General features: G+C 36.5%; 1 protein-coding gene and 3 long non-coding RNA genes across 8 annotated transcripts; 2 read left to right on the top strand and 2 right to left on the bottom strand.

Moving 5' to 3' along the window:
• Positions 1-20365: 20365 nt before the first annotated feature.
• Positions 20366-21418, bottom strand: LOC145002312 (uncharacterized). Its single transcript, XM_078961608.1, has 4 exons — positions 21175-21418; positions 21026-21111; positions 20836-20932; positions 20366-20664 (listed from the first exon to the last, which is right to left on the bottom strand). The coding sequence occupies exons 1-4, from the start codon at positions 21416-21418 to the stop codon at positions 20366-20368; spliced, it is 726 nt and encodes a 241-aa protein (XP_078817734.1).
• A 12900-nt stretch (positions 21419-34318) lies between these two features.
• On the bottom strand, positions 34319-37031 carry LOC145001613 (uncharacterized). 2 transcript variants are annotated; one of them, XR_013661658.1, is made up of 9 exons: positions 36749-37031; positions 36492-36610; positions 36281-36343; positions 35946-36029; positions 35195-35269; positions 35024-35080; positions 34853-34920; positions 34688-34753; positions 34319-34593 (listed from the first exon to the last, which is right to left on the bottom strand). It is a non-coding gene; the product is annotated as an uncharacterized LOC145001613 (long non-coding RNA). The 2 variants fall into 2 exon arrangements; XR_013661657.1 differs by having other exon boundaries at positions 34319-34547.
• Positions 37032-53912: 16881 nt separating this feature from the next.
• LOC145000987 (uncharacterized) lies at positions 53913-55301 on the top strand. Of its 4 annotated transcripts, none has more exons than XR_013661442.1 (4): positions 53913-54461; positions 54571-54625; positions 54878-54934; positions 55009-55301. It is a non-coding gene; the product is annotated as an uncharacterized LOC145000987 (long non-coding RNA). The 4 variants fall into 4 exon arrangements; XR_013661441.1 differs by having other exon boundaries at positions 53915-54283; positions 54405-54461; positions 54878-55301; XR_013661440.1 differs by having other exon boundaries at positions 53914-54461; positions 54574-54625; positions 54878-55301.
• Positions 55302-56869: 1568 nt separating this feature from the next.
• Positions 56870-58227, top strand: LOC145000988 (uncharacterized). The gene is made up of 4 exons (XR_013661443.1): positions 56870-56993; positions 57692-57745; positions 57881-57971; positions 58074-58227. It is a non-coding gene; the product is annotated as an uncharacterized LOC145000988 (long non-coding RNA).
• Positions 58228-72089: the final 13862 nt, after the last annotated feature.

Genomic DNA, 72089 nt, shown 5'->3' with positions numbered 1-72089 from the left:
ATAATTTGATATGCTTTATGCTATAGCTTGATTGGATCTATGGTCTATTGCCGACCGGATCTAGAAACCTTATGTGTTTAGGATTCTAAGCGTTTAACTACGATATTGGAACTAGCATATAAACGTTTCGGAGTAATAAGGATGATTTAAGACGTCAATCCTAAATTAAGATCTAGATTCACCTTATTCGGTGTATAAATCAAAATGGCAAGAACCCGCAGTGGAACTGGGAATGCAAATGAGAATAGGAATCAACCCACGGTGATTCAACAAATACATGTTGTAGTAGAAGATGTACCCGAGCCAATCACCATGGCTGGAGTACAAGCCATGATTCAGACTATGTTGGCTAAACAAAGGGAAGAAATGAGGCGGATGTTGAATAGGGAAGAACCTACTATGCCCATTGAGCAACCCGAGCTGATTCCCGAGCAATCGGAGGAACGGAACTACAGCCGCCAAGTGAGTCAAGTGGGGACTCGAGGTGAACGAAGGGATGGCCCGGAGAGGAGAAACGACAAGGATGGGTGAATGTACAAGAATTTATTGGGTGCGAAACCACCAAGTCTCTCAGGAATCCCAAAGCCTGTTGATATTATGGATTAGATCTCCGAGATGGAGATGGTGTTTGAGAGCTGCGACTGTAGCGAGAAACAGAAGACCGTCTTCGCTGTAAGACAACTAAAAACTGGAGTCTTGAGCTGGTGGAAGCTATTGGCAGACACGATGCCACGAGGAGAAGCCTTAAGGATGTCATGGGAAGAGTTTTTAGAACAGTTGAAAATGCAGTACTGCTCGGAGATAGATCTGATAGACCTAAACAACGATTTTCATAACCTGAAGAAAGGGAAGATGAGTATTGATGAGTACGCCACCGCATTCACCGAGAGAATGAAGCTATTTCCCTACTTGGTTCCTACTGAACTCTCCAAGATTGATAGATTTGCTAACGGACTACCCACTGAATTTGGCTCAATGGTCAAAATGGAAACTACCTTGAAAACAGTTGTTAGGGCAGCTAAGAACGTAGAGACCCATATAAGAGAAAAAGGTCTAGAAAAAGATAAGGCAGGAGAGAAGTGGAAGTTTGAAGGATCTTCAAGGTCCAAAAGGAGAGCAAATTATCAAAGCTTGAAGGAGGAGAAGGAGATGAAGCAAGGTGGTGTGATAAATGCAAGAAGAAACACTTTGGAAAATGCGGCGAGGAGGTGACATGTTTCAAGTGTGGAAAGTATGGACATTACACCAATGAGTGTACATCCAACGAGAGGTTGTGTTATGAATGTAAAGAAGGGGGATATCTTTCAAAGAATTGCCCAAAGAAGAATGAAGCAGCAAGGCCAAACACACAACCAAGGCCAAGGGTATTCCACATGATCCTCGACAAAGCAGAAAACCATGTGAGGAATCAAGGATGAGGAATTCATATCCGAAGATCAAGTTATGCAGTAGCCATAGTATCATATGATGTAGCCTATTAGAGGCATAGTCTAGGGTGAACTTGAACACCTATGTAATAATTTCGAGAAATAATAAAACCTTCGTTTTGCTATCTGGTGTGTTAAACTGTTATGTGATTTTCTTGTATGGTGACTTGGGTACTGCGAGACAATACTTGGGACGAGTATGAGTAGGTGTGAAAGTTAGTAGATGCATATACTACCGGAAGCACAGGACTCACACTTGGATTAGGGAAAGTCACAAGGTTACCAAAAATCTATTAATTGATTTCGTTTTATTCAAGTGTGTTGCTACCATTGTTTCGGTAATGACTAAGAAGATTGTTGATATTCCGACCCCAGCGGTCATATCAAATTGAGTCCGACTACGATGAGTATGTTACGTAGTTCAGAGAAGCAAGTTTGATGTAGCGTCCGACTTAAACCAAACGGTTGAAATCAAAGCGATCAATAGAAGTATCGCGCTCGTTGTTAAAGAAGTTGGTAGTTAGAAATGATACATGTTAAAATTTGATTATATCACATTAGATCATGAAGGAAGGCATATTCCATTCCGGAATTTGACTCTAAGAGACCTGAGTCTAAGCGTTGTTACATACGATAATAGGTCATTAGAATATGACACATCGGCCAATTATAGCAATCAAATTAACTTATCCCAAGAAGAAGAAGGAGTCTCTGGTAAAGAATGAGCTTGTGACACGAAGGTCATGATTGAAAGTCTAACGAGCAGGTGCAAGACCGAGCACCGCCTCCAGTCAAGGAGTCTAAGAGTTAGATACTTGTTCAAAGCAACATAGAAGTTACAGTTATTACCTAGGATGAAGAGATAATGTATGGAGTCATTATACAATCCTATTTCGTTGATAATTCTGGGACGTAATCATCCTAAGGGGGAGATAATTGTAACGCCCGTAGATCCGGGCTAGTCAAATTAGAGGCAATAAGGGTCGAAAATGACTTTTCGACAAAATATTAATTAGAAAAAATAATCTTAACCAAGTTGTATTATATGTTACAAGGTTTTTGTACATATAAAGAACGCCGAAATCCGAGTTATAACGAAGAAGTTATTACCTGTTGAAGTTTCGCGACGGAACCGACACGATACTGGGAAGTGTAAATAGTGAATTTACGATAGAGCAAGATTTAGCCTTAGCGATCTAAACAAAAGTCATAGAATATGTTAAACTAAGAACATTGATAAAAAGAACGCCCAAATCTGACTTCGAATGAATAAGTTATGATTTTTCGAAGTTTCGGATTAGCAGTGTACAGTCCGAAATTCGAATGTTAGATCAAGTAGTTTTTAGCCGATACAACCTAAACGAGAATCGAAGATCTCGTTAATAGTAGCGTAACGAGAGAAAAATGGGCAAAAACGGACATCGGATGAAGAAGTTATGAGGATTTAATGAACCAATCCTGTCCCGGCCTGTTAATAATATAAAATTTAAAATCGACGGGGTCTAAACGAAAGTTATAGAGTACGTTCCCACCTTCGCGTGATGGGGTCTAAATGAAAGTTGTAGAGTACGTTCCCACCTTCGCATGGATATAAAGAATGTCAAAAACGGAGGTCGTATGCGAAAGTTACGAATTTTTGAAGTTGTAACTCGAATTTGCGAAGCTGGTGCAATGGGTGATGACGTGGCTCGATTAGGGCCGTAGCTTGCAGATCACAGTCTGGTCTTCGGATTCGGATACGTAGCCCTCGCATACGCCCCGCATACGCAGCTCGGAACACCCAGCGTTCTCCTCTCTTGTGTGGTCCGAAGAATGCCCACGTCGCCCCACCGGGAGCGAGACACATGCTCCTACGCGCAGCGTAATGCTATTGTACGCCCAGCGTACCTCCAAAGGCTCGTGCCTATAAATAGGTTGCGAGGGTTGCCGAGCAAAACACACCAATTTCTTTCTCTCTCTAAAATTCTTTCTCTCTCTAGGGGTTTTAACCCTCCCCTAAGCCTAGGTGATCCCCTAGCACCCTAAGGAAGCCCCGAGGCTCCCGGAGTCCCGAGAAAAAGTGTATTTTGGTTTCGAAATGCTGCTCCAAATAAGTTCCGGTTTTCGATAAAATTCGTTGTAAGTGTGCTACGCTTACGCAATTTTCAATATAGCTTTCAAATAATTATAGGAATGTTATTAGGTCCTTAAAATAATTATTTGGGCTATTATTATGAGTTATATTGAGTGTTATTAACGCTTATATAATAATAATAATAGTCAGACTAATTAATTTGTCGCGGTTATCGTTAGACAAAACCCTAGTGGTATTGGTACTAAGTTTTATCGAAGGAAATTGTTTTGAGAGTATCGAAGCGCTATTCAAGTACTAAGTCATCACCTTTCAAGTGAGTGCATAGTTACTTTCATCTTACACATAGATATGAAGTATTTTAATATAAATTACGTGCTATGTGTGCATATTGTCTGAATACTTGTTGCCTATGCTGGGTGAAAGATTTTTATACATGTTTTAAATGATTTAAACTGTATATGTATTTTATATCTACAAAACGTGTTGGGTAAAACATGGGTAGATGAAATAGTTGTTGTGTGATAACACGATGGAATACATCAATGTTGCAGTGATCCAGTCATCTAGTGGAGTATAGATGATGACCATGGAAGATACTAGACAGTTCAGTGGAACGCTAGCAGGCTCGTAACCTGTAGGTGTTTTTGAACTAGGTGCTTATTAGATATTTTTGAACTAAGTGTGTTCACTAGGTTTAAACTGAGTGTGTTCACTAGGTATTTTGAACTAAGTGTGTTCACTAGTTACTTTTGAACTAAGTGTTTAGCAGATGTTTTGGACTACATGTTCACCACTTATAATCTATAAGCCTTAACGATGGACATCGTGCCGATTCCTTAGGATGATCCTAAGGAATAAATAAACGAGGAATAGCTGATTCTTAGGGCAGATCCTTAAGACTAAAGAAGATAATGCGGATGGGTAAGTGGGTTGATTGTTTGATTGTTTAAACATAATAATTATATTATTGTGGGTTGAAAACCCTGTGTACTCACCAGGTTTCCCAACCTGACCCACTCAGTTTAGTTTATTTATATCACAGGTGTTGATATGAAGTCACATTACACTGAGAGATTAAATAGATGTAGATCACTAGTGTAAATAAATGTAAGTTCTATTTATGCTTATGTTTCTGTGTTGACAATGACATCCCAAACGTTTTAAAATGAATAAAATAAGTTTCTTCAAAAATGTTTTAATAACGTATTTATCGTGTTTTTCTGGGAACAAATTCCGCAACATTTTTATTAAAAGAAGAACTCTGATTTTTTTTTTATAAAGCATAAACAAAATCGGTCATTTCTGGCTGTGAAAATGGGGATGTCAATCACATTTATCTATTATATGTTTCTAAAACTATCTAATCTAAACTAATATCACCCTTAAGTCCAATGCTCCTAGCGTGCTGCAAGTGCTTAACCCTACTCAGTCCCTTCGCAAGCGGATCTGCTGGGTTATCTTCTGATGATATCCTCTTGACCACGAGTTGTCCTTCTTCTACTCGATGTCTAATAAAGTGATATTTTCTATCGATATGCCGAGAGCTACCATGATCCCTCGATCCATTGGTCAAGGCAACCGCTCCTTCATTATCACAGAAAATTTCCATAGGCTCCTTTATGGCGGGCACAACTCCAAGGTCACCAATGAAGTTCTTTAACCATATCGCCTCCTTTGACGCTTCGCTCACTGTAATATACTCCGATTCGCACGTTGAATCAGCTACAGTTTCCTGCTTGGAACATTTCCAAGTTACTGCTCCACCATTTAGGGTAAAAACCCAGCGCGACTGCGAACGGTAGTTGTCTCTGTCGGTCTGAAAACTGGCGTCACTATATGCTCGCACCTTTAAGTCATTACTCCCTCCAAGGACTAGAAACCATTCCTTGGTTCTCTGAAGGTACTTAAGAATATTCTTAACTGCACTCCAATGAGCTCTACCAGGGTTCCCTTGATATCTACTGACCATGTTCAAAGCAAGGGCCACATCAGGGCGAGTACAAGTCATAGCGTACATGATTGAGCCAACTGCGGAAGCGTAAGGTACTTGGCTCATCACAGCTATCTCGACTTCAGTACTCGAACTTTGAGTCTTACGCAACTTGGCATTACTTTGTATCGGTAGTTCTCCCTTCTTCGAGTTTTCCATACTAAAACATTTTATTACTTTATCCAAGTAAGTATTCTAACTAAGTCCTATTAGTCTCTTACTTCGTTCTCTCACTATCCTTATTCCCAAAATATAGGAAGCCTCTCTGAGGTCCTTCATAGAGAAACACTTCCCGAGCCAGGAGTTAACCTCCTGCCAAGTCGGGATGCCGTTTCCCATGAGCAGTATGTCATCGACATACAAAACGAGAAAGCTAACTATACTCCCACTGGCTTTGACATATACACGCGATTTATCTTCTCTTCGTACAAATGCAAACTCTTTGACTTTCTCATCAAAGCAAAGATTCCATCTGCGAGATGCTTGCTTAAGTCCATAAATGGACTTCTCAAGCTTGCACACTCTATTGGAATGCTTCATATCGACAAAACCTTCTGGCTGAGCCATGTAAACATCCTCCACCAACTTCCCATTAAGGAAAGCGGTCTTGACATCCATTTGTCAAATGTCATAATCATGAAATGCAGCAATGGCTAGCATCAACCTAATATATTTTATCTTGGCAACTGGTGAGAAGGTCTCATCATAGTCAACTCCGGGAGTTTGAGTAAAGCCCTTCGCCACCAATCGCGCCTTATACGTGTGCACATTCTCATCCACGTTGGTCTTCTTCTTGAAGATCCATTCGCACCCAACCGTCTTACGTCTGGGCACATTATCAACCAAGTTCCAAACTTGGTTGTCATACATGAACTGAATCTCGCTGTCCATTTCCTCTTTCCATTTAGCATACTTCGGGCCTGCTATGGTTTCCTTATAACTGTTAGGTTCATCTAGATTTACTAATGTACTGTCACTAATATATGTGTCCCCTTCGGTAGTAAAATGAAAACCATACAACTGGGGTTGAATTCTAACTCTTTCGGAATGTCTAAGAGGTAAGGATTGGTCAATCAGTTCAACCGAAGTTTCCTCCTCGGGTTGAGCGCCAGTGGTCGAGGTTCCTTCATCACTCGATTCTTGAATCTCATCAAGATCGATTTGCCTCCCACTGTCTCATTGGCTTATGAGTTCTCGATCTCGAAAAACTCCTCTCCTCGCAACGAAAACGACATTGTCACTCGGTCTATAGAAGAGATTGTTGGATTAATGTCTAAGTCCATAACTATAATTGGTAAGACTTGACCCGACCCGACATGGTCCATTTGGGTTGCATGGCATCATGCACTTGGATAGACTATAATGAGAGAAATAAGACACTTATGGTTATTAATATATTATAAGTTCTAGTATATTAATAATAAGAATAATGATATTATTTAATTAGTATTGATCAAGAATTAATCTAGGATTAATTAAGTGATCAAAAGAAGACTAATTAAATATATGGGTTGATTGTGTAAATCATCCATACTTGTATAGTGGGCTAATGCTCCATGGATAATCAAGTTGGGCTAAAACCCATAGGATGGTCCATGGATGCTCCATGGTGTATTTGAACCCATGGATCCAAGGAAATGGAAATTCATGACAATTAGGGTTTACCCTAATTGTAACACTATATAAACATCTTATTCTTGATCAAAATCGGCCACTAGTGAGAGAAAGAAAAGGGCTAGCCGATTTCATGAAGTGTAGAATTCTCTCTAAGTTATTCCAAGTGCTTATGGTGTTGTGTGAACCATTTGAGGTGTCACACTTGGGGCACTAGGCACTCAAGCTTCATGAAGACATTCTACATCAAAGAGGTATGTATTCTATCTTGTTATATTGATAGTTTTGTATGCTAGATTAGGATAATACCTTGGATGTTCATATTTTCATGTATAATAGAGAAAACATAGATCCAAGGTATTTAGGGTTGCATGTACACTTAGGAGTGTTAGAATGCTCATAACCCAATAGTGGTATCAGAGACTGGTTTTTTTCTTGTTATACTTGGATAGAAGCTGAAAAATCGAGTTTTGTTGCTGTCTACCCAGCAGACTCGCCGAGTCCATGAAGGCACTCGACGAGTCCATGGCAAAAAGCATCCAACTCGCCGAGTTGGTTAGTGCACTCGACGAGTTGGACCCCCAGACAGCATAAATTCGATCCTTTTGGCTGGAATTGGACTAGGAACATTACCCTAAGAGGTTTTTGAACTTATAAACTTGTTTTTGATGTGGTAATGTTCATGCTAATCCAATTTTAAAGATAATTGTCAATAGATTCATGTTTTGTATTAGTTTAAAGGTTAGACTAATTACATGAAAAAGTTTGATTTGAATTATCTTGTTCTTATGAGTTGCTTAGATTAATAGAAAAGTTGAATGAAATAGTTGTTTTCAATCCAAATTAATCTAAGAGTTGATTATAAAATGTGTTTGTGTAACTTGTCCTCAAGTTACATGAAGAGTCACATTAAAGACTCGTAAAACTCATAAAATTGGCAAAGGTTACAAAAATGAAGAGTCTAGTTCTAATTAATTGGAGTTATGACTTCATAATTTGTCCTCAAGTTATGGAGGACCAAGAGTCTCTTCATTAAATAAAAAAAAGTGTAACCTTAATTAATTCCATAAGTTATAAAATAAAGAAAAGTTAATTCTTTTATTAGTTTAAAGTCTTCCATAACTTGTCCTCAAGTTATGGAACTTGAAGAGTTTTTGGATTAAAACTACTTTAAACACATAAGTTATGGAATTAATTAGTTTTGAATAGTTTCAAAACTTGCCCTCAAGTTTTGGAATTTGTAAAGTTTTCTCTTATGAATACTTTAATTCCAAGTTAGCCCTTAGAATTTTAAAAGTTAAAATTCAACCCTTATACTTTATAATATTATAAGTTAATAATATATATATATGTATAAGAGTAAAGTCGGTCTTACCGCTAGTACGCCTCATTCACGAAGCCGGTCTATAAGGTGGGTATAAGGTTGTTGCCTATAAAATGGCAACTTAATGGGTGTCCACTCTCACCCACCGCTTGCTTGACTGGTGGAGGGTCTTTAGCCGAACGGGTTTGACAGGACTATAATTCTCCCTTCATTAAAAGTATTAATGATAAATACTAAGTAACTAAACTCTTAATAATTCCCGATCTTAGTTACTTAGGAAAATGTGAATAAGGTGCTAATCCATGAAATTACACTTTACACTTTGTCTAAGTCGTTAGTGGAGCGTGTGTGGTTAACCGGCACACTAACTTGGACTTAACAAGGTAGGTAAAGGGTGACTTAATATTTATCATAGTATCGATGGAGCGTGTGTGGTTAACCGACACATCGATTGAGGGGTAATTTATTACGGGTACCAAGTAATTTGCATGGTTACTTCACACCTTGTTTTGTGATCCTCGGCATCCCAGTCACAAAACCTGAAGGGCACACTCGAGATTGAAACATGCCATTGAACAGTTCAATGAATCTCAAAAGATCTAGGAGTTTCAAAAACCAATTAAAACCTAATAATACATTTCGTTTATCTTGGTGGAAATTGGTGAATCGTCATTCACCTACCATCAAATTGTTTTATAGCTTGGATTACGGCATACCTCTTCTAAGTTATAAAATAGTTTGTTGGGTCCTAGCCTTAATATTTCATATTGGGTGTCATATTAAGGACTATAAATCAACTATCTTGAATATCTCCCATAACATGTCTGATTTAGACATTTATGATCTTCCCAAATCTCTTGAAACAAGCTCTCCTAAATGAAGATGATGTCCCTTGGAAATCATACTTCTTTCACCTCCTTCGATTATTCTCCCTAACCCACAAGTTCTTGAAAAGTTTAAGGTCACTCAAGCCCTATTGGCAAGGCAAGGTCTAGGTGTGATCACATCTTGGAGATGTAGTCACATATTGACATGTCAGGAGAGTTGGGTGTCAAAGTCTTGAGAAAGTTGTAGGTTTAACTACTTTCTAAGTCACATAGTGAGTTCTTTTGGAACACCTATGAAACAGACTATGACAAGACCTTTAATGATCTTATCTATTTGCTAAGATCAACTTCCTAAAACTTTATTGACATTGGATATCTAGTAAAGCTCTCTCTTCCCAGTGGAAAGGGATCGGCCATAGTCAACTCGGTTGACCAAATGGTAAAGAGAAAAGCTAAGTCTGTGATAGTCTCGTGTACCATTATCAAAGGGTCCATATGTTTATATTGCCAAAGGAAGGGGCATTGATTGCAAAGCTGCCAAGTTTACCTAAGGATGTTAAAGTCAATAAGTTTGACTCCACTTCAGGTAAAGTCCACTATCTAACTCTGCTAAGTTTCTATTCTGAGATTCTTATTACATGATATGACTGGGTCACGTGTTGATGTTTTAAGAATCAAAGAAAAGTGAAGGAACTTAAAGAAAGAATATGCTGAATCTGATCGCATAGATGGATTTCAATCGCGTAGTTTGAAGATCGGATTCTTGAGCTACTTCTTAGGAGTTATGAAGTATTGCTTAGGAATAGATAACAACAAGTTTTCATATGGATTGTAAGGATAAGTTTTTCCGCATAGTTTTAAAATAAAAGAAAATTTTTATTTTAGTTATTTTAAAATATCCTTACAATGGCATTTGAGGAAAAATTATTGCTTATATGATTCCATTAATAGCAAGAGTGGAAATATGAAATTGATTCCTTCATTTGTGGTAATGTCTAAATTTACCAAATAAGGAAAGATTCTCATCACCCAAGTTTCATTTGGACCGGAACTTGGAATCATGCAAGTGGTATAGCATGATGAATGAGAAATTTCAAGTATTGGAAAATTAAGACTAACTACTTGTTCACATGGATGTGTGAGTCAAGTAATGGAGTAAGGGATCGAGTACATAGTCATGTGCACTGATTAAGTCCACCACAAAAGATATAAGGCTATTCGTCATAGTTTACTAAAGCTCAGTAAATATGATTATACTTACAAGCTTAAGTGTAACTCTGAGACATTGGAAAAGGTTCCAATGCATGGCAGAGCGAATAAGAAAAATCAAATTAGGCAGAAGGATAAAAGTTTCTCAAATCTAAAAAGATGGGAGAGTACTTTAGTATCAGTTTTGTGATCATCTTAATGATTAAGAAACCATTTCAAAAATTAGTTCTCTAAGGAAGTCTTAGTGCATTCTTATGACTAAGAAGAAGGGATCTTGAATTGTTGAAATGGTTAAATCAAGAAGATGAGTCATACTTCGTTCCAATACAAGTCTTAGAGTCATACTCCAAGATTGTAATTTGAGTGACATGTCTTTAAGAAGGTTTAAAACACTTATCAAATGTAAGAGTAAAAGTTTTCTACTCTTGTACATTTGAAATTGGTAAGTTGTGATGTTTTGGATAAAACAAAGACCAACTAACGCCAATTGTGTGAAGTGTTTGTCTTGGTTAGAATCCACACTATCTCTTGGATGTTTGACAAGGGAGTCTTATAGGTCAAGAGGACAGTGGGAGTCTTAAAGGTCTTGAAAGTCTCAAGAACTAATCAAGAATGAAACCTGAAGTTCCTCACTAGCACACAACTTGAGGTTTATAACCTATCGTGTTGACATATTCTGTGCCCATTCCAGTTAAAGTTGGCTTTGCATATGAGTTCTTCGAGTTCTCAATGTGTTGCACAACAACTTGGAAGCAATGGCAGGCCCTTGAGCTGCCAAGTGGCAAGAAGTTAAGATTGAGTTCAGTCCATATGAGTTCGGATTTGTCATTATCCTTGTCTTGTGACTATGGTTTTGACAATTCACATGGATAAGAACACATACACCATTAAATCTAAGTGTCATAAGGTTTCTCTCCGATTCATGAAAATGATGGTGAGGAAACACTTTCACTAAGTAGATTTTAGTTAGATAGCAATTGTGATATTTGCATTCTCAAAGTCGTTAGTGGAGCGTGTATGGTTTACCGGCACACTAACCTGGACTTGTGAGAAGTGGCAAAAAGGTCTAACCATTATGATTACGGCATCCCTCTTCATAATTGTTTAGACACACAAGTGTGCTATCTAAGGGAAGGTGTATGATTTTGATAAAGTTCTATCAAAACAATCCAGTATCAGAAATCTGAACTTTGGTAAGGAAGTCAATAAAGTATTGATTTCTAGAAGTCCAGCTGATTTCTGAGTACATGTCAAAGCTAGTGGGAGCATAAGTGTTATGCTAATGATCATCATGTTAGTGGGAGCATGATAATTATGATAAAGATTGCAAGTTAGCAATGTTAATTATAGAAAACAAAAGGTTTCAATTGGGAAAAAGTTGTTTTGCTATAATTAAGGGAGAGGAAATTATACTTCATCTCAAATCTATAAGCTTAGATCGTGAGGTTTTAATCATTTAGTCAAGGAAATATATATGAATTTCATGTTGGAACATAAGGAAATTCTGTATATGGGTCCATTATTTGCGTTCTTAAATTCGATTATGATTACGGCATCCCTTTTCATAATCTAATTATGAGAACTTGGCAAATAGAAATGGAAATGTTATAGCAAAAGACTGGTTTAGTCTTTATGTGAGACATCATGAATCGTGTCCCATATGCTTTGGATATAGGTTCGATTACATGTGCTATATTCATCCTTTCTAAAAGTTTCCAAATGCCTGGGGCATTAAGAAGGGAAAAGGTTTAGAACTGGATATGACTAAAAGGATTAAACAATTGTCGAGGACAATCTAAGGTTTACCAAAGATTGGTTTCTCAAGGACAGTTGGAAGTATAGTGATAATTCTGGAAGGACCATATTGACCTAATCTGTAAGGAGGCAACTCTTGTTCAGAAGTGATAGTCAAAATGGAATCTGGAAATGTTTCAAAGTTAGAATTTTCAATCTGTGTAAGATTAAGGAAACTTAATGCAAGAAGCATGTTTCCAAGGAGTTGATCTCCTTTGGAATACTCTGTAATGATTGTTGCCAAGTCTTTGTGAATTTGTGCATAATCGTTACAAGAGGATCAATGCATATAAGTTTAGAATCTAACAGATTTCAGTAAATGACATGAATTTGGAATTCTTGTATTTGCAGTAAGGATTTGGGAGTGTGAAAAGAGAATCATTGAAGTTATGTTCAATTGATCTAGTTCACAAAGTAAAGATCATAGACAAACATAGTATGCATACTTGGTGTATGACATGACTAGTGTTTAGAAAACATAGTGTACATGCTTAGAGCATGGTACAACTATTGTTTTAAATTCAAGAATAAAGTTGATAGTTGAAACAGTATACAATGAATAATGTCTAATCATATGGTGATAAATAAAAGGTGTTTTATTTATGTTCATAGGTTTTGATACCATATTGGATTCATTTATATTGTGTTTCACTTTGCATGTTTTGACTTCCCGAATAAACTAGGTTATTCTTCCAGAATGACTAAGTTATTCAAACCATCCACAGTCGGTCATATGTTGGAAGTAGATATGAATTAAGACTGTCATGGGTTGGCTTGTAGAGGTCTAAGGTGTTGGACTGATTTGATGATGACAAATGGAAGTGCTCGGCCGGGCCAGGACTGATTTGATTTGTTCAATTAGTCATTCGTCATAAATCAGAAATCGAGAAACAACAAATGGACAGAGAGAATGATTATAATCCATGTCTCAGTCCATATGATATCTAGAATGGAGGAATATATGATCCCTTATCTAATGGACAAGTCATTGACAAAGGTCAGAGTTCATCTACAAGGTCAAGAGTTCGACAGAAGCTTTTGAGAGCTACGATTGCCAGTTGGTTCCTGAAGTCATATGCAATAATAGTTTTAGACTTATCCAAGTGGGAGACTGTTGGATTAATGTCTAAGTCCATAACTATAATTGGTAAGACTTGACCCGACCCGGCATGGTCCATTTGGGTTGCATGGCATCATGCACTTGGATAGACTATAATGAGAGAAATAAGACACTTATGGTTATTAATATATTATAAGTTCTAGTATATTAATAATAAGAATAATGATATTATTTAATTAGTATTGATCAAGAATTAATCTAGGATTAATTAAGTGATCAAAAGAAGACTAATTAAATATATGGGTTGATTGTGTAAATCATCCATACTTGTATAGTGGGCTAATGCTCCATGGATAATCAAGTTGGGCTAAAACCCATAGGATGGTCCATGGATGCTCCATGGTGTATTTGAACCCATGGATCCAAGGAAATGGAAAGTCATGACAATTAGGGTTTACCCTAATTGTAACACTATATAAACATCTTATTCTTGATCAAAATCGGCCACTAGTGAGAGAAAGAAAAGGGCTAGCCGATTTCATGAAGTGTAGAATTCTCTCTAAGTTATTCCAAGTGCTTATGGTGTTGTGTGAACCATTTGAGGTGTCACACTTGGGGTACTAGGCACTCAAGCTTCATGAATACATTCTACATCAAAGAGGTATGTATTTTATCTTGTTATATTGATAGTTTTGTATGCTAGATTAGGATAATACCTTGGATGTTCATATTTGCATGTATAATAGAGAAAACATAGATCCAAGGTATTTAGGGTTGCATGTACACTTAGGAGTGTTAGAATGCTCATAACCCAACAGAGACATCCAAAGGATTTCTGCGGGTATCCGATGAAAATACATTGCTCACTATGAGGTTCGAGTTTGTCGTGAGTCTCTCATCTTACGAAAACCTCACATCCCCAAACCTTAATATGTGCCAACGAGGGAGCTTTCCCTGTCCACATCTCGTGAGGTGTTTTGGCAACCTTCTTTGTAGGGACTCGGTTAAGGATATGGGCGGCAGTCTCTAAGGCATACCCCCATAATGAGATAGGTAGTGAAGCACGACTCATCATAGAACGGACCATGTCTAACAAGGTTCGATTACGCCTTTCTGCCACACCATTCAATTGTGGTGTCCTAGGTGGCATCAATTGCGAAACTATTCCGCATTCCTTGAGATAGTCGTGGAATTCATGACTTAGGTACTCTCCTCCTCGATCGGATCGAAGCATCTTGATTTTCTGCCCAATTGATTCTCCACTTCATGCTTGAATTCTTTGAACTTTTCAAACGTATCTGATTTGTGCTTAATTAAGTAAATATACCCATATCTACTATAATCATCGGTGAAAGTCACGTAGAAGCGGTTCCCATCCTTTGTGGAGGATCTAAATGTCCCACATACATCGGTATGTATGAGATCCAATAAACCCCTCACCCCTCTCACAAGTGCCAGTGAAGGGTGACTTGGTCATCTTTCCAAGTAAACAAGATTCGCATGTGTCATCTTCCCTAAGGTCGAATGACTCCAGCACTCCATCCTTTTGGAGTTGGGATATACGCTTCTTATTGACATGTCCAAGAAGACAATGCCATAAAGATGCTTTATCCATACTATTGGAAGAATCCATACACAACACATCATTTCCTATGTTATCTATAACCATAACAGTTTCATAAATTCCATTACAAGGCATTGATTCAAAATATAAAACACCATTTAGATAAGCATAAATCGAACCATTCTCATTATTAAACGAATATCTAAATCCTTGTCTAAATAAACCATGAAAAGAAATGATGTTTCTTGCCATATCTGGCGAGTAGCAACAATTATTTAAATCTAAATTCAATCCATTACCAAGCACCAAAAAATACACTCCAATCTTGGTAACAAGCGACGATCTTCTGTTCCCCATGATTAGATTATTCTTCCAAGCTCCACATCCCTATTTCTTCCTAGTCCCTGCAAATCAGAACAAATTTGGTAACCACACCCTGTATCAAGAACCCAAGAAATAGCATGAGATGAGTCATCAGATTTAATTGTGTATATACCTGCAAAAGATGGTTTGATCTTCCTATCCTTGATGGCTTTCAGATATTCCGGGCAACTTCTCTTCCAATGCCCTATTTTGTGGCAATGATGGCATTCTGCCTCCTTTGGGTTAGGGTTGGGCTTAGCAAGATCAACCTTGGTCCCACTAGAAGAGGAACCATCTTGGACTTTCCCTTGCGGTGGTTCTTTGACGGAGCCTTCCTCTTCTTTCCCCTTCCCTGCCCAATAGCCAAAACAGGAGTAGCGGGTGGATTAGGAGTTGGTGCAACAGACTTATCCTTGAGGTTGCTCTCAGCAGTCCTTAGGAGCCCTTGGAGTTTGCTTAGGGTGACCTCTTCCTTGTTCATGTGGTAGGTCATCCTAAATTGGTTGTATCATGAGGGCAAGGAGTGAAGAACAATGTCGATAGCCTAATCTTCCCCAAAGTTGACATTCAACTTGCGAAGACGATCAACATACCTTTGCATCTTTTGTAAGTGCACGGTTAGAGACTCTCCACTTCCCATTTTAACAATGATCATATTCGTTATGATCTCATAGCGCTCTTGCCTCGCGATTTGGTGATATCTCTCCATCAAGTCTAGATGCATCTCATAAGTATACATGTCCTCATAGGACTTTTGGAATTCGGAGTTCATTATGGCTATCATGATGCAATGGACTTTTGTTGCATCACGTTCATGTGTCTCAAAGACAGCCGTTTCTTCGGGAGTAGCAGTTTCTGGATTGATCTTCTCGAGCTTCTCATCGAGCATACTCCTTTTCCTCGTAATGTGCGATCGTGCGAATGTATCTTATCCATTCACTAAAGTTTGATCCATCAAAAGTCACTTTTTGACAAAGACTCATTAACGTGAATGAGTTAGCAACAGCGTTGCTTGCGTTCGACATCTACAAATAGAAAGGACAAAGTTTGATTAGTATTGAATCCCTAATTACACACCCAAAATGAAAAATTAGGGCTAGGACCCAACAACATTATTTACATATTAGAAAAGGGATGTCGTAATCCAACATGCAAACAATTTGGAGGTAAGTGAATGACGATTCACTAATTCTTCGCCATGAAAAACATAACCTTAAGTTTTAAATGCATTGAGAATTCCTAGATTTTCTTGGAGATTCATTGAACTTTTCAATGGCATGTTTAAATCTCGATATGCCCCTCTCGTTTGTGACTGGGATACCGAGGATCACAAAGTGGGTGTGAATAACCATGCTAATCTACACGGTGCCTTCATTGTTACAATCACCTATTCGATGTGCCAGTAAACCACACACGCTTCATTGAACTATGATAAACAATGAATCACCCTTTGCCACCTTTGCTTAGAACCAATTAGTGTGCCGATAAACCACACACGGTCCACTAACTTCTTAGCAAGGGTGCAAAGTGTAATTTCATGGGATTACATCAATTCACTTTTGCCTAAAGTAACTAGGATTGGGAAATTGGAAAAACATGTAGTTACTTTATATTTTAACATTGTACTTTTAATGAGAAGAGAGAGTTTCCCTATCCTACCCGTTCGGCTAACGACCCTCCACCAGTCAAGCAAGCGGTGGGTGTGAGTGTACACCCATTAAGCGCCATTTTATAGGCAACAACCTTATACCCACCTTATAGACCGGCTTCGTGAATGAGGCCTACTAACGGTAAGACTAGCATTTTAGTTATACTTATATATATTCATTAAGCTTTAATAATATAATAGTATAGGGTTGAATTTTAAACTTGTAAAACTCTAGGGGTTGAAATTTAGATTATTTCTAAATTAAACTTTTAATCACAAAATTTAAATCTCAAAACTTCAGGACAAAATTTGAACTTTTCAAAAATAGAGAGATCAAATAACAAATAATTCAAATAACTAATTTCATAATTATCTATATTTAAGCTAGTACAATTTTAGTCATTAGATAATTACCAAATAATTTTAAATAGTCAATATTTATCATATAAATAACCAATATTCAAAAGATTTGAAATTATCTATTGTTATGTCAACAATAATCATAAAACTAAGTCAAAATTCATATTTTAACATAACAAAACGATTTAGGTATCAAATCCAAGACAAAACAGAAACAAAATCCCGAAATATCCTCTGCGTGACTTGACGCTTGGACTCGCCGAGTCAGCTTTGGACTCGTTGAGTAGGGCCAACTTGCCGAGTCCAGACACTGACTCGCCGAGTTGGGTCGGACAGAGGTCAACAAAAATGACTTTCAGCAAGCAAAGCAGTTTAGCATCATATTCAATTGAAACCAATCAAGGCTCTGATACCACTTATGGGTTTGAGCCAAAAGAACTTTCCTATGTGCACATGCAAACCCTAATGCTTGGATCTAGGTTTCTCTAATTGAACATGCTTTGTATCCAAGACTTTGAATCATAGATCTAGTGTAAACAATCAATTCATAACATATGAAATCAAACCTAGAAGAATACCTTGAGTTACTTGCTTGAAAACTTATTTTCTTTAGAGCTTAGAGTCACAATTGTCACTCCTCTAATGACTTACAAACACCTACTAGCAAGAAGATGATTTGAGAGAGGGAAAGAGGTGAGAAATCAGCTCTAGGGTTTCCTCATACATAGAGTGGCCGATTTCTCCAACCCTAAGGGTCTATTTATACTATGAGTTCTTAGGGTTTTACCTTAAACCCTAATTGGATAACTTAGCCTCAAAGCAGTCCAAAGATCCTTCTAGATAATGCCTTGGATGATTTTTAGGATATCTGTATCCTTAAAATCATCCCTTCCATATCCATAAGGATTCATAGCCTAAAACACGACTATCACAAATTTGACAGTTTATGCCCCTTTATTCTATTAATCTCTTTAAGTCACCAAATTAATTCCTAGTTAATTTATGACTTATATCAATCAAATAATATTATTATTCCTTTAACATATTATTCTTATAATACATTAATAATAATATCTCTTCTCTCTATATAAATCACCTTATCAAGTTGCTATGGTGAAGGCAACCCAAAAGGACCATGCACAATCGGGTCAAGTACTTACCAAATATAGTTACAGCCTTAGACACTAATCCAACAATGAGGCCATCAAGTGAGTATTCAGATGCTTAAATAGGATGCAAAACCCCGAGTTTAGGGTTTCATACTGGCAGCCCTACTCGTCGAGTTGAGGCTCTCAACTCATCGAGTAGGCGACTTAAAATCCCGCGTCCATTTAAGTTTCTACTTGACAAGTTTGGGGCTCCCAACTCATCGAGTAGCTCTACAAAAGTGAATAAGTTATTACTAAATGCATACCAGGAACCAGGCGTTACAGGTTGGGTTGAGTTGGCTGGGATGACTCAGTTGACCTAGTTGGTTTGACCAGTTGACTTTGACAAAGTTTGACCTTGAGGGTATTTTTGGTATTTTGATGGAAATTGGTCATTAGTGGGAATAAGTGTCAGTTAGATACCTAAGATTCGGATTCGGGACCTCATCAACTTTTGTACAGTTTGTGAGGCAAGTTTTCCTCACTGTACTTTCAGGTCGAAGGCACCAAGGTCGGCCCATTGGATTGTTATCCTAGTTTATCATATGTTGGTATGTTGTAGTGATCTGTTAGATCTGTATCCTGGTATATATGATGATGTTACGCTTAGTGATCTATAAGATTTGTTTGATTATCTGTTGACTAGTTATATGTATGCTTATATGTTATGTATATGTCGACATGGTTTATGTGTGGTTGGGTTGAGGCAGAATAGTGTAGACTGAAGGACAAGAGACCTACGGCATCCCAGATAGACTGCAGGCCCGAGAGGTGTACCAATCAGACCGAATGCCCAGAGAATGTTCCAAATAGGTTGAAGGACCGGTGAGGCGTACCGGTCATGCTGAAGGTTCTGTGAGTGTAGCCGATAGATTGTAGGCCGGTAGGGCATTCTATTCAGGCTGAAGGCTCTGTATTCATGCTATTTTTTATTATGATTGTGTCTTGTGTTGGTACTTTGGGGAACTTACTAAACGTTGGCTTACAGTTTTGGGCTATAATTCAGGTACTTTGGATGATCGCGGGAAGGCGAAGGCGTGACCGTACACATCCTTATGTTTTTGACTTATGATTTTGGGAGACTCTAATGTTGAACATGTTTTAAAAACTATAACTATAAACAATTTGTGAAATTGGTTGGTTTTAAAAAGTTTAAATTTATCATGATTTTTATGGGTGTTACAAATCATATCTCTTCTATACGACATTTGTTGTCTACTGTCTTTATATCGACACATAGGTATTGATGAGATCTTCAACTCTTGTTTAGGTTGTTTTTCCTAACAATCGATCGATTTGAATTTTGGTTTTTGTGCTAACACAGGTATGCTAAAACTTTTGAAAATCATAACTTCCTCTTTTGAAATTAGATGTGGATGTTCCCTATTTGCTCAAGTTCACTTTTACGAATACTACGACTTTTATTTAGATTATCTTCGCTAAATAATTTTCTTCTGAAAACACCTAATTTTTGTTGTGAAGAATAATTATCCTATTATTAATTTAATCATCTAACTCTATCTTGCGGGCGTTAGATCCAGTGACGGAGCTTGAACATATAATTTGGAGGGTCGAAAGTAAAAAAAATCTAAAATTAACGTTACTACACATAAAAAATCTGCATTTAAACACCAAAATACCTAAAGTTACTTTTCTTACACAAAAAACCAATTCTTTAGCAACTAAACACAGACAATAATTAAAAAAATAATTACAAATCAGCCCGATGACCTTTAATGTCTTTAAAATCATCAATTACCGACTTTGAATCAGTGTTTTTGGCAATTTCCCTTTCTATGTAAACCACCAAATTGTTTGCGAGAAAGTCATCTGACATCTTATTGCGAAGACAGTTCTTGAATATTTTCATTGCAGAAAATCCCCTCTCTGTTGTCGCGGTAGAAGCTAGAAGTGTTAAGCTTAACCAAACCACTCTATCAAGCAAATAATATGTTTCGTGTTTCTAAGTTTCCACAAGTCCCTTGCATAGGTCAGCAATAGTAGATACACCATTTAGCCTAGGATTCTTTGTCATATCAATATTAAAAATCTCCAATTGATATCGTAATTGAATTCTCTCTTGCTCCGTAAAATCTCCAAGATAATACTTCTCAACAAGAAGACAAATCTGATCAATGTTAATCATTTTAGGGTGTTCTTTTGAAACTAAAGTAGAACTAAGATGTAAAAACTCCATCGCTTGATCTTTGAATCTACTATTCAATTCATGTAACTGTTTGTCCAATGTGGATGTAAACAAATCTACTCAATAAAAATGTTCAAAAGTAACATGATTATCTATTTTTCGAGGCCGGTATCGAGTAGAAGTATATGGAGCATTCATATCTGGAATATCTATTTGATGTTTCTCACAAAAAAATTGTACCTATGCAAGTAAAGAATCCTATCTGTTGTTTCTGAAATCATGTATACCTTCCATTGTTGGTGAAACTAACTCCACGGCATTAAGAATATCTTGGGATTTCTTTTGTAGAACTTGAGAAAGTATATTAGTTTTTCCCATTAGTTCCTTCATCAAGTGAAGAATAAACACAAACTCAAATGATTTCAGGTAACTATAAGCTGCATCAGCATCTCCTCGTTAAGAATAAGTAGCAGATACGTCATCAATTATTCCTTGGAACACAACACGAGTACAATCAAACATGTTAAGCAAACTACAAACGGAACGAAGATGAGAACCCCAACCTGTATCACCAGCTCTTGTTAATCTCCCAACTTGATTTAATCCTTTTCCTTAATTAATTTCACCAAGTTCCAATAAATGCTCAATCTCAATTTCCTTTGCCTTTTGTAACTCATCATGATGCTTACTAGAAGCACAAACCACATTAATTGTAAAAATTAAGTTTGAAAAAAATTGGTGCACAGGAATAATTTCTCTTGAAGCAGCCACCTGTGCTAGTTGTAATCTGTGAGCAAAGCAGTGAACATAATACGCATAAGGACAATCCTTAAGAACAAATGCTTGTAATCCATTCCATTTCCCTCTCATATTACTAGCACCATCATACCCTTGGCTATGGATTTTACTAACATCAAACTAATAGTGTAAAAGTTGTCCCCACATGTTTGTTTTCAAGGTTAATGATAAGGTATCCTTGACATGAATCAAATCCAAGAATCTTTCCCGTATGATCCCTTCTACATCAACAAATCACAAAACTATAGCCATTTGCTCTTTTTTAGACTCATCCGTGACTCATCAACCATGACACAAAAGTATGAATCCCTCACTTCACTACGAATATGTTTTCGAACTTTATTTGCAATAATACTAAGAATTTCTTTTTGAATTTCTCCAGAAGTATACGTTGAATTATAGGGAGATTTCTCTAATATAACATTTGCAACTTCATCATTATAAGATGCTAGAAGTTTTAGTAGTTAGAGAAAATTACCATGGTTTTTGGAATTAGGACTTTCATCATTTCCTCGTAAAGCACAAGCTTGGAATGTCAACCAACGAACTGTGTCAATCGAAGCTTTTAATCGTAAACGATTCTTCAATATTTGCTCTTCATTTTGCTTCACTATGATATTTTCAATATATGCTTCTTGGTTCATCAAGTTTACAGTGAATGTAATTGCATTTCTATGTTGTGAACAACCAATGTGCTTCAAGAATGCACAAATTTTCTCGTCATTAACTTTTTTCCAATTGTCAAGTCCTTTAACAGTAAATTCATCATAACCATGACATACACTGGGTTTATCGTTAAATATATAACAAGTAAAACAATAAGTTGAGTGTGTTGTAGGAGAATATTCTAACCAATTAGGGAAAATGCTGAACCAAGAATATTTGAATCTACGAGGCTGTTTCTTTGAACCTTTAGCATTATATTCTGTAAGACATATTTGGAAAGGTCCTAAACTCATATAAGCTTTTCTTACTTATTCTCTTAAATTAACTAGATAATCCCACATTTGTTTTCATTTAACAGGATCTCTTTCTAGTTGCTTAAGATCCACCTTGTTAGGATTTGATTATGTGGCTTAAGAAATGTCATTCTCTTGTTGATTTACATGTTGTGGTTGTGGTTCACTTGTTGAATCTTTTTGACGTTTACTCTCATGATTTTCATTAAGTGTTTCTTCATCATCACCCATTCTTTTGAAAAAAGAATGAATGGTTTTCATCTTGCCCATAATTGTATCTATAAAAAAAATACAAAATGTATGAACAATTCATTCACAATCAGCCACCAACGTAAATTTCTACAAAAGAAAACATATAACATTGTTTGAAATCCTAATTACTTGATTCTCAAATTCCAAAAACAAGAAAATGGAGGAACAATTCATATTAATCAACATTCTCAACTCATTTAGACAAACAACAAACAACTGGACTATTGGAGGAAAACAGTGAACATTCAACAATGTGTGAAATCATTTAAGTGTGTGAAATTCCTAGAACAAGCAATTAAAAAATTAAAGTATACATAGTGAATCAAACAAATCATAGTTATGTATGAACTCTTCTTATTTTTTTTTCATTTTGCAATCCAAAATACATACCATAGAATGATTCAAGCAATTAACTGAATTAAGAAAATGGAGAAAAGAGGGAATTTCGAAATACAAAATTACATACTTATTTTTTTGATTGTTCTTCCGTGAACAAGAATACAAGAAAGAACAACAAAAGAGATTAAGAGAAGACAGAAGAGTAGAAGACTAAAGGTCTGCTGACTGCTGCCGCCTACGCCCTGCTTTGCTGCTGCTGCTGCGTTTGCTGGTGGAGGCAAGGGGTCGGAGCCGGAGGGTCAAGGGTGACCTGCGGTGGCAGTGTTGAAAGTAGATGATGGTGATTGTGGTGTGAGGCTCCTCAGTCTGGAGACCACCAGGGACCAATGAAGAATAGAAGATGAGGATTGGGGATTTGGGGTTCCGTTCAATTCACCAAGTTCCCGTTCACGTATTGGGCAGGAGGGGCCACAACCTAATTTTCACTTACCTAGGCCTACATCTCAAAAATTTGAACTTATTCGACTACTTCTAACCCAAAATTCATGGGGGGGGGGGGGAGACCCCTCTTGGCCGTATTAATGATTTGTCCCTGGTTAGATCATAGCCTTTTGCCAACTCCACTTCATCTGGACAATTTTTGTTGACATGCCTAGATTATCCATACTTCCTATTTTCATACATCAAAACCATTCCTTTGGACAAAGTATGGTTGCTAATCTTGAGTCTTTTCTCCATAGATAGGAGTTTTCTAGTAACATCTACATACTTTAGGTTTTTTTTTCCCATACATCATAATGGGCTTCATATATTCATATGAAGATGGAAAATATAATATAAGCCTTGGTGCTTTATCCAGATCTTCAACCTTCACTTTGATAGCCTACAATTTCGACATGATATTATTAAGAACACTTAGATGATTTAAGATTTTTGAATCTCCATTCATATGAAAATTATGCAATTGTTCCTTAAGATATAAATGATTCGAGATTCCTTTGCCTTGATATAATTGCTTAAGTTTCTCACAAAGATCATTTTTCGTTGATATCTCATGCAGATTTCCAAGAACATTTTTTTCCATTATCAAATCCAAATCTTCTCATTCTTCATTATTGGGTTTACTAGTTTTCTTGAATCACTGTTGGAAAGAGGGAGTGGTTTCCCGTTAAATGCGTTGTGTAACCTAGATTGAGTCAACACATCCTTGACTTGAACTTTCCATAAAAAGGGTTGATTATTCCATCATATTTCTCTATATTGAACCTCATGGAATTGTATTTTGACTTCATATTTGTATCCCCAAACAGTCTTGTATACTATAAAAGTATGATCCAACCTTATAAGTATTATACCCAACAAAGGGTTCCCATGAAAGAGATGTAGGTCACAATGGACACGCTTAAGTACTAAGTCATTCCTATCCAAAACCTTTCCCGATGTTACGTACTCCCAACTCGTATATAATTTTATAATACACAAAACAGGTAATCGAATCCTCATTTTTGATATGGAAGATCATACAAACCTGCAACCATAGAGCATAAGACAAACCTTCAGAGTATCGGGATGCTTTCCAATACGAGCAGTAGAAATTTGTTTACGATGTTCAAGTTCAGACAAAGCTGCAACCACAATACATACTACGAACATCTAAAATCGGGACCTCTTCAAAACTCAGAACTCTGATACCACTTGTTGGAAAAAAAAAATGGGCTCAAGGTCAATATCCCCAACAATCCACCCAATAATAATTGTGATAACTCAAATTAAATAAAGGTATTAAAAAATTTGACTATATTATTAAAATGAGATAATGGGTGATTAATTAGGTGTTATTAGGTTTAATTGGGAGCAAATGAAGAGATTAAAACACCAAAAATGTCATCTATAATGATTAATTAAATTGAGTCTTTTGAGTAGATTATAACCGAAGCAAGCTTAGGCATTATATAAAGATCGGAAATCCTATGAAATCCCCACTAGAATTTTGAAAATCGGTGAAGAAACTACAGAAAAATTGGAGGAAGAAGTTAAGAAATATTTTTAGAGATTTGTAGCAATTAAGGTATGTCCTTCTAAATTTCGTTCGAAATAGGTTGACTAAATAGCTTTAGATTGTGTGTTTCATGGTTGGTTTGATCGTATGTCTCCGTGGTTAGTCAGGAAATGGTTAAATTTGATTTTTTTAAAATGATATATTTTGGTATAAAAAGATGCATTTAACCTAGAATAATATGATTTTTTATATATTGAAATTGAACGTCGTTGGAAAATGGTGAAAATTGTAACGCCCGTAGATCCGAGCTAATTAATTTAGAGATAATAGGGGTCAAAAACGACTTTTCGACAAAATATTATTAAGAATAAATAATCTTAACCAAGTTTTAGTATATGTTACAAGGTTTCCGTACATATAAAGAACGTCGAAATCCGAGTTATAACGAAGAAGTTATGACCCGTCGAAGTTTCGCGACGACACCGACACGACATCGGGAAGCGTAAATAGTGAATTTATGATAGAGCGAGATTTAGCCTTAGCGATCTAAACAAAAGTCGTAGAATACGGTGAACCAAGAGCGTCCATAAAAAGAACGCCCAAATCTGACTTCGTATGAAGAAGTTATGTTTTTTCGAAGTTTCGAATTAGTAGTGTACAACCCGAAATTCGAATAATAGATCGAGCAGTTTTTAGCCGACACGACCTAAACGAGGATTGAATATCTCGTTAAGAGTAGCGTAATGAGAGAAAGATGGGTGAAAACGGACGTCGGATGAAGAAGTTATGAATTTTTAACGGACCTATCATGTCCCTGCCTGTTAATAATATAACTTTTAAAATAAAGTCAAAATTAGCCGATGGAGTCTAAACGAAAGTTGTAGAGTACGTTCCCACCTACGCGTGGATATAAAGAACGTCGAAAACGAAGCTCGTATGCGAAGTTACGATTTTTAGAATTCGGAGGGGGAAATTTCGAAACTGATGCGAACTCGATGACGTGGTGCGATCTTGACCGTCCATCGCTGATCAGGGCATCGCTTCGGATTCGAACACGTCACTCCTCACATTACGCCCAACATCCGAAATGGAGTACGCCCAACGTTCTTCGGCCTTGTGCGGTCCGAAAAGAAGCCGCGTCGTTCCACCGAGGTCTCGCCACCTGACAACTCTATGTGAATTATGCCCCGCGTAAGGGCCTCGGTATTCCCAGCGTACTCTGAGGCTGAGGCCTATAAAAGGGAGGCGAAGCCTCTTGAATTTTTCACACCTTCCACCACAACTTTCTCTCTCTACTATCTCTCACTACCCCCTTAACCCTCTCCTAAGCCTAGGTAAACCCCCTAGCACCCGAAGGAAGCCCCGAGGCTCCCGGAGTCTCAAGAAAAGGGTCTTTCGGTTTCGAAACGCTGCTTTGAGCAAAGCCTGGTTTTCTTTAAAATTCGCTGTAAGTGAGCCACGCTTACGCAATTTTTAATATAGCTTTCAAATAATTATAGTAATGTTATTAGGTCCTTAAAATAATTATTCTGGCTATTAATATGAGTTATATTGAGTGTTATTTAACTCTTATATAATAATAATAATAGCTAGACTATTAATTTGTCGTGGTTGTCGTTAGACTAAACTCTAGTGGTAATGATACTAGGTTTTGTCCGAGGGAAATTGTTTTAACAGTAACGAAGTGCTGTCCGAGTACCGAGTCATCACCTTTCAAGTGAGTGCATGGTCCCATTCATCTTACACATAGATATGAAGTATTTTAATATAAATTACGTGCTACGTGTGCATATTGTCTGTATACTTGCTGTCTATGCTGGTGAAAGATTTTTATACATGTTTTAAATGATGTAAATTGTATAAAGTATTTTATATCTAAAAAGTATGTTAAGTAAAACATGGGTAGATGAATGATGAGGGATAAAAGCTGAAATAGAGGAACATTAGTAGTACGGACCTAGTGCCCTATAGGTATACATTGGCAGCAGTGGACCTAGTACCCTATAGATGAGCACTGGTAGCTGCGCCACTACCCGTAGATGATTTAGATCTACGATAAACGTCCTAGCAGCTACGCTCTAAGGACAGTATCGGCAGCTGTGCCTAATAGGGAGCCTTATGACCATGACAGTAGCATTTAAAGGTCAATACCTGCAGAAGCGCATCATAGAAAATGTCCCAACTCTGGCAGTGGTGCCTAAGTGATAGAACTAGCAGTTGTGCTTGATAGTTGTGTCATTGAAAAAATAGACTTCGTACATACGCCTTAGGATAATACTTAGGAATGAATGAATGAGAAATAACTAATCCTTAGGGTAAATCCTTAAGAAGATAATGGGAATGAGTAATTGGGTTGATTGTTTGATGTTTAAATATAATAATTATATTATTGTGGGTTGAAAACCTTATGTACTCACCAGGTTTCCCAACCTGACCCACTCCAGCTTATTTGTATCACAGATTTCGATACGAAGCTACTTTACACTGAGAGATTTAAAAGAGATGTAGATCACTAGTGTAAATGAATGTAAGTTCGGTTTATGCTTATGTTCCTGTATTGACGATGACATTCCAATGTTTTAAAATAAATAAAAAAAATACATTTCTTCGGAAATACTTTGATAACGTAATTATCATGTTTTTATGGGGACAAATTCCGTAACATTTTTATTAAAAAAAAGTACTCTGATTTTTATAAAGCATAAACAAAAAAATCGATCTTTTCTGACCGTGAAAATTGGGGATGTCACAATAATGAGAAGTGATTGTGCAAAAAAAAAAAAAAAAAAAAAAAAAAGACGACTTTTAAATTCTTAAAAATAGCAGAAAAAAAAAAGATTGCATTTTTCAGGTTAGGAAGATAGTCGATTCAATTATGGGGCAACCAACATTTAATTGTGGGTACCTAAATTGTCTTGAAATTGCTTACAAATTACAAAATTGACCCTTACAAAATGAACGTTTCCTTATTCTTAGATCTTAAACAATACAAAAGACAAACCTATAAATTACAAGAATGGTCCGTGGAGGTTTGGAGGTTTTTGTACAAGTAGTAGGAATGTTCGTATGTTCTGTTATTTCCAAATGAAATTAAAGTTAGGTGAATAGGCATTCAGATTTAAATGCATGTTAATTTTCTTTAATTACACTTAAGCACATGAACTTTCCGTTTGTTAAAAACTTTTGGCCACTTTATTTAATAATTAATGATTGGTGTTTATTTTTGAATTTTTTTTACATTTATGAGTAGTTAAACTAAATGCCACGAACACGTCAGATATTTTTAGGATTGTAGCTTTAGAAAAACTTATTCGTCAAATGTAGGGTACAAATAGCGTGACAAGATTCAGTTAAGACCTAACGACGAGTTTTCGAAGGTGAGTTTTTCTCGTGTTCTATGGTTGCTTGCACAGAAACGTTTATTGTACGTTTATTATGTGGTTTTTATTTTTAATTTGACAGTAAGTTTTATGATAGATATGGTTGTGTGCAAATGTTGTTTTAGAATTGTTGTCTACTATGTGTGTGTGTGTGTGTTTAAGTGACATGTTTAGTCGGAACGGGTAGGGTGTTTAATCGCCGTGAACATGACGGATGTGTGTGATCGGCGGGGATGGGAATTGAGATTTATACTCATTTCCTTGGATATTTAAGATACTTGAGTACAATGGATGATGAGTTGTCTCAAGGAGAAGCGAAATGAATCTTTGGTTCTTTCTTTAGATAATTAATCGTTCTCCTAAATTATGTTATCAGGTGATATGTTTGTTGTATGATTTATTGAAACTATATTATAAAACCTTTTGTGTTTTAGTGATGGACATGTATGTGCAATACGAACTCACTAGGTCCTAGGCTTACCCATTTAAAAACTTTAAATGTGTGCAACCCTGGTACTATATAACAAGTGGCAGTAAGAAGGATATGGAGAAGGATTGATCAACAAGACGACAGAGGAGTTCCGCAAAGACGTAACACCCGAAGCTCTTCGGTTAAAGACTATATTTGATTTTATTTTATTTTTCTTTCGCTATAGTTTAATCTATAAGTAAGTTCATAATTGATATTGGGAGATGTTGGAACGATTATTTGTTATATAATCTATATATGAAAATTGGGGTGTTACAATAATAATATAGAAAATAACGGGATATAAGAATAGATGTGGAAAATTTCAAAATCGAAGAAAAGCCACTGACCTATAAAAAGAAAAATACACTATATGATAAATAGTTACAATTATATAGACTAATCTCTCAAGCTTCCCACAAATTACACCAACCCTCTCTAAATTTTTTGCTAACAGTTTCTACACTCTAAAACAAAATGAAGAAAAAAAAGCAAACACCTTAAATGTATTGATTCGGGTGCTTTTGAAACCAAAACATTAGACCCCTTTTATAAGTTTGGAGAATCTCCTCTTTAGACATTTTGTGATTCTCTTTATGGATCTTGTATTGGTAATTTTACGCTTGACATATCAATTTATTAGTGTATTTTAAGTTAGAGTTTCATGTGGTTTTTTTTTTTGGTTTGTAGATTACTATGGTAAATATTTATAGAAGCTAAAGTTTCATGTATATTGCTTATTATTTGTGAATTAGAGTCTACTTTTTTAATTTCTTAGTTCTCCGTGATCTTTAACTGAATGAGTGATCAATTTCTATATACATCCATATGATTATTAGTGTCTTATGTAATGCCATATTTTTGATGATCGGTTTTTATATACATCCATATGATCATTAGTGTCTTATGTAATGCCCTACTTTTAATTAGTTATCCAGAAAAAACTAGTAAGTAATATGAATAATAAAGTAATGAGAATAAACTTTTAAGGTCTTATGAGTGAATTAGTTAAATAAAATGGCATTATATAAATCTAAAGTGATTTATTGAAAACTATTAATATTTAACTATAATAATAAAAAGAAATAAATTAAATCAATAAAAATAATTATACATATTAGTAAATTGATTAAAGAATAGTTATATAATTTTAAAATAAAAATATTTAAAAGGAGGGGTTAAATGGGCCAAGTTAGCACCTTAAATTATAAAGAATTTTGTGTTGAGAGACAATTTTTTCCATTTCGGGTTTATGTAGGGAGGCCCTCCTAAGTGACGTGATTTCACTCCTTAGAAGCCTAATACCTAGCCTAAATTATCCCTCCCTATTAGGCTATAGGGAGTGGTGACACACACCCTACCGGAAAAATGTTGCCACCTATACGCTACGTTAGCTTCACACACAACCCACCACCAACCCACTAAACTTTGGAAATGGTTACCACTACACAAATTCCTTTTTTTATTATTTTTTATTTTTTTAACATTATATTAAATAAAAAAACAAATTACAAACCATAATTTAAAATAAAACCATAATTAATATAAAAAACACAAATTAAAAAACAAAAACACACATTATATTAAAATTAAAAACACATTACATTAATATAAAAAACACAAATTATAATTCTAAAATTCTTTAAAAAAAATAAAAAATTAAAATCCTAAATTACTTAAAACCATAAATAAAATCCTAAATTTCTTAAAACCATTAAGATTAGAACCTAAAGTCCATATTTCTCCCGGACTTGTCGTTGAATTTTAAGAAATATCGCAAGATTTTCCGGGTCGAGATCCGGTTGGGGTTTCGTGTTTATGATTTGAAGATCGGTAAGAGCTATTTTTTGGTGGTTAGCGGCCTCCGAGGAATCGTACTTTTTTTCTAGAAAAACTAGAGCTTTATCTATGGATGTCGCAAGCTCGTTGTCGCTAGTTGTCGGTGCTTTTTCCGCTTGAAGACGCTCCTTTTCTCGCTTTGTCCCGTCCCGGTGGTTGACGAAGTTGGACGTTCGGTGGGCCCTCCCCCTCGGTGGCGTTGATGTCAAGTCCAAAACCCACGTCTGACTCAGACGTTCTTGCCCTTTTGTTGGAACCGGTTGTAGATCCCGAATGCGCCATTTCCGGATATAGTTACCATTTTGGACCGTTACGACAAACTTCCCATGCTTTTTGATGGCCGAACGGTTTACCGTTGGTGGTAACTTTATATTCGTAGGATGCGGTCGCTAAAATGTTGAAGTCGTTGCTACCACTTCTATGCTTATTTTTAAGCTTGTCAAATATGCCATTGAATTTGGTGCAAGCCACTCGTAAGTCACGCCATTTTGCGTTGATTGAGTCGTACGTCCGCTCCGTTTTCTTTCCTAATAACACGTGGAAATGATCTAAAATATGACACCAAAAACTTTGACCCGATTGTGCGTTGGCGACATCCCCATCTTGGGATATGAAAATCCAAGCTTTTACCAAAGCTTCCTCCTCATCTTCGTTCGATGCAGTAGTCTTTTTTTTTTCTTGGATCTTTGTTTTTTTTGCCTTCGACGAGTTGGTTGTTGTGTTTCTTGGACCAGTTAGTCGTCGTCGTCATTGTCGAGATTTATAGGTTGAGATTGAGATGGTTGCAATTGTTGAGAAGGTTGTTGAAATTGTTGAGAAGGTTGTTGTTGAAAGGCTTGGAATTGAGGTTGATTGAATTGTTGTGGTTGTTGTTGGTAGAAGGTTTGTGGGTATGAAGTGGTGAATAAAGTTTGTTGTTGGATTGGGGAGGTTAGCAATTGCATGTAACTAACATTTGCATTTGGAGTGTTTGGAGTGTTTGGAGTGTTGGGATTTGAATCAATGTTGAGAGAAAAAAAAATATGAGAGATGAGGTTTTTTTGTAGAATGTAATAAAATATGAGTAAATTACACGAATGGTCCCTATGGTTTAGGGTAATTTGCGTGTTTGGTCCCTAACTTATTTTTTTAACTCGGAAGGTCCCTACTGTTTGTTTTTGTTACGCGCTTGGTCCCTGTCTTACCTAAATATACTATTTTTCCCTTGATATTTTAATTTATTTAAGTAAACACACCCCCAACCCCACCCCACTCACCTTACCTTACCTACCCCACCATTTTTTCTTATTTAAATAATAGTCGTTTTAGGTAAGACAGGGATCAAGTGCGTAACAAAAACAAACTGTAGTGACCAAGCACGTAACAAAAACAAACCGTAGGGACCTTCCAAGTTAAAAAAATAAGTTAGGGACCAAACGTGCAAATTACCCCAAACCATAAGGACCATTCGTGTAATTTACTCATAAAATATAGAGAGTGTTTTTTGAAGTATAGAATGTAAGTAGAATAGTGAATAATTTATAGGTGTAAATATTTGTGTTTAAATTGTAAAAAGTAATTTTTTTATGTTAGCCGTTAGTTTTTAATTTCCGACCGTTAACAAAATTGATGAAATATGATAGGGCGTCCTCTCGTGTCTTTGGCACCACGTCACCAGCACCCCACCGGCTTTGGGGGCGGTGTTCACGCGTGGGAGAGGTTGCCACTTCAGCCCAAGACGCGTGAAACAACCCCCATACCGGATAGCCTTAGGACCCTCCCATAACACATATTTGAAACCTAGAATTTTTTTTTTTTTTTTTTTTTTTTTTTCAAATCTACTTCACACACCAATCTAACCTCTAACTTGTTTTTAATGATAGCCTATTTTGATCATAAATCTTGGTTTTAACTATTTCTAATGACATTAACACATAAAACTTTATCACAAATTCCCATTAATATCTATATACACGCTTTATAATTTCATTTTGTAATTCTTTTTTTTTTACCACTATTTGCCCTTCAAGTTTTAATCAAATGGAAAAAAAAATACCCCATTCATTTATATACACGCTTTATAATTTCATTTTGTAATTCTTTTTTTTTTTACCACTATTTGCCCTTCAAGTTTTAATCAAATGGAAAAAAATACCCCCATTCATTATAGTGTGGTTTTTTTCTTTCTTAATAATTTTTTGTCCTTGATGTACCTTTTTTGTTGCTCAAACATGTTTTTTCTTCTTTTTCTTCACTAGATGCAATTGTCTTTGTTTTTTTCTTCGTATTTTTTGTATTCATCGTACTCATAATTCTCTCTAGCTTTTATAATTATATTAACTATGTTAACAACGTATTTATCTAGTTTATTATTATTTTTTTTGTTTTCATTTTTTACACACCACTCATAAGGTTTTTTTTCTTCTTTTGACTAATATATCATTATATGCAACGATTTATATGTAACTAATAAAATGGATATAATATTTGTTTGAATTATTATATTTTTGTTTACAATTAATGATATTAGTTTTATGGAATATATATATATATATATAAAGTTTGTGGGTTTACGACTAAAAACAAAGATAAAAAATTGATGAAAATTTATTTAGAATTTTATTTTTTATAATACTATTTATATTATTATATTATAAAAATGATATTATTGTTGTTTTTTTATCTTAATAAAAAACTAGTGTAGCGACGCATTTATTTCCAGATTTGTTGGTTAAAAATATGGGAGAGCCTTGCCAGTGACTTGAAATGGGTTGGATGCATTATAGTAAAATGGGAATTCATACATTTCTTTTTTCCTGGTCTTTGGGCAATGGGCAAGGATTTACACTACAAGGGACATATCTCATTAGATTCTCCAATTCCAATTCAAAAGACCCGCTTTCTTGTTAATATATCAACAAAACAATCAAAATGACTAAAGTACCCATACACTTGCAACTGTGGTATATACATCATGTTATTATCAATCATGAGTAAACACGTAACAGGCATCCAAGAACCCAAAGAGATAAATGCAAATATAAAAAAGGGTGAAATTGTACTTGAGAGTATGCATTGAGCAGCAGGGTAGTCATAATTATACATTCTATGAACATCAGTGGGTGGAAGAAACAGAAAGTACTCATCTCCGGTTACAACATAATACAGATTTTCATAATGTTCCTTATGAAATGAAGTTTCACAATTCATTCCCAATCCACATGGTGGACAAATGAAAGATTAAAGGAATTGGACTTGCAAAAACCAATTTGAAATTTTTATGTGCCACTTTTTGATACCAATATAAGATCTCTAAAGCTTAGAATTCAGTTGCCAAATTAGACTTAAAAAAAACTAATTCTGATTTGGGTACAAAATTACTAAAATGCCCATGCATTTTTTCGGTTAATATGTTAAAACGACATGACTCACTTTCTTTCTTCAGCACAAGTTGAGAACATAATCTAAAGCTTAAAGTTGTTATTTTAATAACCAGCCTACCATAAAAATATAAAAAAGAACTAGGTGTGAGACCCGTATATTATACGGGTTGATTTAAAAAATGATTAAACTTAAAGTATAAAAAGGAAATATTTTTTAGTGTACAAATTTAAAATAAGAAATAAAGAAACGTATTTATTACAATTTAATATCATATATAAATACAATTTAATATCATATATATGATATTTAATATTTTACATATATAAGTATATTACTTTAATTAAAAATTAAAACAAATAAAAAATTGATCGGTGGATAATATTTATTTCAAAATTACCACAAAATGACAAGTGTCAAAACTCATGAGAGATTGACAAGTATCAAAAAAAACCTTCATTTATTAAGAAGGATGGTAAAAAATCAAATTTACAGCATGAAACTAAATAATAAAATATGGACTTCAAACCAAAAACCAAAAAGGAGCCTATACCTTTACTTCGAAGCGAAGGCCATCAACATCTACCATGTTAACATAATCCACCTATAAATCCAAGTAAGCTTCACTAATCTGATAATTTTAATAAGGACTACAAATGAAAAATATAAATATATTATTTTCAAACTACATGGATTATGTTTGCAGACTACTCTTTAATTAACACAAAATACTAAGGAAATTACCGGAATTGATGTCGAGTGTTGAACTATAACTTTTGTATCATTTGAATGGTCTTTATTCATGTGAGACTACAATGAAAAAAATATTAACTTATTTAATTAAAACTTCAACGCGGATAAAAATATATAAAGTGAAAATAAAGGAGAAATTATTAAAAGGTCATATACCATTATAGGCTTAGAAAACCCATATATTTGATCCACTTTTAACTCTCTGAAATTCTAGTTTGTGAACTCTGTTATCATTCTCAAATTTAGGAACATATTCTAAAAAAAAAAAATCATACTTCTTGAATAATTTAAAATTTAATACTTTAAATTTCAGATGGACAAACAAACCTCCCGATCTCAACAAAGCAGTGGCAGTATGACAAACAAAGGTATAATAGATTTGGGCTGAAAGCGAAAAATTGGAAGTCAACAAAGTCAACCTTTATGATACACAAGTCAAGGCCTCAGATTAGGGCAAAAGTGAAAAAATTAGTTAAAACTTAAAAAAGAAATATTTACTCAAGATGCATCTTGGTGATTTGCCAAATATGATGTACGAATACTTTCTTTTTCTGTTTCAGGAACCTATAGAATCTGATTGAAAAGATGTCCATTTTTCAGTGATTACTATAAAAATAATTATAAAAGAAAAGTTTCAAGAATTGGAGAATGTGATCACTTACAGAAACAACGACACCATGTAAGAGTATGATTAAATCCGTTCTATTTCCGGATCTTTAGATACATGCAATGAGCATTTAGGAATAGCCAAAAGTGTTTGCAAAAATAACAAAATTTATAAAATTGAACATTTGAAATTGCTAAAAATTTGGTAATGAGTAGAAAATATGATCAAATATAGGCAGTTACTTTATTTGTTATATATAGCTTGTTATCTGTAAGAAATGCAAGTATGTTGTTATTTTATATATAGAAAATATATCTATATTGCTATTTTTAGTTGAAAATTGCACTTATCAAATGATGTAAATTAGAAAAGTTGCAACTTTTTGTCCTACTGAAAAAGGTGGGACATGTACGTGCTCTCAACCTTTCATTTGTGCAAAAGACATAAACGCCCTCTTCATCATAAGAATAACCCTAAAAAGTTTTGTCCAGTCGTGTGTCTCGTGTAACAATCTTATAACAAATTTCAAGGAGCACGATTTAAAGTTTATGTTTAATATTTATAGTAGTTACTATAGCAAGAGATAGAGATATATGGGATCAATAAAGTGAATTATTTTAAATTTGAGTTTTGCTTAGAAACCTTTGTATGAGCTGCTAATATTTGAGATCCGTTGGTATCACATGCAAAATCCACTATTGATCCTGATGGATGACCCTCATAATTCTGCATAATACATGATAATTATCTGTTAGCTGATACTTCAATGAAGCACCTCCAAACATCAATGGAATATAATTACTTCAATGAAGTGATTATCTATTTGCTATTAATTAAGTTGTAAGTAAGATGAGTCCATCATACTTCCTAATTTAACTAAATCAGGATAATAATCTATTGATAAATTGAACATCTAGATTGTTTGAATAATAAATGAAAATCATGAGAGAAAACACGTATAAAAAAGGAATAGATACCTCATCAAGGAAATCAATACCAAGATAACCAGGCCCATCGATATTTCCAAAACTCTACTGGGGCTTGGAGTTGCCAATGATCAGTTTAATTCATCCCAAAAACGCATAATCTCATATTAGTTTCACTTGGACATTTCCAAAAACAGTTGGCATGCATTATTTATGCATTAGAAATAAATAAGAATAAATAAGCAAAGTAATTGAGAAATACCTTGAAACATAATCAAAAGAGACCAAATAAATACCCAAAAACTGCTTTTGTTGGTATTGGTGTTGTTGTTGCTTTTGATTCAGGAAAAATAGCATAAACCCAAAAGTTTCAAAGACCATCTACAATAAACATAAGAAATTGCATAAATCATAAAGACTAGAGTTTGTGTTTTAACAAAACAAATAGAAAGGTGGTTGTTCGGTGGTGAAGCTGAAAACGTGGTGACAGGCGAAAAGAAAAGAAAAAAAAAAAAAAACCTGGTCAATTTCTTCTGTGAAGTAAGGTTTATGATTCGTTTGCTGAGAGAAGTGGTGGTCTCGTTGTCGGTCCGGGTATGGAACGGAGACAGGCGATAACTGTTGCGGAGATGGTGAGTTGCTTCGATGGTGCTCCGGTGGTGGTACGAAAACCCTAGAAAATAAGAAAAAACTTTGTGGAGCACATGTAAATATCAAGGAAGCATCGATGGGCGATGAGGATCCACGTTTTGAGAGGGTTTAAAGGAGCAATGGTGAAGGTTCGTAGATTAAAGCAGTGGAGATGAAGATAATCCAGTGGTTTAGCGGTGACCCCGGTTGAGTTACATATAATCCGATGAACAGTACCTTGGCAAGGTACTGTTCATAAGGACATTGTGATTTAATTGTATATGTAATAAGTTTACAAATTAGTCAAAATGATAATTATAATATTAACTAGTGAAGGATCCCCGCTTTGCAGGGATCGGATATGTATTCGGTACAACTAAACCCAAAGAACTAAGTGGAAATCAATCATAAAAAGGATAGGAAAAATTACAAATCCCACAAGAGTACATTGGGTAAATTTGTAACTTGTTGCTCATTGATTGTAATAGATAATTAAGCACGTATATGCTTTTAGGGCTCAAACTTTCCCTTTGACTCTCCTATATTCATTACAATGTCTTTTAAGTTTTCCAACTCCTTCTCCATAACACTCTGCAATAAATATCAAACTACTTTTATTTAGTTGTGTATTACAAATAGCAATTTACTTTTTTTGTACATATAATCAATGTTATCAATGCTATCCATTGGCCAAAAGCATCTTATCTATATTAATTGATTTGTCATGAAATAGAAAATGCTAATGCAATTACCAAAAATGGTTACTTTAATTTAATATTATAAAATTCAAGGAAATAAATAAAAGATCGAAATAGCCAAATAGCCTTACCTGCAACTAACACATTCTTTCACTCGAATTACTCATTCAATCTATCTTTTTTTATATTTTCATGGCCAACCTTCAGCCAGTCAGCCTCATGAAGTTTTCTAGCTTACTTGTATCTTTGACTTCCACTCCTGTCATCTCTCTACAACGGGATATTTCAATCCCATCAAAATAGATACAAAGGATGAAAGGAAGATTAAGTGAATAATCACACATAAAAAAATATCATCTCCTTCATTCTATTCAAAAGTTTTGTAAATGTTTCATGAACAATTCTATGAAATTGCATTAAATATTTAAAAAAGGCAAATTGAATTTATGTCGTTACTGATTCATCACTCGCTAATATACATTGAAGATTTAATATGACACTTGGACATCAAAAGGGAGTATTCGATCGCACAAAAACTCATTTAGTTTGATCAATGCATTGCTCATAATTTTGAATGGAAATAAGGATGACATGTCATGTTTGTTGACCATTGGAACTTAGGATAGTCATTACTTGGAGAAAACTGACAACCACTTTGTCTATTCAGCAATGATTCTCAGTGAAATAAAAACGCAAGGTTTGTGTAGATTAACCATTAGAAACTTGTAAACTAAATACTTACTTTTTCTTCTCCGTATAAGGAAGTTTGGTCTTGTGTATCTTTCCATATCAATCCAACTAATATGCTGTGAACGATCTCTCCAGAACCTTTAATGCATTTAAGGGCTAATGGAACACAACTATTTTTACTTGGAAAAAAACCAGCACGACCATGCACTAGAAAAGAAGATAACAAATAAATTATATGCAACTAATTTTTACAGAATCTCAAATTTTCAGCCCAATGAGCTCTATATGTCCCATTCACATGCAAGCATAAGCTAACCATACTTGATACCTAGTAAAAATAAGTTTTTTTTATAAAATTTACAATAACTATAGACATGGTTAAAGGTCAAACATTAGATTGGAAAAAACCTCAAGGAGTTCCAACCGCCTAAAGCAGATCCAAAAATCTTCTATCCATCAAATTTTACCAAAATCTGACCCGAGTCAGTTCTAACATTGCATAAGTAGATGAAAAGTGAGAAGGAGAACCCAACTATAAAAAATTGATGAAAAATTTCTATCTGATATATATATATATATATATATATATATATATATATATATATATATATATATATAAAGTATTATTTATTGTTGTCACATGTTAAAGTGAGTTGGTAAAAAAAATATGACATGGAGACTCATTAATATATATATATATATATATATATATATATATATATATATATATATATATATATATATATATATATATAAAGTTGTGATAAATTTCAAACGTAAACTGTTGAAATTTAATCCAACTAGGTCCCTCTAATATTGTTACACTTTTTGTACCCGTTTTAGTTTAGTTAGAGGGGGTATTTTGTAAATTTGGAGATGCACACATGTTCTATTTGTACTTCACCCCCCGTGTAATCCAATCGGATTAGGATGAGTGTCACTATTTGCTTCTTCTTTTGATGCTCATTTCCATTGATATCCATGTCCTTTCTCCGGTTCCAAACTTGCAGATCTGAGCCTCTTCCCACCGATCGTTCTCCATCGCCTTATCTCATGTTTTTTTTTCTCACTGCCTCCATCAAATCCTCATACGCTCTCCACCGGTCATCCTCCTACATACGTGTTGTTTCTTTCACCAATCCAGACCTCCGATCACCATCGTTCTACCTATCCCTTTCTCGACTTCGATCAGAAGCAACCGTCCATGGTTTGGACCCATGTCATCACCGGTTTAGCTTCTGGCTCCAATACCGCATGTTTGGAGCCGGAGTTGCTTGAGACTCACCACCTTCGTCCTCCAATAGAATCGTTTTCGTGCGGCTCTACTTCTCACTGACTTACTCGTATCTCTATATTTCTCTATTGCTCCCAATTCTATGCTACGCTTATGTTTTCAGGTACATCACTTTTCAAATTATGATTTAGGTTTCTTCCGATTTTGGGATTTCCATGATAGTTATGAGTCGGTTTAAATTGTTTGGATGTATGTGGTATGACTAGGTTTCTAATTTTTGCAATTTTAGACAGCGATTTTGTCAAATTTCAGCATATAGTGGTGGTTATGAAATGTTTGTGTATACCTCGATCACCCGATCCTACTTCGTCTCCCTCACGGTCCCCAACGCTACAGCTTTGATCAGTTTTGATTTCATTTGATTTTCATACCAAACCGATACTATGTTTCTTCATTTGAATCATTCTTTTTTGGTTATTTTTGTGTTTTAGGTTCTAAACTTTGTCCATGGTCGATAGATAATTTGAGTCTATTCCCGAACCTTTTTTTAATAAAAAAACAAAAGCTTTTATTGTGTTCCTTTCTTTAATATTAGCTTACTAAAAGGAAATAAAATAATGATGTTGAGTTTATGAAGATTTTGTGGCTAATTGATATGCATGTAAATATTTTTCCATCTGTAAATGTACCTATGGAGTATTCTACTCGGGTGATTTTCTTTATCTGTTTCCATAGCTCTATATTTTGTAAATCTATTTTTATATTTAAAAAATCTTTTTATATTTGGCAACAGTATCACAATTAGAAAATTTTGTGCCTTTTAACTACAACACTTATGTCAACTATGAATCAAAAACATGAAAGCATGCATGATGCTTACTCTATGACAGCAAAATTTCAATCAAACACCTCATACATGCATTGCAAATGGTCAACAAGCAATTGGAAACCCTAGAAGTTCTTGTTTAAGTCCATTTTGGACTAGGACTTCCTTATTGGGCCCAATGGACCAATAAGCTTCCAATTTGACTATCTTGGGCTTAGAACTCTTAAATGGGCTCTAACTGGACCCACTTCCATTTATTTCAATATTTTGGGCCATATTGGGCCTAGAATGAAATAAATTATTTAAATTAACCATATTGGGCCATAATTAACCTAATTTAGCCCTAATAGGTCATAAAAATCACATTTATATTTATTTGGACCAAACATCACTTAACATAACCATCAAATAGGCATAAGCATACAAGGCCCAGTCCTTTTCTTTTTCCCTCACCAAATCACAGCCCAAGCCCAACCCAAAGAATGAAGAGTTGACTTGTGAGATTGCCACCTCATTTATACATCACATACCTTCATGCATGGACCAACATGCATCTAAGTTAGTCATCTCAACTCTCTCTCTCTTCTTCTTCTTGATTCTCAGCCGAGAGCTCCCAAACATACACACTTCATCCAATTTTTATTAAACAAACTCTCTCAAAGAACATCCTCACCTTTCTTCATCAAATTTTCGAGAATCAAGAGCTTTTCAAAGAGACTTTCCACAAAAAAATCATCATCCAAGGTAATTTTATATTTAGATTTATGATCTAGACTCTTAGTTTTTCAAACATCTCATCTTAACTCAAGCAAATTCATGATCTAACTCCCTAGAATCATCTAAGTTCGAAAACTTCCTCAAAAGGTTGCTAGGGCCGAAATCTTCTCTCAAATCTTCATCAAAACCAAATCCAAACCACAACGTGAGTTTCATACCCCTTCTTTTCGGTTTTTATGAGTTTTTATGGGGGAGAATACAAGTAAATGTGTAAATGTATGCTATGTGTGATTTGATGCATGTATGTGTGTGATATCTTGTGTTTGTGACGAATATGTTATTTAACAAGTGTGTAAAACCAAGATCTAAAACATGGGAAAGGAAATAAACCTAACCTAAACCATTTTACACTAATCAAGTCAAGAAAAATAGTTCATTTGGTTAGGATGAACATATTTTGACATAAAACCATTTTTGGGCTTAAATTGTCAAAAATACAAAACTAAGGGCCCAAACCGACAAATTATAATTTATGGAGGTTCAAAAGGTTCCAAACAGTTTCTATAACAATTTTTTTGAACATCAACGTTTTTGAGGGGCTTAAAATGTAAAATTTGAATTTAATGGGCTAAATTTGGGCTTTTCGGCCCAATGAGCCCAAATTGCGAGATTTCTAAGATGCAGGGGCTGTAAAGAGAAGTTTTCTGTAAAACAGGGGGTTTAAAGTGTATTAAAACCATTTCAAAGGTCAAAAATGTTTTTCAATTTAAAAAAGGATCAAAAATGTAAAAATTTTCTATTTTGGGCCAAAATTGACAAAGTTGCGAAATTGAAGGTTCTAACCGAGAAACTTCATTTTGGAAGGACTTAAGCTGTTTACAAAACAAATTTGGGCTAAAAACGTCTTCTCAACATGTTATGATACTAAAGTGTCAAGAAAAATGGTTTAAGGACTAAAATGGAAATTCTTTTATATAAAGGACTAAAAGTGTTAGCTTTATAAAAGAAGGGTTGTAAAAAGATAAAAATCTTAATTTTAAACAAACAAATCCCTTAATACAAAATACGAGATCCACGACTACCGGCGAAACGTAATAACGAATCCACATTCAACAACCAATATCGTTACCAACGAATTGATTCGGTCTCGAATCAAAAACAAAACAAAAATCAATAAACCATAGTACTTCAATAAACACGCGATAGCTACGAGGAGTTAATATTCAATCTTTGGGCTTGAAAGTTTCAAATCGTGCTTGTTGGGCCTTGCTAGCCCAATAGCATGATCTTTGGGCCCGAAGGGGACGCGCTTACATGTTAATGAGCCTTCTATGACCTAATTCCATGTAAAAGGACTTTCAATAGCTTTATCATGCTGTTGGGCCCCAAGGGCCCATTAGTACTGCTAGCGAAGTCGAGAAGTCAAATGCGAGTCGGGCCAAGTGCCTTTCGCATTCCCGATAGCCTTGAATGACTTATGGAAATAAAGGAGGCTTCTTACCCTCCTTTCTCCTCGGTTGTGGGGCTATGAGAAACCGAGTAAGCAGATTCGTGACGTTAAACAAGAGAAGTCAGGGTGGTTGGATTATGTGAGTAGTATGGACGACGCCTCAAGGATCGTTCATAATTTGTAGTTATAAACTAGTCATTTTCAATAATGCGTGATTGTAACAACTCACAACCCTTAATTAATCCAATGTCACCTGGGTAATCAAAAACAATCATCGTATCGGTATAACAATAAACAAGTCATGTAATTTACGCATTGGGAAAACATCGGGTTTTCCCGGGGAGTTCAACATTTTAACCTATGTGATGTATACAAAGTTCAACAATTATTCATGTTTTCAAAATCGACAAGCATATTTACGGATCTTCACACTTGTTTTACAAATACTCTTTTTAAAAAATATCGGATTTTCTGGGTTTGCAATCTTCACAAAAATCATTTTTCCATAACATTACTTATGAACTCACCAACATTTCATATGTTTACCGTTTTCAAAATAACTTGTATTCTCAGGTAACAGGTAAACAGAAGAATATGTATCAAGTTATGTCATGGTGTTTTGCTTAGATTAATGATCAAACGGTTTATGTTATGGAATTGTATGTTTAAAACAATGTACTGAATGTAAACAATATCAGTTGTAATATTTCAATGCATGGTGATGAATGATGTTATGATTCATATATAATCATTGTGATGGTATTCAATTAAGTCACAAGAGCCCTCAGATGTTTCCGCCGTCTGGTTTGGGGGTGTGACAAACAGGTCCACTATCGGGATTATATATTCTGGAATACAATAGGTAAATGCTCTGGGAAGGTACATATATGTTGTTTTTTTAAAGTTTTACTATATTTGTATTCGTTCCTAAAAATCCATATATCGATCAATGCGATTTCTAATTCATTTTGCATAATGGTTTGATTTTGTTTATTTTATTGAATTTCCTTCCTGTAGGGTGAACAAAGAACTAATTCATTTTGCATAATGGTTTGATTTTATTTATTTTATTGAATTTCCTTCCTGTAGGGTGAACAGATAACGCGCGTACCACCGATAGAGACATGTGGTGGTGAATACATAATTTATTTAATTTCATTCTATTTACTTTCAACAATTACATTCAAAAGTTGTGTTTACAGTTGTATTAAGGGCTAATACAACATGCTCCTCAGGTGTGTGTGAAAGAATTTTAGATGATGGTTTTCTACTCCCGCTTATCGATCTGGTATGAATTTCACTTTTCTTTTCTATTCAACAGTATAATAATTTGTATTTTTGTTGTGTGTAGGTATCTAAGTTGAAAGCTGCTAAGATGCACATCTATGTGCGAAGAGGAGGTCCAAATTACCAAAAAAGGCTTGCGGTAATGTGCGCACTTGGAGCCGAACTTGGTATCCCCATTGTGGTACATTACATCTTCACAAAGCCTTACTTTTTGAACCCTTTCAAGGGTAAATTAGTCAATTCACTTTGGCTTGTGTGTTGTAGGTGTATGGGTCAGAGGCAACGATGACGGGAATATGCAGCTAGGCAATTGCGTGCATAACAATTTTTGCTTACGTTTGGTGATTCTTATTGGACTCCTTCAGAAATTGAATGTTCACAATTGAATGCATATGGGTTTTGTTGTAAGTCTTAAATATGATGAATTAATAAATTAATAATGTTCATTATTATGTTTTTTGTTATTGATGTCATTCATTTCGGTTATTTTATATAATATATTTGGAGATGTGAGAGCTCCAGAATTACCCAGTTCTTTTGTTCTGGAGTTAGTCACTGTAATACTTCTTTTGTTCTGAAGGGTATATTTGTCTTTTTGATAGTATGACTCAGCTTCCTGAGTAATTGCAAGAGTAAATAAGGAATTAGATGAAGACAGAACAATGTTAGCACTTTTAAAAAAGCAGACACCCTTTCCAACATCAACAAAAATATCAACAAATGTCTCTACTGCATCAAATGGGGAAAGCAATTTTTTCTTCTTATTTTCAAGCCTCTATAAGATTATAAAACTAGTTTTTACATTCTTATAATATATGGTTGACTCGGTGTGACAGTGGTAGCAACTGAAGATGATGATGAATTGGGTCCAGATGATAAGAGAATCTGAGTTGGGATATCAGTTGATACCATTGCAAAATCAACAGACCGCAGTGCTGCAGTTTCACAGCAAAGGAAAAAAAAAAGACAGGTCTTTGTATTTTTACTAACCTCTTTGCTCATTTCTATTTTTATTTAGGAAAATTTGCATAAACTCCACTATTAATATACACATACACACAATTTAACATACACACAACTCTAATTTCTCCGATTTGATCTAAAAAGAGGTTTGGATCGCCAATTTTAAAGACCTTGCTTTGAATTTTGACTATTCGTTTGTATCAACTCTTACAACTCTTTGCCAGTTAACCTCTCAATTTCAATTTTAATAGCAAAGTTAATCCTAATTTCTTCGGTCTCTACAAGGCTACAAGGCGGGAATAGCCACCCACTTATGATCGCCACTTACATGCTTCCCCACCTTTTGCCATTTTTCGAGGTTTGTTGATTAATTTTAGTTATAATTGATTCTGAATGAATGGAATTTAAATATTCAATCCATTGAAATTTCGTGTTGGTAAGTTGCTTTGGTGATGGTGGTAGATCAGAATGTGAAGATTATTGAAAGTGACAGACCAATTATTATCTTCATTTCTTAATTATGATTTATTATATTAATCTAAAACGTCAACGTATCTCTATTTTTAACGCAAAACAACCATTTTTAAACCAAAACCAAAATATATTAAAAAAAACTATAAAAAACATATTTATAACTTTAAACTAAAAATAATGATGTACTTATATTTTTAACCCAAATTTACAGCACCAACCTCATCCTAATGCTAAAACAAAACTATTCACCAAAAAGAAAATATATGGTACAAAAAACAATTAAACACCCCAAATAATGACAATAAGGACCCACTTCCACGTATGTTCTAGGCTAAGAAAATATGTTTAAGTTGTCCACATATAATATTCATATGCTTAAGATATTAATCCCTAAGGATTGGAGCTCACTCCATCTACTGATCCAATGCCAAATTGATCTTAAAAACATAGATTCGGTAACACTCTAATTTTATTTCATTACAAATATGTCGTGTACAAATAAAATACCAACTAACACTTATATCCCTCCAATGTATTACACATTCTTTAGAAGATAAGATATTTTCAAAAAAACAACAATCAATGAAATGAGACAATTCATCGAAAAAACACTTGGATGATGCAGTAAACTAAATCAACAACATGAAACTATTCATCCAAAAAAAACAAAGAACTAATCACCAAAGGCAACTATTAACCAAAATGAAAATATTGGCCACCGTCGCACATTACGTGAGTACACTGCTAAAACTAAATAATATTTGTCGATTCACCACGTGTCCGTCAAAATAATCGTTGTCCGAAAACTAATCATCAAAAGAAAAAATTATTCGATACCATCAAAGAATTCGTTCGAGAAGTAAACAAAACCTAATCTATGTACTCAATAAGTTGTCAAAGACTTGGATGATGAAATAAACTAATTCATCAACATGAAAGTATTTATCGAAACAAAACAAAACTAATAACTGAAAGCGACTTTTCACCAAAATGAAATTATTTGTCGTCGTCGCATTGCGCGCATACATTGCTAAAAGTAAATAATATTTGTTATATAATGGTAAATCCTAAAGGAAACGTCCAAAGAAAACAAATAGCAGAAATGGAACGTCCAAAGAAAACTATCATCAACACAAAACATCCAAATAAAACTTATATTTGAAACAGAACGTCAAAAAAAAACTATCTTCAAAATGGAACACACAAATAACGCTAATAGGCAAGACGAAACATCCACATAAATAACATAAAACTCACTGCATTCAATATCCACCGCTTAGAAACTATTAATAGAAACAAACTTTTTGATGTCACCGCATCGCGTATATATAAACCAAGTACGATTGCTAAAGTTTAAAAAATATATATGATAAAACAATTTGGGTTATTATTTATATAAAACTCAAATCCTACTCATGTGGATACATTTAAGTCATGTAATGATACACATATATTATATTTTTCAAATGCACATCAAATAACAACTATGTATGTACGATATGTATTAACAGCACTAGCCGTTACCCGCGCACAGCGGCGGGGACAAATAGCTTCTTTCAACGATATTTTTTTAAAGAAAAATGTTATGTTCCAAAAGAAAGTTCACGTCGTGGGTGAGAGGAAGGACGGTAGTCGTGATAGTGGTTGGTTGAAGGCGGAAGGAGGCAGAGCGGTTGTGGTGGTGGTGGTTATACTGTCTTGGTTACTGGTTAGGGTTCTTCGAGAGAGTGTGCGTATATTTCTTACTTTGAAGGGATTACGAAGATAGATATTATGAGATGGTTTGTTACCAATGTGAGAGAAGAGATCCTCTATACATTGTTGACATTGACCTTTTCAAATGGCTGAAGTGTTGAGATTGACGGGTTCAATTTGCAAATGAATTCTTCTATTAACTTGATACGAGATTTTTAGAGGATAAAGGATAAGGTTAAAGTTTTAATATTATTATATTATAAATGAGTTGTACTTCAAGCTTAATCGTTTGAACGTCTTAAAAAAATAATATTATTATATTCAATCTATTTATAGAAATAAGTAGTAAAGAAAAGATTAGTATATATATATATATATATATATATATATATAAAAGTCATATGTGATTTCCAAGATCCAATATTAAACATATATGATGAATTTAGCACCCAAATACGTCTAATAATTGACTCAAACCATACACATCCATACATACCACCAATAAACAATGTCCATACCAGTATTAAGTTATACTCTTATAACCTTCCATTCAATATCTTTTGTACAAAGAAATCACAAAAAAATTACCTTGGAGTTATGCAATTGAGTTCAATCAGAAGCTCATTTTCCCATTCTTTCTTCCATCTGCCATCGAGAAACACCTCTTTCCTTACCCGTTTGTCTCCATCAATTGACTGCCAAGAACGACCAACAGGGCAACAACACTCTTTCAATACCTTTACTGGAGTCCCTTTCCCTTTTTATTTCCCGTCTACCCTCATCGCTGCCTACCTCCTCCCCAAAACAATCTTCTAACCTCCTCCCCCCGTATTCTCTCTCAGTTCCTAATGACCAACGAACTCCGAAGGTCTCGTCTTCGTTAATGCTGCAGCTCGCGACGTGTCACCGGACTCCATTTCCTTCGCACCTCTCAGACGCACGGGAAGAGCGCCACCTCGCTGCTTCTTCCTTCATTCTTCGGTCTCGTCGACCCCGGACACGCTTCCCACTTCGCGATCAATCGACCAAGACATCCGGACTAGCCGCCTGCGCGCTTCTTCTTCCTTCGGTCCTCTTCGTGACCTACGACGAGCAAGGAACCGGAAGCAACGCCGCCGCCTTCGTGCTTCCTTCTTGCCTGCTATTGTTCATTCGCATATGCCTTTCATTCGTTCATGTTCTACCTGCTGCGATCGTTCCTTCCTTGCCCGATTAGTCAACTGACGAACCAAATAAAAAGCCCTAATTTCTATTAAGTGTTATAAAGTGAAGAAAATACACCCTCATTTGACAAAACATTACGAAATCAGTCCCAAACCCCAAACATTGAATCCATTTATTCAAAACATCACCTCCTTTGGTTGTTTTAAAAAAAAAAAAATTCCAAGTCTTCACATTTTGATTTAAATAAAGCATATATTTAAGCCCCTTCCATGGAGATCTCTTAACACAATCAGTCCAAGAGTCAAACATAAATCCCATTTAAACCATTTCAATCCCTCCCTAGATTTATTTTAACCAAATCAATCCTATTTCGGTTAATTAAATTACCGAACTGCCCCCAATAGTTTAAAGTCATTACGAAACGGACCCGAATTGGAAGTATTTCAAAGTTCAACAATTATGGTTTTGCGGTTTCTCACGCCAAGCTGCTCAAATAAATCGATTCTATACAAATCGAACTCACACTTTAAGGGTGAGTGCTTACATCCCCTTTTCAATATATTTAATTATTTTGGGAGGATGGATACATGTGCCTATATACTTTGTTTATACCAATATATTATCCTTTATCCGAAAACACAATAAATCTAGTTTATAAAAATTTTATTTAACAATTTAACATATTGTTACAAACAAACTAACATAAACTTTTTGTATACGTATTATGGTTATTTTATCGTTAAATAACAAGTCCACACAACATATGTTACATGATACAAAAATATATGATTTTTATGTGACATTATATATCATAAAAAACACGTTATAAAACTTTGTAGTATTTCAAGGATTCAAGCTATTACTATGCATGTATATCTATATGTTTAAATACATAACGTTTATACATGTAAATATGTTCACTACTTTGAAACAGACATTTTATAAAAGCAAGTACAATACACTTTTACATACATACCAAGTATACTCGTCTTTTATAAACTTTATACAATGAAATTCATTATGCTTAGCGACTTAACCAAAATTAAGTTAGGGTTGAGATCTATTCACATACTTTAGGAGCTTTTTAGTGAGACTATATTCATTAGCTGAGTCTAAATGTTGGAATAGTGTCTAAGGCTGCAACTATATTAGGCAAGTATTTGACCCGATTGTGCATGGTTCTTTTGGGTTGCCTTCACCATAGCAACTTGGTAGGATGATTTATTATGAGAGAATAGATATTATTAATATATTATGAGAATAATATAAGGAATAATAATATAGTTATTTGATTAATATAAGTCATAGATTAATTAGTATTAATTTGGTGACTTAAGGAGATTAATTAAATAAGAGGGTATAAACTGTCAATTGTTTGATAGTTAAACTTTAGACTGTAAATCCTTATTGGTAGGGGTTGGACGATTTCTAGGCTAGGATAAGCCTCAAAATCATCCAAGGCATTATCTTGGGAAGGATTTGGATTGCTTTGAGTAATAGTTATCCAACTAGGGTTTGAGTTGTAACCCTTAAAGAGTCTACAAGTATAAATAGACCCTATGGCAAAGGAAAATCGGCACATCATCAAAAGTAGAGAACCCCTAGCCGAATTCCCTCCTCTCTCCTCTCTCTCAAATCATCCTCTTTGCTAGTTGGTGTTTGTAAGAAATTAGAGGAGTGACAATTGTGACTCTAAAGCTCCAAGAACAAGAAGATCAAACAAGTGTTTCAAGGTATGCTTCTAACTCTGGTTTTGGGTTGTTCTTATACCTAATTAGCCATTAGAAGTCTTGGATTCAAAGCATGTTTAATAGAGAAACCTAGATCCGAGCATTAGGGTTTGTATGCGCCCTTAGGAATGTTCTTATGTACAAACCCCATCACTAAACACTTAGCATACTCACACTACTATAACCGTTAATCTTTCGAGCGAGATACATATGCATAGATCTATACGGGTTTGACATCCCCACCTACGGTTGCTAGCTAAAACCTCGACCGATCAATCGAAGTGGGTGATAAGTGTCTACAATTTGTTACTAAAACATCCAATGAAGTGTTGTATGGGGTACATATACCTTGCTCTATTATGAGTAACTTGACTTAGTTACTGGTATGTTTTTCAACCATAGTCTTCCACTCCTTGAACCACCCAAACACTTCATCTTCATCCTTTTTCTTCATAAAGTACACCCAACTCTTCCTTGAGTAATCCTCGATAAAACTCACAATATATTTACATCCATCATTAGACTTCATAGGAGAGGGACCCCCTAGATTTAAGTGAACACACTCGAGGATCTCCTTGCTTGAGTGTTGAACCGAACTGAACTTCACCTTGTGTAGTATCTATTAAACACAAGCTTTGCCATGTTTAACATTTCCAGTTGCATCTTCACCAAACAAACCTTTCTTGCTCATATGTCCCAACTTATGATTCCATAACTTTCTTTTATCATCATGTTGATCCAAGGATTGGGATACAGTTACCATTCCCCTAACCGTACAGCCATCCAAAATATAAATCCCATGAGGATTCATCATTCCATTCATATCCACAAGAGCACCCTTGGAGACTCTTAACTTGTCACCCTCTCTAGAATACTTCATTCCATCCTTTTCCAAAGTTCCAAGAGAAATCAGATTCTTTCATACCTTAGGGACGAACCAACAATCCATTTTCCTGGCTATACCATTACGCATCTTGATCTGCACCATGCCATTGCCTTTAATACTACTCACCCAATCATCGCCCATCTTGATTTTGCATTCCACTCTTTGTATGAGTTGAACCAGTCAGGATTATATGTCATATGATAGGATGCTCCAGATTCTAAAACCCAAGAAACAACAAAACTAGTTGTACATACAGTAAAAACATCAACATCATCCCCTTCATAAGAATTTTTTAAACAACAGCATCATTGTTGAGTTTGCTTGATTCAACACCATTATCTTCATCAATGGACATTATCTTCTGAAGTTCCCCTTTTCCTTGAAGTTATAACATTTGTCCTTGGACATCAAAGAACCCTTCACATCATCCAGAGTGATTGTTATGCTACCATACAACATAGTATCAATGAAATTCTCATAAGAATTCTGCAGTAAACATAAGCGGATAAGTGCTTGATCTTCATCTTCAATATTTACATTTACACCTTGTAAGTCCAGGAAGATCTTATTGAAGTTATCTAGATGATCCTTCACTTGGGTGCTTTCCGGCATCCTAAGAGTATACAAACATTGATTCAAATACAACATGTTCACCAGAGAATTGTTCTTATACTTGTCACACAATTTCTCCCAAAGCCTAGATGCACTCATTTGATCCATGACCTCTCTCGGTACTGAATTTTTCAAATTCAATAGAATAGCACTATGTGTTCATGCAGGAATATCCATCTTCCTTTCATTTGCCATGTATTTTGCAAGTTTCACTTCTCATTCCAATTTTGATATACATCCTTGTTGAACTAGAAGAGCCTTCATCTTCACCTTCTATAAAGTCAAATCATTCAAATCATTAAACATCTCCAAATCGAATTTATGAGATTCCATCTACAATCAACAGAACACTGGCCATAACTGTAATATGAAGTGTTAGGGAAACAAATGATACTTGTCAATACTTAGAACAAATCTGATGCCACTTTCCAAGTTCTGATGGTCTTTGTAAGGAAGCAATGTGGATAACAAACGAAACTAAAAAGCACACAAAGACATAATATTTATGTGGTTCGTTTCAAGGTGACCTACTTCCACGGGCAGGAGGAGAGTAATCTTTATTCACAGATTTCTCTAAAAAAGATTACAAGTACAACCAGCAGAGATTCATCCTAATCACTAAGGATACAAAAGACAAGACAAATGACTTAGCATGCATCCCTATTTCTACTTGAGGAATCAGACCTAAAACCATAATGGGTCAGGCATATACGCCTATAGGCCCATGAAAAGTGTCAACCAATCATAATCCACAGTGCAACATCTTCTACAACATTCATCCATGTCATACAACCCATGATCATCATCAACACACATGATGGAGCATCATAAGCCATAATAGAGCATCATGATGCATAGGCGGCGCATCATGAACACTAGTGGTGCCTCATATATCATGGTGGTGCATCAAGGTGTATTCCTTGAGCATCTTCAACTTCATGGCATCCTTGGACAATCATGAGCATCATAGAGGACTTTATAGCATACAGATCATCAAGTGATAACTTGACATAACAAGGAACCAATTGGCGTATTCTTGCATCAAGATGGCACACTAGGAATGTGGATGGTGCATCATCTCCTAGGTTTGCACATCCTTTTCTAAGTTGGCACGCCTCTTAATCAAATGGCACATCTAGACTCCAATTTGGTACATCTTCTCCATAATGGCGCATCCTCCTCATGAATGGAATATCCTATCACTTGGTGGCATATCATGTCACTTGGTGGCATATCAAGTCAATTGGTCACATATCAAGTCACTTGATGCCATATCAAGTCACTTCGTGGCATCTCCTATCACTTTGGCATATCATGTCCTTTGTCAGGAGATCCATTCTCTTCTCAGATGATCCATTCCTTTGTCATATGATCCACGAATCCCAAGTGCTCAATTGAGTTCCAAGTGCTCCATGTTAATGCTCCAAATGCTCAAGTCACATTTAACAATCATAATTTTTCATACGAATTCCGTTATTGAATGCCTTTATGTCAAGGATTTATATTCATGATATCTACAACTCTCTTTTAGATTGTTTTGCTTAACAATCAACCGATTTTAATTTCAGTTTCTGTGCTGACATAGCTGAGTTGAAACTTTGAAAAATTATAACTTCCTCATATGAAATCAGATTTGGGGTTTCTTTATATGTACACTTTCGCTTTTATGATTACTATGACTTTCGTTTACTATGCTTGGGATAATAACCAATCTATCTAAATGTGACATCTCGGAATTTAGGTTAAAGACTCTGAATGGTCAAGTTCACAATAAACCTCTTGATAATTTGACTCATTGAGTTTTAGTGCATCATCTGTAACATAAATGAGTTCATTTCAGCTAATGTAAGATACTAGATAGTACCTCATTCCAAATGTGTAAACTGATAAACAAATCAAACAACTCAAACTGCAATCATATTTAATACGTCTGAAAAACAAAAATTTCCTATTAAGTAGTTGTGAGCAAAACAAACATTCTAGTTTCATAGTAAAGGTTTCCCTATTTTCGAAAATTAATGAACGTCCAAAACGAAGTTCATATGCAAAAGATACGATCATTTTAAGAATCCAAACCGGTATAATACTGATTTTCTTAAAACTGCTAAAACCGTTTCTATTCATTGAGGTGCTTGCACACCTTAGATGAAAATTTTGAAAGCATTTTTAGATTCAGGTCATAGTCTATTATTTATTTTCATACTAGAAATATTTTTGGTAAAAATATGTATAAAAGTCGAAAAATCAAACGTTTTAGAATCAGTCAATCACGAAACCTAGAACCATTGATTTCGACATGATTTATATTATTGGTCATGTATTCCACAAATGATATAAAGATCTAATACAATGGTATGTATATTAATAATAAGTTTCATGTAACATTAGTAATGTATGCTTGAAGATAATGTATATATGATAAAGAATCGCTACATGTTTATAACCATATATATCTATACTATCTTATAAAGAGTTTATGTTTGTGGACCCTCTAATTTTTAAGACATTTATCTTAAAAAACGAAGGAAACTAAAGTTGGACTCTTGGATCTAAATTGAATGGCTACGATGTTGCTATTGTTGATCCTTCGAGAAACAATTTTAACCAGTCAGAATATAGAAAGTAATTTACCCTTTAACATACACGCACACGGATAAGAGGCAAAAATGAAACCACTAACCAATTGCCCTAATTTACATTTGCCTCTCAATCCTCTGTCAAACACATTCACACCCCAACCTCCTCATCCTCCTCTCGGAAGCCGTTGAACCCACATAATCCACAGAAATCAGAACTCGAATGCCACTAATCCACCATCCGCTCATCCTTACTCACTACAACCACTACACCCACCTAAGGAATCATGTCGCCGAATCATCAAATCATCATTTCCTTTGTCGTGTATGTCAATAGATTTTAGTGTGGCTTGCGATTATATCTACTAGGGCTCAAACTGTCTTGAAGTCTTCTAAGAGTGTACCGATCAAACAAGAGAAAGGTTGGTTTTTTTTTTTTGCCTTGGTTTGATTTATAGTTCTGAAAATCTAGAATGTAACTTCCCAAGAACCTTGAACGAACCACCGTTGCTTTTGTCTCTTGGTGTTTTAATTTTTTAACAGGTTATACTTCTTTTTATTGCATTTGTTTTGCTGAACATACCATTTCAGCATATTATGGTATTTTAATTTCATTTTTTATTTCTATCATAGCTCTTATAAGATTTATTTTACACATAAAAGAGACTGATTTTGTGATTTACTCTTCTATTGTGCATTTTTTTGATAGCAGATCAAGAACGAATGATATCAAATTTCCAAGAACGAAGTTTTGTTTTATTTAGGTATTAGGAATTCTTGTTTATTTAATTTCTTTTACATCGGGTCTATTTTGCTTGCTGTTTAACTTCAAAGTTTGGGTTTAGTTTTTCAAATCTGATGAAAGAGTGTCTAATTGTGTCACTGATGAAAGTTTGGGTTTGGTTTTCCAGATGAAAATTTGGATTTGGTTATTTATTTAGATTTGTTGAAAGAGGTTGATCTCTCATTTCTTTTGGATCTAAACTTTCTTCTACATGTATTTTTTGTTGACATAGATATACACCATCAAACTAGCACACTACCCAACTGTTGACACCTAGATCTTGAAATCGGTAAGAAGCTTTTTTTTATTCTGATATGTGTCTATATGAATTATTTTGGTCAATTTCTATTTAATATATTGTAGCTTCTTTCGGATCTGATAAAACCAAACGAAACAAAAACAAGCACGAAAAGGATACCACAACCAACTCTAGCTTCACCAAATTCAAATCCAAATCCAAATCTAACAATGCTCTTAGATATGTATGCGTTAAAAATGTTTGCTTTTAATTATTTATATGTATGATTTATTGTGTGTGTTTAATTCCTTTTTTTTCAATATGCGTGTATGTTCTGTTATGCGTTTCTAACGATTTTAGTTGTTTGTTTTGATTTTTAGATCTTGAATTATCAAATGAGTTGGATAATTTATGGCGATGATTTGTAATTTTTCAGCCTTAAGATGTCTTGAGATAAAATAAGAAAATCCTTGACAAATAAAATATTGTTAAGAAAATTGAAGTTGAGAAAAAATTATGTTGGTTGTATTTTGTATATTAATGATCAAAATTAAGGATGTGTGGTTTTTTAGAACAAAATATAAAATATACATAATTATAATTCTTTGTACCATTTGTTTTCATTTATATAAAATACACATAATTATAAAGTATTTAATTACGACCACTAAAGTCTAAACTTGGTTTTTTATTTGGCGATAAGCTTTAACATTTGTTAATATGTATTTATACAGTGACTTTTTATTATATTAAGTATAATATATTTATCTTTGCTAATTTATTTAGTAGTTGAATTATATGAATAATTAAATAATTAACTATTGATTATTGGAGGTGATATATAAATATACCGAAAATAAAGAAATGAGGGGAAATGTGTTTTTCAAGTGGTAATAGCGGATAATGATTGTTTTAATATTAGGCTGGGCGATATGGGTGAGGAAAAGAGTAAGGTAAACTCTCTCTCAGCTGAACATCATCGCTTGATTGAGGGAAAGAGGTAAGGGAGTCCATACCCTTACTCTCTCTCTTATTCCTGTTGGCCAACTTTTTTATTTTATTAATATTTATTAAATTATATATCTACTAAAAATTATAATATATATATATATATATATATATATATATATATATATATATATATATTAAAACTCATGGTTTTTAATTCCCTATAAAATGAATATAATATTTATAGGAGATATATATCTTTCTAAAAATAAACAAATAGTGAGGAAAGTTTCCAACCCATTCCTTGGGTTTAGATGAAGTAAAGAAAAGTGAGGGGAATGGTCTTGTGGTCCATACAAAGTGAGGGGAGTTTCTCATCCACACCCTCCTGTCTTATACTCAAGATAAAATTTTATTCATTTATGGTGTATGGTTGTAAATAACCAAAAGTCTACCGAATAAAGTTTAAGATATGGTAAAAAGTGAAAGTCTATGCATAGACAATTGAGTATGTACAACATATTAGTGTCTTGGAAAACGATATGATAAAGCTACATGTTTGAGATATGATAAAGCTACATGTATGTTGCCTATAAAATAATGATGTGTTCCATACAAAATAAATAAATAAAATAAAATAAGGGGTTTTCTTTGTACACATCAATCTAACCTCTAAATGTAACATCCAGATTATGAGGTACTATGTTCATTATTTGTTTTGAGGATCATTGGTCTACTCGACGAGTTGGCGCTACGATTCACCGAGTAGAAGCAGGTTTAACACGTGAGTTTAATGATCTACTCGACGAGTCAGAGGGTAGACTCGCCGAGTAGGCGCTGGAATGAGAAACACTAAATTCTCGGGTTTGGATCCTATTTAAAGGAACTTATAGCCTCCTTGGGCGGCCACACTTCACAGAAAGAAACCCTATCCTACCCTTTTCGTGGTATATATATATATATATATATATATATATATATATATATATATATATATATATATATATATATATATATATATATATAGAGAGAGAGAGAGAGAGAGAGAGGCCATTTTGAGCACTCTTGAGCTTTTTGGAAGAAAGATTGGAAGAGTTTCGTGGATCTAATCAAGAGGAGGTTGGGGATCTTGCATTCTTCTGTCATTAGCTGCTATTCTTAGGTAAAAAGCTCTCATCTTGACCTCCTGTTTGTTAGATCCCATTTTTGGGAAGCTTTTAGGGTTTTCTCTCAACATATAGTGTTCTAGAGCTATATGAGTATGGTCTGTGGTTAGAACCTCAGATCTGGACTAGAGATGACCTTGGGGGTCCAAAGTTTCGAACTTTATTAAGTTAGAGGCAAGTCCCCATGCATATTGACCTTCCTTGGGGTTTGTGATGGCATTATGAAGCATTTATGCCATGCATGGTCGTCAAGATTGAACCTTTATGTGACTTTTGGGTATTAGGAGGCTAGATCTAGAGGTTGAAGTTGCAGATCGGACCTCAGACGTCCATATGAGACACCCAAATGAGCCAACTTGTCGAGTCTATGAGATGACTCGACGAGTCCGATCGGGTTGCGCCAACGATTCGTGACCCAGTGATAACCTGCTGAGTTGGGGGTTAACTTGATGAGCTGTGTGAAACCCTTGAAAGAATTTAGAGGATACGAGTGGACTCGGCGACTCGGGTCAACCTTGGTTGTTGACTCATCTTGACTTCTGTTGACTTGAGAGTAGGTCATTTAGGAACACTGAGACCATGGAGGGGTAAAATGGTCTTTTACCCATCCAAGTGAATAGAAAGAGAAAAGAGGACTTTAGGTGTAAATGAGGAAAAGATGGATATTGATTGAGATGGTTATCTGATGTGTTAGGTGGAGGCTAGTTCGGGATTCTCGAGTGTGTGTCTATTCTCTACTAGCTGCGAGGTAAGTCTTCTCACTATACATATCTAGAGTGGTAATCAGAGTTGCGTGACAGAGTATCTTATATGTTATTTGTGTACTGTGATATACCGCATTATTTCTATGTGATTTATGTTATGAATTTCTCAAAATTTACAGAGTTAGGACCGGGAGGTCCACAGAGTTAGGACTGGAAGGTCCATCAGAGGTGTGGGACTGGAGGGTCTCACTGAGACACATTGACCAGAAGGTGTTATAGAGTTATAGCCTCGAGTGGCTATTTATATGTGTGTGGTATTTTAGAGAACTAAGTAAGCTTCGTGCTTACCGTGTTATGTGTTATGTGTTTCAGGTACCCCAGAGGATTGTGGGAAGGCACCGGCGTGATTGTACACATCTGTTCGTGATAATATGGAGGATTCTGGGATTTGACTTATGATTGAGATTTTATGTTGACATTGAGATACTTATGATTTTCTTGAAATACAATGTATGAATTTCGTGTATTTTTAAAATGAAAATTTTGGTTGAAAATTTACGTCGTTACAAGTTGGTATCAGAGCCTTGGTTTTAGGGATTCGGATACACCTTCGGGTATGTCTGGACTCAAACTGAGGATTTGAGAAAAAAATTTCAAAAAGAAACGATTTTCTAAAAATGAGTAAGAGATTCTAAGAGAAAGAGGAAAAGAGCAGTGTGTACAATCTGTCAGCGCCCGAACGGTGATTTTCCAAAATACCCTTACTTTATGTGTTATGAGATGTTATGAGATATGTTATACATTTTAGGGTGTAGGCTAAGTATTTCATAATTCAGGACTAGAGTGGCCTGATTTTTGATGCCTTAGCCTAGGGATTGTGTTATCTTTGGTTTGCTTGAGTGCGAATATGTAGCAGAGGTGAGGATATGATAAATCTTCTATGAGGGTAGTTGATGTTTGGCGAGATATAGAGTACTTATGAACTAGAATCCTAGGAGGGAGACTTGGGATGATCACAGATGTGAAGTGGAAGGTAGGATTGGGCCCGTACTATTGGAAACACTGGCTCGATGATCAGTCCAAGTAAGAATCCTTAGGGTGCTAAGGAACAAGTAGGGGCGAGTGATCGAGTGTGAGTATTCTCCATCGAGCCTCTGATTATTTTGTGTGTTGTGTTTTAGAGACATCATGGTGGGTACGTGCCACAACCCAGGGAGTAACAGTGCTAGCGATGATGAGATTCTCTGGATGATTCATGATGAGGTGGCCGCAACTATCAAAGAGGCTATCCCGGAGATGTTTGGGTTTATCAAGACCAAATTGATTGAGACATTTGATGAGCGATACTCTGTGGTTACCGAGGCGGATGTTGTTGCAGCCACCACAACTGTCGTTGCTGCCAGGCCTCGGGCGGTTGACTCGTTACTGTACAAAGAGTCCAGCAACATGAAGCCACCAGAGTTTGACGGGACTCAGGACCCGATTTTTGTGATGAGATGGATCTCCGACATCGAGGGGTGTTTCTACACTTGTTCCTTCCCGGAACATCTGAGGGTACAGTTCGTGCTGAACCAGCTTCGCTTGGGGGTGAAGGATTGGTATAGGGATGAGATTTAGAACCGGAACCGAACCGGAACCGGACCCGTTAGAATCGGAATATATAGAACCGGGTCCGGTTTCGGGTTTAAAAATTGGCTTTATCCGGGTTCCGGGTAATCCGGGTTTGGGTCCATTGGGTCCGGGTAAACCGGGTCTAAAATCCGGAACCGGTTTTTGGAACCGGAACCACTTTTAGGGCCGGAACCACTTTTTGTGAAACGTTTACAAGATGCATATCTTATTCGTTTCAACTCCAATTGACATACGGTTTTTTCCAACATGTAGTTTAGAGTTTGTACATGATTCTAGACTATAAATTTTTCATTTTTAGTTTTATATTCATTGACTTACAGTCCTCAAAAGTTAAGATACCAAAGCTGAAAGTTTTTAGTTTTTTAGTTTTGTTGTATTTGGTGAAAGTTTTAAAGCAAGCATATCTAATTCGTTTGAAGTCGGATTGACATGTGGTTTTTTCCAACTTCTAGTTTACAGTTTGTACATGAGTTTAGACTATAATTTTGTAATTTTTTGTTTAACATTCAATGATTTACAGTCCTCCGAAGTCGGGATATCAAAACTGAAATTTTCAACTTTTCAGCTATTTGTTTTTGTACTTTGTATTATGTGAAAATATTAACACAAGTATATCTCATTCATTTAAATTCGGATTGACATGCGGGTTTTCCAGAGTGTATTTTAGAGTTTGTACATGATTTTATACTCTAATTTTGTTAATTGTGGTTTCGTATTCAATAAGTTACAGCCCCCCAAATTGGGGATATCAATATGAAAATTTTCAAAGTTCAACCCACTAAGTTGTAAGTAATTACCAAAAAATTTCGGTTTTTTCGGGTTTTCCGGGTCTAAACCCACTTTATCCGGTTCCAACCTACCCACTTTGATGTTTCCGGGTTTTCCGGTTCTAGACCCACTTTACCCGGAACCATACCCGGAACCGAACCGGAACCGGTTCCTATATACCGGTCCGGTTTCCGGTTCTATAAAATTCCGTTAACCGGTTCCGGGTTTTCCGGGTCCGGGTCCATCGGGTCCGGGTTTGGACCCACTTTCATCCCTAGATTGGTGGAAGTTTGTGACAGCCAGCTTCACTTCTGCAGAGCTCACTGCAGTGTCTTGTGAGAGGTTCACTTCTATGTTTCATGATGATTATTTTCCCTAGGTGGAGAGGGAACAGTTGGCCCAGGAGTTTCTGTCCCTCAAGCAGAGGACAGAGTTAGTGACAGTGATTACGAGGATGTTCCACGAGAGGGCGATGTTCTTCCTTGAGCACGTGTCTACTGAGTAGGCACGTGTGAGTCGGTATTTGAGCATTTTGAGGAGAGATATCCACGAGTTCGTGGAAAACTCGACATATCGTTTATTTATTGAGCTCCAGGAAAATGCCTAAAAGAGGGAGATCGAGCTGGAGACTCAGGCCAGGGAGGAAGCAGAGTCTCAAGGGAGGGATCGACGTCCGACGCATTTTGAGCCGGAAGCCAAGCGGGCAAAGCCCGTTGATTCGAAGTGTCGGAACCAGAAGGGTCGCACTTATGGGAAGTGCGACAAGGGTCATGAGGGGATATGTCGAGCGGAGTCTTGCTACAGGTGTGGCAAGGAGGGGCATATAGCTAAGGATTGCCCCCAAGGAATTTGCATTTTGTTTTCACTCTAACCAGACCGGCCACCGGAAGGCCGAGTGTCCCTAGATGCTTCAGGGATCTGCACCTGCTACTGTATGAGCTACCGAGAGTCAGTCCGTGAAAGTTGAGGCACCAAAGGTTCATGGGAGAGCCTTCCAACTGACAACAAAGGAGGTTCGTACAGCACCTGATGTTCGTGGGAGAGCCTTCCATTGATTATTTTTCCTGAATTATTTGTGCTTATATTGTGTTATGCGTAGGTACTTTTCTTGTGAGTTCTATACCTTCCCTAGTGTTATTCGACTCAGGTGCGAGTCGATCTTCCGTATCATTAGCATTTAGTCGTCACATCAGTATCCGGCGTGAGTCATTGAGTCAACCTCTAAGAGTTTCTATAGTCGATGAGCAAGCGGTGTTTGCCACTTATGTGATCCCGGGGTGTGTGCTTGAGATTTTTGGTGTTGAATTTTCGATAGATCTGGTGTTGATTGCTATGGGTGACGCCTGTTTCATTGTGGACATGAACTGGTTGAACCGGTTCGGAACCGTGATCGACTGCGAGCATCTGTTGGTGACCATACGAGACCCTAGTAGGATAGTGCTTACAGTATATGGCGAGGGTACTCGATCTGGATCAGCTTTTTGCTCTGCTGCCCGAGCAAGGCAGAGTCTACAAAAGGGATGCAGGGGTTTTGTAGCGTATGAGGTGGATACGTGAGTTGCTGCTGAGAGATCGAGTTCTATCGTTGAGGTCCCGATAGTGAGGGTATTCCCGGATGTTTTTCCCGAGGATTTACCAGGTGTGCCTCCCGAGAGGCAGGTGGAGTTCCAGATTGATTTAGTTCCGGGAGCAGCGCCTATTGCTAAGGCACCTATCGCCTTGCGCAACCAGAGATACAAGAGTTATCCTTGCAGCTTCAGGAGTTGTTGGAGAAGCAATTTATCCGAACGAGTAACTCGCCATGGGGAGCACCGATAATTTTTGTCAAGAAAAAGGATGGTTCACATCAAATGTGCATTGATTATCGGGAGTTAAACAAGCTGACGGTCAAGAGTTGTTATCCGCTGCCGAGGATCGACGATCTGTTTGATCAGTTGCAGGCCGCGTCTTGGTTCTCCAAGATCGGCCTCAGATCTGGATATCATCAGATGAGGGTCCACGAGGAGGATATCCAGAAGACAACATTTAGGACCCGTTATGGGCATTACGAGTTCTTGGTGATGGCTTTTGGGCTCACCAACGCACCGACAACATTCATAGATCTCATGAACCGGGTGTGCAGGCCTATGCTGGATCGATCAGTGATTGTGATCATCGAAGATATATTGGTGTATTCAAGATCTAGAGAGCAACACGAGGAACATTTCAGAGAGATTATTGGAGTATTGAGATCAGAGAGGCTTTTTGCCAAATTCTCCAAGTGTGATTTCTGGCTACGGGAGGTCCAGTTCCTGGGACATCTCGTCAACTAGAATGGGATATTGGTTGATCTGGCCAAGATCGAGGCAGTTATGAGATGCGAGGTGCCGAAATCCCCTACTGAGATCAAGAGTTTTTTGGGTTTGGCCGGCTACTATCGGAGATTTATCAGAGATTTCTCCAGGATTGTTGTCCCCCTCACCAGGTTGACCCGGAAGGGTGTTACTTTTTCTTGGGGTCCTGAGCAGCAGACCTTATTTGAGACTTTTCGGCAGAAGCTGTGCGAGGCCCTAGTGTTAGCTATTCCCGAGGGGATGCAAGCCTTTATGGTATATAGTGATGCGTCTATATCTGGGTTGGGGGTGATGCTAATGCAAAGAGGGCACGTGATAGCATACGCATCGAGACAGTTAAAGCCCCATGAGATGAGATACCCCACCCACGATCTAGAGCTGGGGGCGGTGGTGTTCGCCCTCAAGAACTGGTGCCACTACTTGTACGGGGTTCGGTGTACCATTTATACGGACCACAAGAATCTGAAGTATCTCATGGATCAGCCCAACCTGAATATGCACCAAAGGATGTGGCTAGATGTGGTGAATGACTATGACTGCGAGATTATGTATCATCCGGGCAAGGCTAACATGGTAGCCGACGGCCCTGAGCCGCAGAACAGAGTGTGCCCCGATTCGATATGTGGGTATGAGAATGACGGTGATGACTCCAATCTTGGATACCATTCGAGAGGCTCAAGCGGAGGTCGTGAAACCGGAGAACTACAAAAGGGAGTGGGTGGTTGGGCAGGCGTCCGAGTTTGTGACGGAAAGCCGAGGCTTATGACCTTTCGAGGGAGAATTTAGGTGCCCTATACGAGCAAAGCTCGGCATGTACTGATGGAGGAAGCGCATAGATTGAGGTTCTCGATCCATCTTGGGGACACTAAGATGTATTTGGACTTGAAGAGAGATTATTGGTGGCCGTGTATGAAGAGGGATGTTGCCTGGATAGTCGAGAGGTGCTTGACTTGTCGTCGGGTCAAGGCAGAGCACCAACGTCCTCATGGTCTATTGCAGCCACTAGAGATTCCTTAGTGGAAGCGGGAACAGATCTCTATGGATGTTATTACCAAGTTACCGAGGACTGCGCGTGGAGTGGACGCGATTTGGGTGATTGTAGACCGATTGACGAAGAGTGCTCACTTCCTTGTTGTTAGTGAGAGCTTTTCTGCAAAGAAATTTGCCGAGATTTATGTGAGGGAGGTGGTATCTCGGCAAGGAGTGCCGATCTCAATTTTGTCATACCGAGACGTGCGTTTTACTTCCAGGTTTTGGAAGAAATTTCACGAGGAGTTGGGCACACGCCTACATTTTAGCACTGCGTACCACCCACAGCCGATGGACAGAGCGAGCAGACGATTCAGACACTTGAGGACATCTTGCGTGCATGTGACATGGACTTCGGAGGAATTTGGGACGCCTACATACCATTGGCTAAATTCTCTTACAACAAGAGCTATCATTTGAGTATTGGTATGCCTCCTTTCGAGCTCCTATATAGGAGGAGGTGTTGGACTCCCATTTGTTAAGGAGAAGTGGGGCAGAGGGTGATGGTTGTTGGAATAGTGTCTAAGGCTATAACTATATTCGGTTGTGCATGGTCCTTTTGGGTTGCCTTCACCATAGCAACTTGATGGGTGATTTATTAAGAGAGAGTAAATATTATAAGGAATAATATTTGGCTATTTGATTAATATAAGTCATAAATTAATTGGTATTAATTTGGTGACTTAAAGAGATTAATTAAATAAGAGGGTATAAACTGTCAATTGTTTGATAGTTAGACTTTAGACTGTAAATCCATTAGGATATACCTTGGACGGATTCTAAGAGCTTTAGGATAGCTCAAATCATCCATAGGGTTATCTATGGAATGGATTTGGATAGCCTTAAGAGAAGATTATCCAATTAGGGTTTAGGGTGAAACCCTTAAGGAGTCTACAAGTATAAATAGACCCTATGGGTGAGGGAATTCGACACACAACCTTAAGCAAGGAACCTCTGGCCGAATTCCTCCCCTCTCCTCTCTCCTAAATCATCTTGCTTGCTATTGGTGTTTGTAAGCCATTAGAGGAGTGACAATTGTGACTCTAGAAGCTCCAAGACAAACAAGATCAACAAGGAATTCAAAGGTATGATTCTAGATCTGTTTCAATATTGTTGTTTAACCTAATTTGCCATTAGAAGTCTTGGATTCAAAAGCATGTTTATTAGAAAGCCTAGATCCAAGCATTAGGGTTTTGCATGCGCACATAGGAAAGTTCTTATGGCTAAAACCCATCAGTGGTATCAGAGCCTAGCTTGGTTTTCTTTAAATTGTTGCTTGATTAACTGAAACAAACCTGCAAAATTCGATTTTTTGGGTTTTGAGTCACTGACTCGTCGAGTTCCAAGGTGGACTCGTCGAGTAGGCCTGACTCGGCGAGTCCCCTTGTGCACTCGGCGAGTCCAGGCGTCAGGAAGGGCCAGATTCGGGATTTTTTCATAATTATCTTATGGAAACTTACCTTAATCATATTAGATCAATATAAATCCGATTTTTTGATAAATATGATTATTATCTTGATCTAATTAAAGATATTTATCATCTAATAAAATATTTAATTTCCTTATATGATAATGATTAATTATTTTGGTAATTATCTTCAAAGAAATCAAGATAAATCAAATAAAGATAATTAGAATATTAATTGTTAATTGGAATTATTTGTTATTTGATCCTCTATGTTTTTAAATATTTAAAACCTACCCTAAAGTTTTGAAATTTATATTTGTGATTAAAAGTTTTAATTTAGACAACTTAAATTTCAAACCCTAGATTTTGAAAAGTTTAAAATGCAACCCTATACTTATATGATATTACTAGAATAATATATATATGTATAACTAAATGCTAGTCTTACCGCTAGTAGGCCTCATTCACGAAGCCAATCTATAAGGTGGGTATAAGGTTGCGGCCTATAAAATGGCGCTTAATGGGTGTACACTCACACCCACCGCTTGCTTGATTGGTGGAGGGTCGTTAGCCGAACGGGTAGGATAGGGCAACCTCATCCTCTCATTAAAAGTATAATAAGAAATACGAAGTAACTAAACTTTTTTTTAAATTTCCCAATCTTAGTTACTTTAGGAAAAGTGAATTGATGCAATCCCATGAAATTACACTTTGCACCTTGCTAAGATGTTAGTGGAGCGTGTGTGGTTTACCGGCACACTAATTGGTTCTAAGCGAAGGTGGCAAAGGGTGATTCATTGTTCATCATAGTTCGATGGAGCGTGTGTGGTTTACCGGCACATCGAATAGGTGATCGTTACAATGAAGGCACCATGTGAATTTGCATTGTAATTCACACCCGCTTTGTGATCCTCGGCATCCCAGTCACAAACAAGAGGGGCATATCGAGATTTAAACATGCCATTGAATAGTTCAATGAATCTCATCCGAACCTAGGAATTCTCAAAAAACACTTAGGACTAATAGTTTAAGTTTTGTGATGGAGAATTAGTGAATCGTCATTCACTTACCTTCAATTTATTTGCATGTTAGATTACGGCATCCCTTTTCTAGTATGTAAATGTTATTGTTGGATCCTAGCCCTAATTTTTCTTATTGGGTGATAATTAGGGATTCTTATTCTAATCTATCTTTGTCCTTTCTATAGATGTCAAACGCAAACAACGCTGCTGCTAGTTCTTTCACGTTGATGAGCCTTTTGCCAAAAGGTCACCTTCGATGGAACGAACTTTAGCGAATGGATAAGATACATTCGCACCATTGCTCGCTATGAGGATAAAGAGTATGTCCTCGATGAGAAGCTCGAGAAAATCAACCCCGAAGTTGCTACTCCCGAAGAAATCACCGCCTTTGAAACTCATGAGCGAGATGCAACGAAGGTACATTGCATCATGATCGCCACCATGAACTCCGAATTCCAAAAGTCCTACGAGGACATGTATCCATACGAGATGCATCAAGACTTGTTGGAGAGGTACCACCAAAACGCGAGACAAGAGCGTTACGAGATTTTCACTAACATGATTTCCGCTAAGATGGGTCATGGAGAATCTCTTACCGTGCACTTGCAAAAGATGCAAAGGTATGTCGACCGCCTTCGCAAGTTAAATGTTGACTTCGGCGAAGACTTGGCGATCGACATGGTGCTTCACTCTTTGCCTCCGATGTACAATCAATTTAGGATGACCTACCACATGAACAAAGAGGAGGTCACTCTAAGTAAACTCCAAGGTCTCTTGAGGGTTGCTGAGAGCAATTTCAAGGACAAGTCTGTTGCACCAACTCCCAATCCATCCGCTGCTCCTGTCTTAGCTATTGGTCAAGGGAAGGGAAAGAAGAGGAAAGCTTCTTCGAACAACTATCGCAAGGTGAAAGCCCGAGATGGTTCCTCTTCTAGTGGGACCAAAGTTGATCCCTCTAAGCCCTGCTCTAACCCGAAGGAGGCAGAGTGCCACCACTGTCACAAGATAGGACATTGGAAGAGAAGCTGCCCGGATTACCTGCAAGCCATCAAGGAAGGAAAGATCAAGCCATCTTTCGCAGGTATATATGCAATCAAATCTAACGATTCTAATCATGCTATTTCTTGGGTTCTTGACACCGGTTGTGGTTATCACATTTGTTCTAATGTGCAGGGACTAAGAAGAAGTAGGGATGTGGAGCAAGGAAGGATCAATCTAATCATGGGGAACAGAAGATCGTCGCCTGTGACCAAGATTGGAGTGTATTCTTTAGTGCTTAAGAATAGTTTAGTTTTGGATTTGAACAATTGTTGCTATTCGCCAGAAATGGCTAGAAACATCATTTCATTTCATGGTTTATATAGACAAGGATTTAGATTTTCTTTTAATAATGAGAATGGTTCTATTTTGGCTTATCTAAATGGTGTCTTTTACTTTGAAGCTATACCATGTAATGGAATATATGAAACTGTTATGATTGTTGATAACTTAGGAAATGATGTTTTGAATATTGATTCTTCCACTAGTATGGATAAAGCATCCTTGTGGCATTGTCGTCTTGGACATGTCAACAAGAAACGCATAGCCCAACTCCAAAAGGATGGAGTGTTGGAGTCATTCGACCTTAGGGAAGATGACACATGCGAGTCTTGTTTACTTAGAAAGATGACTAAGTCACCCTTCACGAGTACTTGTGAAAGGGGTGAAGGGCTATTGGACCTAATACATACCGATGTATGTGGACCCTTTAGATCAACCACGAAGGATGGGAACCGCTTCTATGTGACTTTTACCGATGATTATAGTAGATATGGGTATATCTATTTAATCAAGCAAAAGTCAGAAACCTTTGAAAAGTTCAAAGAGTTCAAGAATGAAGTGGAGAATCAATTGGGCAGGAAAATCAAGATGCTTCGATCCGATCGAAGAGGAGAGTACCTAAGTCTTGAATTCCACGATTATCTCAAGGAGTGTGGAATAGTTTCGCAATTGACGCCTCCTAGGACACCGCAGATGAATGGTGTGGCAGAAAGGCGTAATCGAAACTTATTGGATATGGTTCGCTCTATGATGAGTCGTGCTTCACTACCTATCTTCTTTTGGGGGTATGCCTTAGAGACTGCCGCCCATATCCTTAACCGAGTCCCTACTAAGAAGGTTGCCAAAACACCTCACGAGATGTGGACGGGGAAAGCTCCCTCGTTGGCACATATCAAGGTTTGGGGTTGCGAGGCTTTCGTAAGACGAGATACTCATGACAAGCTTGAACCTCGAAGTGAGCGATGTATTTTCATCGGCTACCCGCAAACTTCCTTTGGATATCTCTTCTATAGACCGAAAGATAATGTTATCTTTGTTGCGAGGAGAGGAGTTTTCCGAGAGGGAGGCAAATCGAACTTGAAGAGATTCAAGAATCGATAGATGAAGGAACCTTTACCGCTGGCATTCAACCCGAGGAGGAAACTCCGGTTGAACCGATTGACGAATCCTTACCTCTTAGACGTTCCGATAGAGTTAGAGTTCAACCCCAGTTTTATGGTTTTCATATTACCACCGAAGGGGACACGTATATTAGTGATGGTACACTAGTAAATCTTGATGAACCTAATAGCTATAAGGAAGCCATGGCAGGCCCGGAGTCTGCGAAATGGAAAGAGGCGGTGGATAGCGAGATCCAATCCATGTACGATAACCAAGTTTGGAATTTGGTTGATTACGTGCCCGAACGTAAGACCGTAGGGTGCAAGTGGATCTTCAAGAAGAAGACTGATGTGGAAGGGAACGTACACACATATAAAGCGTGATTGGTTGCGAAGGGCTTTACTCAAACTCCCGGAGTTGACTATGATGAGACCTTCTCACCAGTTGCGAAGATTAAATCTATTAGAGAGATGCTAGCAATTGCCGCATTTCATGATTATGAGATTTGGCAAATGGATGTCAAGACCGCTTTCCTTAACGGAAAGTTGGCTGAGGATGTTTACATGGCTCAGCCAGAGGGGTTTGTGGATCTGAAGCATCCGAATAGAGTGTGTAAGCTTGAGAAGTCCATTTATGGACTTAAGAAAGCGTCTCGCAGATGGAATCTTTGCTTCGATGAGAAAGTCAAAGAGTTTGGATTTGTACGAAGCGAAGACGAATCTTGTGTATATGTCAAAGCCAGTGGGAGTATAGTAAGCTTCCTCGTTCTATATGTCGATGACATATTACTCATAGGAAACGACATCCCGACTCTGCAGGAGGTTAAGTCCTGGCACGGGAAGTGCTTCGCTATGAAGGACCTCGGAGAGGCTTCTTACATTTTGGGAATAAGGATAGTAAGAGAAAGAAGTAAGAGACTAATTGGAGTTAGTCAGAATACTTACTTGGAGAAGGTACTAAAACGTTTTAGTATGGAAAACTCAAAGAAGGGAGAACTACCGATACAAGGAAATGCCAAGTTGAGTAAGACTCAAAGTCCGAGTACCGAAGCTGAGATAGCAGAAATGAGTCGAGTACCATACGCTTCCGCAGTTGGCTCAATCATGTACGCTATGACTTGTACTCGCCCTGATGTAGCCTTCGCTTTGAGCATGGTTAGCAGATATCAAGGGAACCCTGGCAAAGCACATTGGATTGCGGTGAAGAACATCCTTAAGTACCTTCGGAGGACGAAAGAATGGTTCTTAGTCCTTGGAGGGAGTAATGACTTGAAGGTGCGAGGGTATAGTGACGCCAGCTTTCAGACCGACAGGGACAACTACCGTTCGCAGTCGGGCTGGGTCTTTACCCTAAATGGAGGATCAGTGACATGGAAAAGTTCCAAGCAGGAAACCGTAGCTGATTCAACGTGCGAATCAGAGTACATCGCAGCGAGCGAAGCGTCGAAGGAGGCAATATGGCTGAAGAACTTCATCGGTGATCTTGGAGTTGTGCCGGCCATAAAGGAGCCCAAGGAGATTTTCTGTGATAACGAAGGTGCGGTTGCCTTGACCAAGGAACCGAGGGATCATGGTAGATCTCGACATATCGACAGAAAATATCACTTCATTAGACATCGTGTAGAAGAAGGACAACTCGTAGTGAAGAGGATATCATCAGAAGATAACCCAGCAGATCCGCTTACGAAGGGACTGAGTAGGGTTAAGCACTTGCAGCATGCTAGGAGTATTGGGCTGAAGGATGATATTAGCATGGATTAGATAGTATTAGAAACGTATAATAGATAAATGTAATTAACATTTGATGATTAAATAAAGGAGTGTTATTTATGAGTAAAGTTACTGTCACATGTTAGTTGTTTAACTATTGTTTCACTTTGCATGTTTTGACTTCCAGAATAATTGAGTTTATTAGGAATAATCGAATTATCCAAATGGTCCACAATCGTTCATATGTTGGGAGTAGATATGAATGAAGATTGTCATGAATTGGTGTGTAGAGTGTCTAAATGGTGTTAGACATAGCAAGGGTTGCTGCAACGTTCATGAGTGCTTATGAACTGGTTTTGAGCATTGGAATAAACCCGCGCTTGCTGGAATCACTTTATGGAATACGATATAAAAGGTGATCGCAAGACGATAATATCATATGGTCTTAAAACCTAGATATATGGTTTATTATTTGTTAATTGATTGTGCATTGATAATGCGAAAACGCATCAGTAACTTGATGTTATAAAACGCATTGTTGTGTATAGTTGGTTTATGAATAAGTAAATGCATATAAGTCGAAGTTTATCTGTAAATTTTATCCTAAGAGGATAGAAGAGATATCTTGGCCACTCGATGATTTGATTTGACTTATGTGCCGGGCCCGGTCAGAACTGAATTGATGTGTTCGATTAAGTTCTATGTCAAATAAATCGGAGATCGAGAAATCTAAATGCTAGACTAACCATTCCATAGGATTGTCAGCATGATATCTAACAGAGGACTGTACGATCCCTTATCTAAAGGACAAGATTGATTAGATCAGAGTTGACATCGTCTTTGAGAGCTACGATTGCAAACCGTATTGTACTTGTATAGTTACTAGACTTATCCAAGTGGGAGACTGTTGGAATAGTGTCTAAGGCTATAACTATATTCGGTTGTGCATGGTCCTTTTGGGTTGCCTTCACCATAGCAACTTGATGGGTGATTTATTAAGAGAGAGTAAATATTATAAGGAATAATATTTGGCTATTTGATTAATATAAGTCATAAATTAATTGGTATTAATTTGGTGACTTAAAGAGATTAATTAAATAAGAGGGTATAAACTGTCAATTGTTTGATAGTTAGACTTTAGACTGTAAATCCATTAGGATATACCTTGGACGGATTCTAAGAGCTTTAGGATAGCTCAAATCGTCCATAGGGTTATCTATGGAATGGATTTGGATAGCCTTAAGAGAAGATTATCCAATTAGGGTTTAGGGTGAAACCCTTAAGGAGTCTACAAGTATAAATAGACCCTATGGGTGAGGGAATTCGACACACAACCTTAAGCAAGGAACTTCTGGCCGAATTCCTCCCCTCTCCTCTCTCCTAAATAATCTTGCTTGCTATTGGTGTTTGTAAGCCATTAGAGGAGTGACAATTGTGACTCTAGAAGCTCCAAGACAAACAAGATCAACAAGGAATTCAAAGGTATGATTCTAGATCTGTTTCAATATTGTTGTTTAACCTAATTTGCCATTAGAAGTCTTGGATTCAAAAGCATGTTTATTAGAATGCCTAGATCCAAGCATTAGGGTTTTACATGCGCACATAGGAAAGTTCTTATGGCTAAAACCCATCAATGGTCAACACGGAGATAGTGTTGAAGACGACAGAACAGATTTAGCAGGTCAGACAGAGGCTACTAACAGCCCAGATTCTCCATAAGAGTTATGCGGATAGGGGGCGATACGAGCTAGAATTTCAGGTCGGGGACTTTGTGCTTCTAAAGGTATCCTCATGGAAAGGGGTGATCTGTTTCCGGAAACGAAGTAAGTTGGAACCCCAATACATCAGTCCTTTCAGAGTGACTGCCAAGATAGGTAAGGTAGCATACCAGTAGGAGCTACATGTGGCAGTGGTGCCACTGGAGGACATTCAGGTTGATGCGAGCGTGAATTATATTGAGAGGCCAATTGCGATCTTGGATAAAAAAGTGAAGGTTTTGAGAAACAAGTACCCCTGTTTCAGGTACAGTGGTTGCATCGGAGAGGATCCGAATTGACTTAGGAACT

This window comes from Lactuca saligna, chromosome 6 (genome assembly GCF_052625555.1).
Source record: "Lactuca saligna cultivar CGN05327 chromosome 6, ASM5262555v1, whole genome shotgun sequence".
Taxonomy (NCBI): Eukaryota; Viridiplantae; Streptophyta; class Magnoliopsida; order Asterales; family Asteraceae; genus Lactuca; species Lactuca saligna.
Note: the sequence above shows the minus strand (reverse complement) of the source record. Positions and strands in the feature narration are given on the sequence as shown.

Excerpts from the sequence above, each read along its gene's own strand:
- LOC145002312 (XM_078961608.1), bottom strand. The coding sequence starts at position 21,418 with ATGAGAGGGAAATGGAATGGATTACAAGCATTTGTTCTTAAGGATTGT. Across the intron at positions 21,112-21,174 it reads TGAGCATTTATTGGAACTTG|GTTGGGGTTCTCATCTTCGT; the intron begins GTGAAATTAATT and ends CTGGTGATACAG. Across the intron at positions 20,933-21,025 it reads TCCAAGGAATAATTGATGAC|GAACTAATGGGAAAAACTAA; the intron begins GTATCTGCTACT and ends CACTTGATGAAG.